This window comes from Glycine max, chromosome 16, assembly GCF_000004515.6.
Source record: "Glycine max cultivar Williams 82 chromosome 16, Glycine_max_v4.0, whole genome shotgun sequence".
In the NCBI taxonomy this organism is placed as follows: domain Eukaryota; kingdom Viridiplantae; phylum Streptophyta; class Magnoliopsida; order Fabales; family Fabaceae; genus Glycine; species Glycine max.
In genome coordinates, this window is record NC_038252.2 from 8,123,667 (window position 1) to 8,195,755 (window position 72,089).

General features: G+C 32.8%; 3 protein-coding genes and 1 long non-coding RNA gene across 5 annotated transcripts; 3 read left to right on the forward strand and 1 right to left on the reverse strand.

Moving 5' to 3' along the window:
- Nucleotides 1–3,172: 3,172 nt before the first annotated feature.
- LOC100305365 (protein kinase) lies at nucleotides 3,173–6,742 on the forward strand. 2 transcript variants are annotated; one of them, XM_006598616.4, is made up of 4 exons: nucleotides 3,173–3,336; nucleotides 3,422–3,479; nucleotides 4,107–5,067; nucleotides 5,521–6,742. In XM_006598616.4, the coding sequence occupies exons 3-4, from the start codon at nucleotides 4,231–4,233 to the stop codon at nucleotides 6,526–6,528; spliced, it is 1,845 nt and encodes a 614-aa protein (XP_006598679.1). In that variant the 5' UTR covers nucleotides 3,173–3,336; nucleotides 3,422–3,479; nucleotides 4,107–4,230; the 3' UTR covers nucleotides 6,529–6,742. The 2 variants fall into 2 exon arrangements, with proteins under 2 accessions (XP_006598679.1, NP_001238083.1); NM_001251154.1 differs by lacking the exons at nucleotides 3,173–3,336; nucleotides 3,422–3,479 and having other exon boundaries at nucleotides 4,231–5,080; nucleotides 5,615–5,722; nucleotides 5,768–6,528.
- Nucleotides 6,743–16,370: 9,628 nt separating this feature from the next.
- On the reverse strand, nucleotides 16,371–20,193 carry LOC100777510 (putative disease resistance RPP13-like protein 1). The gene has a single exon (XM_006599068.4). The coding sequence runs from the start codon at nucleotides 20,110–20,112 to the stop codon at nucleotides 16,525–16,527; it is 3,588 nt and encodes a 1,195-aa protein (XP_006599131.1). The 5' UTR covers nucleotides 20,113–20,193; the 3' UTR covers nucleotides 16,371–16,524.
- Nucleotides 20,194–43,796: 23,603 nt separating this feature from the next.
- LOC106796364 (uncharacterized) lies at nucleotides 43,797–47,559 on the forward strand. Its single transcript, XR_001385342.3, has 3 exons — nucleotides 43,797–44,397; nucleotides 44,553–44,605; nucleotides 47,470–47,559. It is a non-coding gene; the product is annotated as an uncharacterized lncRNA (long non-coding RNA).
- Nucleotides 47,560–47,911: 352 nt separating this feature from the next.
- LOC121173779 (uncharacterized) lies at nucleotides 47,912–48,760 on the forward strand. Its single transcript, XM_041010838.1, has one exon. The coding sequence runs from the start codon at nucleotides 47,912–47,914 to the stop codon at nucleotides 48,758–48,760; it is 849 nt and encodes a 282-aa protein (XP_040866772.1).
- The last annotated feature ends 23,329 nt before the right edge of the window (nucleotides 48,761–72,089 follow it).

The window sequence follows — 72,089 nt, forward strand, 5'->3', positions numbered from 1 at the left end:
TCAGAGACGAACTTTAAAAATACTTAAACACTCAACCCTCAGAAATTTTAAAGCCAAAGCGTTCTCAGAAATTTTTAAAGCGAAACCGAGAATGTTGCTATATATGCACACCTATATCGCCAATGGTGTTGGCGGTATATGCTCCTTGTCTCGCCAACACTACTTGCGAAAGACCATAGCCTGGCTGCTACTCTACAAGCATAGTCTGCCTAACCTGTCCCGTCCCTGCCCTGCCCTGCACGCTGCTCAGGCCAAGTCGCTAGTGAGAGTGGTGAGAACTTGCAACCCCAAACTCGCCAGCTCCATTGGCGGTATCCAGCCACGTGTCAAGGGTTTGTGTATCTCACCATTCATGATGGCGATACACTTGCATGACTACGTAAAAAACAGACCCAGCTTGAAAATAGGTTTGAAACAGACCTATCTTGGAAATTAGTTTGTAAAACTAACCTCATTAGGTCAAAATGTCGAAAGTTCAGTATCGGAGACCAATGTAGTCTTTTCTAGTCCTTTTAGCGACCGGTTTAAATTATTGTTAGTTGTAAACACTAACAACAAAATTGTGCAAAAAAAATACATTGAGACTTTTTTAAAAATAATGAGATCTGATTCAACCTTTAATTAACAGTAAAATGAAATTCAACAAAATGAATAAATGATGAAATAAAAAATATAATTAAGTCTAATTGTTATTCATCGATCTTTCCACAAATATAAAATCCTACAAATTAATACATTTTTTATACATTTATAAATAACGAATTGTCAATTTATTTATTTAAATAATTTTATAAAGATAATTTATTATAATTTCTGTGTCAAAATACAAGGAAAATGAAATTTTAATAATTAATTAATTTTTTTGACATTTTGTCAACCGTTTAGTTTTTCTTTTTGACAAAGTTAATAGTTTACTTGAAACCCACAAACAAAAGTATTAAAATATAGTTTTAATTAATTTCATACTTTGGTAGGAAATTGGTTATATAACTACTAATAAAGGGTCATCCCTACATCAACCGTTATTTCTTTAACCACTAATATTAAAATTCTCACCTGCCAAATACATTATCGTTTTACATTAAAACCTCTAAAAAAATATGTGCTAAATGCAAGTATAAGTTCAGTAAAACAAATGCAAGTAAATTTTTTTATTAGTACATAAAAAACTATTTTTATTCCAATTTACAATAAAGATACATCGATATTTCATATACATTTTTAAAACTTTTTTAATTTTTATTTTGTAACCAATCAATACTTTTAAGCCACTTATGGTCTCTTTCTTAAATTTATTAAATAATTAAAAATATTTTTTACAAATAAATTATTTATTTATGGAATATTTATGAGTTCAATATATATTTATTATCGTAAAATATTCTTGTATAGATGTTTAATAACAATTACTTTGTTGTCCCATCATATTAATAAATAAACATTGGAAAATGATTACATCTTATAAGATATTTTGTAAAAATTGATCATGTATATAAATTAAATGATTTTTTTATAAGCAGTTGCCATCAATGTTCCTCTAATTTATGTATTAAAAAAAATGCTCCTCTAATTTTTATGTGTTTTTGGTGGCCGCAATGTTCGTCTGATTTATTACATAAAACTTTTGTCATTTTGATTGCCGCTTAAATACCTTACCATATTTTTTTTTTTGATATCATTTTCTTTTGGATATTTTTATCTTTTTATTTGATATAATTTTTCTTTTGATATTTTTATCTTCAACTATTGTAAATCATTACAGTAGTTTATTTTAGTTTTTTAAAAATAATTATATCTTTTAAAATAAATTACATCCAATTATATACAAAAAAAAATTCTAAGTCAAGTTACGAATAATTATTTTTTTCATCGGTGTATTAAGAAAAAAAATGATGAGTATCCAAGAGGGCGATGAAAGTCACGAAACGAAACCGTTAGATTTTATAATTTTTTGAATTGAAATATATTAAAATAAAGGCTAAATATCTATTTTCATCCTTGAATATATAGAGTGCTGAGAAATTTGTTCTCCAAGATGGAAATTAAGATTTTAGTTCCCCAAAGTAAAAAAAAATGTGACAAATTTATTCATGTGTTACCTTTTGTCCGTTATCATTAATGAAAGAGCTTATATGACACAGATGAACGAAAATATCACAAAAAATTATTGTCAACATAATTGTTGAATAAATTTGATAAAAATGTAAGTAAGTTACCCTTGATCAAAATGTCAGTAATTTTTCATTAAATTAAAACATCAATGGTTTTATTTGGACCAAAATATTAATATGTTTCCAATTGACCAAAATGTTATTTAAGTTAGCATTGGATCGAGATGTCAGTAATTTATTTTTAAGCAAAATGTCAATGTGTTTCCATTGGAATAATTTGTCATATCCCAAATTAATGAACACCTAAAAAAATAGGGAATCAAATATAAATTAGAACAAACATAATAGTTAAAGGTTCTTCAACTTATGGAGTAGATTGAGAGCAGATAATTTCATCCTACAAATATGTAACATCTAACATAAATAACTTGTAAGCAAACAATAAAATTAATTAATCAAAATTTAAAAAATTTATTAGTAGTGTTGTTGTGGTTGCATTTGAGTTAGAATGTTTGTTAAAGTAATGGTGCTTATTATTTGTTTGTTTTAACTTAGGTTTGTTTTCCTATTTTTTTAAGTGTTTATTATAGTGTTATATTTGTAATAATAAAAAAAGGAAAAAAATAAATATTAAATTATATTTTATCCTTAAATGAAATAAAATTTGGGATCTGAGAATTTAGTTTAGTGGAAACGTATTGATATTTTCATAAAAAAAAACTATTGACATTTTAATCAAATGAAAAAATACTCATATTTTGATATGAAAATGTAATAACATTTTGGTCTAAAAAATTATTGATATTTTGATCAAATAAAAAATTATTAATATTTTGATCCAATAAAAAATTATTCACATTTTAATTTATTGAACAAACATGTGAGAGATGATATTTTTGTAACATTTTTGTCTCTATCAATTTCTCATCTCCTAAAATAAAAAAACTATTTATCTATTAAATAATGAATAAGAAACTGCTCTTTTTGTGTCTGCATTTTTTTTTTTTGTCTTTCTTTTGTCCAATAATAATAAGACCCTTAATTTTCCACAATGGCAAGTCACAGCAACTCAGGGAAGCACTTTTCACAAGTCTTCGCGTTTCTATGGTCCAAGTCTTTCCTCTATTGCTTGGAAATTTTTGGCTTTAACTTCTTTGACCCGTTCCACTTTCTTTTATATTTCTTCACATTCACATCCACACTATCATCTAAAACGCTCTCAAAGGTAAGTTCTTTGCTCACTTCTAACTACAAATTTTGCTGCTTTTCATTTTCTGCTGTTTACTTAGTGAGTGTGTTTTCTTGGGCAGAGCCGAATTACCTGAAAGCTTCATGGGGTTTCCTGAATTTGGCTGTCAAAAAACCCAGGTGGGTATTTCAGCACTTTTGCAAAATTTCATTTTTTTTTTCTTCCATTTCATGTTTTGGAATAAACTTTACTACTGGGTTTCTCTGGGTTTTGATGTTTTCTTCTTCTTTTGTCAATTGTTCTTGCTTTGTTGCAGTATGAGTTTTGGTCTGAAGTATAGATTCTTTTTGTCTTTTTATGCTGTTGACTTGGTTTTGTATGAGGTGATGAACTGTGTTTTATGCTGTTTTGTTTTGTTTTCAATTGTTTCTCATGATGTGTTATTGGGAGGGTTGTAGTGCTATGAAGTTTATATGTGGTGCTGTGACTTGGATTGGATAGGAATCTAACTGGCTTGTAGTGTTAGTTTTGGTATGAAGTATGGATTTTTTGCCCTTGTCTTATTAGGACAGAACTTAGATACAAAACTTTTGATACTGTTCTCCAATCATAATTGGAGTTTTACGTTAATAATCTATGTCGACCTTTAATGCAAAACTTTATTACGCGGACTACTGAGGTGAAACTCCAATTTTGATTGGAGAAAAATGCCAAAATCATGCAAAGAATTGTATGGTTGACTCGGTTTGTGTGAGGTGCTGAACTGTGTTTTCTGCTCTTCCGTTTTCTTTTCCATGTTTTTTCAGGGTGTGCTCTTGGAATGGTTGTAGTGCTATGGAGTTTGTTTGTGTTGTTGCTTGGATTGGATAGCCATTTGAGTGAGGTGTCTGGATTACTTCCTCTTGGCTTGTTTTTATAATCTTGGTAAAGATGGTTCTGCATAGCTGGATTTCCAGCTCTCATATTCTTGTTAATTTCTTGCTGCTGCTTGGTTGTGGCATAACCTACGGGACTGACACTGATATCTTCTGCTTGAAAAGTATCAAAGAATCCCTTGAAGACCCCTATAATTATTTGAAGTTCTCTTGGGATTTCAACAACAAAACTGAAGGGTATATCTGCAGGTTTAATGGGGTTGAGTGTTGGCACCCTGACGAGAACAGGGTCTTGAATCTCAAACTGTCGAATATGGGACTCAAGGGCCAGTTTCCTCGTGGCATTCAAAATTGCTCGAGCTTAACTGGATTAGACCTTTCAATTAACAAACTCTCTGGAACCATTCCGGGAGACATATCCACTCTTATACCATTTGCGACGTCTATTGATCTATCTACAAATGAGTTTTCTGGGGCAATTCCCGTGAGTCTTGCGAATTGTACCTTTCTTAATACCCTTAAACTTGATCAGAATCGACTCACTGGCCAAATTCCTCCACAATTTGGTGTTCTCTCACGAATTAAGGTATTTTCTGTATCCAACAATCTTTTGACGGGGCAAGTTCCAATCTTTAGGGATGGGGTTGAGTTACATTATGCAAATAATCAAGGCCTATGTGGAGGAAATACATTGGCGCCTTGCCAAGCCACGCCTTCCAAGAGTAACATGGCTGTTATTGCTGGAGCTGCTGCTGGCGGGGTGACTCTTGCGGCATTAGGATTGGGTATTGGAATGTTCTTCTTTGTGCGACGTGTTTCTTTCAAGAAGAAGGAAGAGGATCCTGAAGGAAACAAATGGGCAAGAAGTCTAAAAGGAACTAAACGAATTAAGGCAAGCTATATCGGTGCATTGCACAGAAAATATATGATTACACAGTTATTCATTTTTATTGTAGATACATTTGAGTTTTGTAGCATTAGATAATTGTTTTCAATAGGAACTAGTTTGTTAGAAAATGTCCTTTTTTTTTAAAAAAAAAAGAATCTCTCAAGTTTCAAGTGAAATATTTTCTTATTAAATATTTCCTTGACTTTGTTGTGTATATTAATATTAATTGGCAAAACATGTTTTTCATATTGCTGCGCTAAACATAGGAAAATAAAATATTTCTAAATTGAGCTGGTAAAATATACATTTTCTGTCAAAATTAAAAAAACGTAGAATACACTTTCTGAAAATTAATTTCTGTAATATTTAAAGAGCCTTAGTTCATATGATTTACATACTATTGAACTCTTATGAGAATATTATACCTAAGTCTAACTATACTGAATTGGACATCAGGTTTCTATGTTTGAGAAATCAATTTCAAAAATGAAATTGAGTGATCTCATGAAGGCTACTAACAACTTCAGTAATACCAATATCATTGGGACAGGAAGAACAGGAACTGTTTACAAAGCTGTCCTTGACGATGGCACAACTCTTATGGTTAAGAGATTACAGGAATCTCAGTACACTGAAAAAGAATTTATGTCTGAGATGGGTACGCTAGGTACTGTCAAACATCGCAATCTGGTTCCTCTTTTAGGTTTTTGTATGACCAAAAGGGAGAGGCTTTTGGTCTATAAAAACATGCCAAATGGCAACCTCCATGACCAACTCCATCCCGCTGATGGTGTGAGCACCCTTGACTGGACTACAAGGCTCAAAATTGCAATTGGAGCAGCCAAAGGGTTAGCATGGCTTCATCATAGCTGCAATCCCCGTATCATCCACCGAAACATAAGCTCGAAGTGCATCTTGTTGGATGCAGATTTTGAGCCAAAAATTTCTGATTTCGGCCTTGCTAGACTGATGAATCCAATTGATACTCATTTGAGTACTTTTGTAAATGGGGAGTTTGGAGATTTAGGTTATGTTGCTCCTGAGTACACAAGAACTTTGGTTGCTACACCTAAAGGGGATATTTACAGCTTTGGAACTGTTCTTCTTGAGTTGGTGACAGGTGAAAGACCTACCAATGTGTCTAAAGCTCCGGAAACTTTTAAAGGAAATCTGGTAGAATGGATTACGGAGCTCACAAGCAATGCAAAACTCCATGATGCCATTGATGAATCACTAGTCAGAAAGGATGTTGATAGTGAGCTTTTCCAATTTCTAAAGGTTGCATGCAACTGTGTCTCACCAACTCCAAAGGAGAGGCCCACCATGTTTGAAGTGTATCAGCTTTTAAGAGCTATTGGGGGTAGATACAATTTCACAACTGAGGATGATATATTGGTACCTACTGATATTGGTAATACTGATAACATGCAGGAACTTATTGTAGCCCAAGAAGGAAGTTATTGAAAGGTATGTTAGATATATAGGGTATAAATATAATTTATGTAATTGGTATTAAATTTTAATGTGTAATTATATATCTTACTTTGGTGTCCTAAAATAAATGTTAGTGGTAAATGTAGTTTTGAGGATCTAGATCCAGTTGTGTGCTATTGATATTGAAACATCAATATAAGATCATCAATCAAGGAGTAGATATAGTTGAGTTACTTCTTTCTAATCCTTATTTTGATCTGATTTCTTTGTTCTCTTCTCCCTCTTGCATGCTAATGTTTATAAACAATAGAAACTGTGTCAGTAGTTTTCATTGACCAATTATTCCAAAAGCTTAAGCTGTGAGGTGAAGACTTATGAATAGTTTTTTTTTATATCTTGTAATCTAGCACACCCCCTCACATATCAGCCATCTGTGCTTCAAGTGTGGACGGTGCTCTGTTAGGAACTCATCCACTAAATGAAATATAAAGAAAATTCAGAGCACAGAACTCGGATTACAGTAGAGAACATGCAGGAAAATGTAGAAAACATGCAGCCTCTAAAATTACAACAATGTTTCCCACACTTGTTGCTATGTATGCAGGCATGTTTGTTATACCTATAAATCCCTCTTATACCCTATAGGAGTGTGAGTTTGTAACAATTTCCTTTCCATTTAGTGAGTAGATTTATATTGTGTGGTAAAAGATTAAGAAATGAAATTAATCATTCATAGAGGTCCTCACTTGAAGTATGTTCCATAATAATGGGGACACAATGGTTACTAAGAAACAAAATATTCATGTTAAATCCCGGGACTCATGTAAATTTAACACACAGTACATTGAAAATGTTTTGTTCTCTAATCTCTACATGATAACCAACATGACATTGAAATTTTTTCTTATAGGCTAAAATCAACTTATGCACCTTCACTTTTACTTATGGGAGAAGTATGTTTCATTTTACTTACTTTCTTTTCTTGTAAGTATTTTTTGAGAAGTTCATCCAACCTGGATTATAATTTATAAGAAATGTATTATAGTTGTTACAAGATGCATAATGTCTCATGAATATTTTTGGTGAAATAGTTGTGCCAGATGCACGAATTTGAAGTCACCTATATAATTTCCTTGTTGTTTCTTTGTCATAATGGTGAGTCCGGGAATATTAAATTCCATATCCTATGTAATCATTTCTTAATATGATTTGGTAGTGCAATAATATCTAGATTTTAGGTTCTAGAGAAGATTGACTTCTTGAGTTTCTCTTGTGAAAGTGCTTGAGTTTGTTCCGTGGAAGTACTTTATAATGAATAATTATTTTTGTCACTTTATGGTTCCAATTAAACTTTTATTTTACCCTTTCTTTCCAAATTTCTAAATCATACAAGAGAAAATTATAAAAAATTTCTCCTCCCTTTCACTCTCTTCTCCCCTCTTTTCCAATCAAACACTACTGAAAAAACTAGTTTTATTTTTCTTTCCGTATTGAATTTTCGCAATGTGTTACTAATTTTCTGAGTTATTGGAACTCTTGTGTGAGTATTTTAGTGTATACCAATGTATCTCTCCTTTTGGCATTTGGCAAGTTGTGCTCAGTAGCAACAAAACGACAATTCCAAACACTCAGGCGCAGGCCACACTGATTCTTGTATTTGTGTGCCGCACAAAAACGTTGTCTAGATGATGTGTAAAGAGAAACTTTATTTGTGAAATTTCTAAGAATAAACTTGTCTTTTTCTGCCAAAAATTTGTTAAAAAAAATTATTTGGGTTCCGGCTAGGATGAATTAGCTTGTGGGTGGTTTATGATGAACAGCTTAAAATGACATGTAATAGTAGGTAATTTTGATCTGTTTGTAACAATTTTTTATTTATTTGTTTTGTCCCTATATTTTGTTGGTATTAATCCTCATACACCACACTAATTTCGTAATTTCCGTTGATCAACTCACTAAGCATCTGCAGATTTTGTTCTTGAAACAAATTATAACAACAAACATCTGATACAAAGAACTTCAACATTGCTAAAACGTTTTATAAACTTGAGACATTATAAAGAATGAGAACGCAATCTATAGTCTTCAATATCCCATCCCATGAATCCGTAGACAAGATAAATAACCAAAAGAGTGCAGATTTGCAAAAAATGAATCAGGTGCTTAAACAAGAAGTCCAATCCATTATCAATCTCTTCAATGGCAACCACCAATTCATGTTTCTTTGTAACATTTTGTCAAAAAGTTTAATGGTGTAACAAAGTCTTTTACTTTCTCTTCAACTAAACAAAGGAAAAGACATCCTTATGTGTATTCTTTTCCTCTTAATTTTCTTTCTTCCTACTTTCAAACGTATTCTTAGAATCGAATCATGGGATTTCTCTCATTCTCCCTCTCATAAAAATTGAAAAGCCATTTATAAAGACCGTAATAGTTTGCACCCATTTCCGCGACCCAAAAATTGAGGAGCTAAAAGAATGATTGAATATTAAAATGGCTCACTCCGTGGTAGCAGAGTTCTGGATCTGGTTTGACTCCGAGAGTTGGCGGCATCTTTCGGGTAATTATTATCACAAATTAACCGAACCTCTGATGAACTTGTTTCTGGGTTAAAGAATCAACCTTTTCTGGCTTCAACAATTATATTTTATATTTTTGCTAATATTTAGGACTACATTGCAATTATCATAAAAAAAACAAAAGCAACAGGTAACCCCGATATACCAATCTGACCATCCAAGTATAAGAAGGTTGTTTACATGTAAACTACCCACTAGATAGTTCACCTTATGAGTAACCATTTATTATAACTTATATCATCTCTTATTGAACAATTTTTAAGAAATGGCCTTACTTATATTTTACATAATTAAAAAGTTTATTTTTTATGGAAATTTTTTATATAGTCAAATAATTAGAAATCATGTTATGTTATGTATAACTTTTGATGTAATTATTTATAAAATTTAATGAACTTAAGATATATGGTGATTTCTAACTTGTTAATAATGTCTTTTAAAATAAAAACTTGTTAATAATATAATTTTTTTATATCGTCAATATATAAATTATTTACTCATAAAAAAACCCTTTAAAATATTGCCTACCATTTGGAATATAGCTATGGATAGTATGTTTTTAAATTGATTTAAATATATTTTTATTTTTGTAATTTAATGTTTTTTTCTTTTTTGTTCTTACAAAATTATTTTTTTTTATTTTAAATTCTTAAAGTACCTTAAATATTAACACTTTAAATAGTAAAAAAATATATTATCTAAATTATTATAAGGTTATCCCATTATAGATTATTTTAAATTTTAACATAAAGTCACTCTTTTCAACTGAACACCTGACGCTTGATAACTGACGGGAGTAGACTATTTTGAATGAGGTAAAATTTATTAAAAACTCAACAAATTTAATGAATATGTACATAATTATTATTTTTCATATTTCTTATATATTCTTTATCGTTTTATGTGGATGTGGGTTATTTTCATAACGTTATCCAGTTCCACCAAACAAACAATGAGCGTCAAACATAAATTACAAGTACGTCTCGTTGTCTCGTTGTCCAATTCAGTTCCAACATTTATAATGAAACAATTTTGCAGCTTCCACCTTGGCATTTATTTATTGTGGGAAAATACTTTTCAACCTTATCAATCAACATACTTGATAATTGATAGTTTATTTGTTTTTTTTCCCTAAAAAATGATTTGTTACAACACCTGCTAAAGCAATTTTAGCTTTTTAGTTAGGGAAAAAGTCTCGTTATAAATAACATTGCTCATTTTCAATGGTTTTATTTTTGTCTTCGGGTTTGTTTAGACGTCTAACATATTTCATAAAAATAAATATAAGGTGTGTTTGGGAGAATAATATCAAATGCCTTATTTTCTCCTTCTATTTCATAGTAAAAAAACCCTAAGAGAAGAATGTATTTGGATCAAGATATTTTAAATTTTGAAAATTTTTAAATTCTAAGGATCATCGGTGTGAGGGAAGAGTTCTGAGTTCGAGAACAGATTTCGGAAACTTTAAGGAGGAAGAAAAGATGAAAGTTATAAAGGAAATATACAAACGTTTTGGAAGGTTCTTCTATCAAGAAGAGAATTTCAATTTCTCACTTTTTGGAAAGAAATTTAAATTCTGCATTTTTAGTTATTTAAAATTCTATTTTAAAATTTCAAAAATTTAAATTCATCATAAAAAAACATTCAAACAATGAATTTTAGATTAAAGAAATTTAAAGTATGTGATAAATTACTTTTTTTAGTTAAAATTCTCTATCCAAACGCATTCTAAGAGATAAAAAAAGGAAATATGTCAAGCATTTAGACATATTAAGAAGTGTGACAGCGTTTTTCAGGATCAATCATAATTGGCTTAAAAAAAAGATCTATACAAAAACTTCTTTTTTTTAATCCTTTACTAGCTAGATGGTGAGAATAGAAGGGAGTTAACAAGAAAATTTTTAATTTACATAATTTTTTTACAAAAAATTTAAATAACAAAGTAAGATGAAAGATAAGAGAAAAAAGAGAGAATGTGTGATAAACTAATTTATGCAAGGAAGAGATAAAATAAAATATTATAAAAAATTAAATTTAGTTAGAATGAAATCACAGTCTAAAATAATTTTATGTTTTTATTTAATAATAAATTGTTATACACAATAAAATTATTCATTTTATTATGATTATTCTAATTTTTTTAGAGTAATTTCTATTTAATTGTTAGTTTTTAAAAAATAATATTTATAATATATAAAAATTAAACTCATCAAAATTATTAGAGAATCTTTATATGGAGTTTTTTTTATGAAATAAGAACAATGACACTAAAAGGGGGATTAAATAATGATTTAATCAAAGATAGTAACTTTTTTAAATTTTTAACACAAATATGTGTGTGTGATAGTAACTTTAGGTACTCTAATACTATATGGAATCATTAAAATTCACTAAGATAATCATTAAGCAACTCAACGATAAAGTTGCTCTTATATAATTCATTGCATTAAAAATTGAAAAGATGATATCTTAACTAAACATCAAAGTGAGGATAGTGAAATGATGTGCTCCTTGCTCCAATATCTAGGTCCACATTTTCAATTTACTATTTAGGTCCTATTTAGATAACTTATGGACAAACATACTCTCTTTATATCTTTTACTCACTCACAAGACACCCCACCACAATCTTAAACCCCTAGTGCACCTCCCACCCTTCGCCCTTGACACTGTCATGGCGACACTCAGAAAAATCCATGAAATTGGGATTGGGAATAAGCCACGCGGTGGTGTTTGCCTTCGTCGAGGGCGAAGGTGATGATGACGATGCGCGCAGGGGATAGCGAAGTTGAAAGAGGCGGTGACTGAGGCTTTGATGATGGACTCAATCAACAATTGAGTCAGGCCAAACACACCTCTATCACCCTCAAGAAACTTTGCCCCACCTCTACTTGATTCCACACTCAACATTTCTTTCTATTATAATTTCAATGTTTATTGTCCAGCTTCGAAACAAATTTCAATAATAGTTAAAGTAAATGTTGTGGTGTAACTAGTCATAGTCTTTTGAATATTTACTTCAAAGCCAAAGGTGTGTTTTTATTACTTCAAAGCTAAGGATGCTAGGTTTAACGTTAGGTTGACCATGCACACATTCCTATGCACATTTTGTGAGAAGTAAGAATTTAGAGCCTTTGATTCAATAGTCATTTGGGGACCTCCCAATGAAAAACCAAACACACAACCGTTGTTTAATTTCGAGCGACTAGATATAATATGTCTAAGAATCGAACTTCCGAGTGTAAAGTCATGACCATTTGATTTTTTCGAGAGCTTCCGTTGTACAATTTCGAGCATCTTGATATAATATATTCCCGAATTGGACATCCGAAAGAAAATTTATTACCATTTGAATTTCTCGAGAGCTTTCGTTGTTTAATTTCGATCGTCTAGATATAATATGTCCCCGAATCGGACATCCGAGTGAAAAGTTATGACCATTTGAATTTCTCGACAGCTTCCGTTGTTTAATTTCAAGCGTCTAGATATAATATGTCCTCGAATCGGACATCCGAGTGAAAAGTTATTACCATTTGGATTTCTCGAGAGCTTTCGTTGTTTAATTTCGAGCGTCTTGATATAATATGTCCAAGAATCGGACATCCGAGTGAAAAGTCATGACCATTTGAATTTCATGAGAGCTTTCATTGTTTAATTTTGAACGTCTAGATATAATATGTCCCTGAATCGGACATCCGAGTGAAAAGTTATGATCATTTGAATTTCTCGAGAGCTTCCGTTGTACAATTTTGAGCGTCTTGATATAATATATCCCCGAATCGGACATCCGAGTGAAAAGTTATGACCATTTGAATTTCTCAAGAGCTTTCGTTGTTTAATTTCAAGCGTCTAGATATAATATGTCCCCGAATCGGACATCCGAGTGAAAAGTTATGACCATTTGAATTTCTCGACAGCTTCCGTTGTTTAATTTCGAGCATCTAGATATAATATGTCCTCGAATCGGACATTCAAGTGAAAAGTTATAACCATTTGATTTTCTCGAGACCTTCTGTTGTTCAATTCGGGCATCTTCATATAATATGTCCCCGAATCGGACATCCAAGTAAAAAGTTATGACCATTGGATTTTCTCGAGACCTTCCATTGTTCAATTCGGGCGTCTTCATATAATATGTCCCCGAATCGGACATCCGAGTGAAAACTTATGATTATTTGAATTTCGCGAGAGCTTCCGTTGTACAATTTTGAGCATCTTGATATAATATATCCCCGAATTGGACATCCGAAAGAAAATTTATTACCATTTGAATTTTTTGAGAGCTTTCGTTGTTTAATTTCGAGCGTCTAGATATAATATGTCCCCAAATCGGACATCCGAGTGAAAAGTTATGACCATTTGAATTTCTCGACAGCTTCCATTGTTTAATTTCAAGCGTCTAGATATAATATGTCCTCGAATCGGACATCCGAGTGAAAAGTTATTACCATTTGAATTTCTCGAGAGCTTTCGTTGTTTAATTTCAAGCGTCTTGATATAATATGTCCAAGAATCGGACATCCGAGTGAAAAGTCATGACCATTTGAATTTCATGAGAGCTTTCGTTGTTTACTTTTGAACGTCTAGATATAATATGTCCCCGAATCGGACATCCGAGTGAAAAGTTATGATCATTTGAATTTCTCGAGAGCTTCCGTTGTACAATTTTGAGCGTCTTGATATAATATATCCCCGAATCGGACATCCGAGTTAAAAGTTATGACCATTTGAATTTATCGAGAGCTTTCGTTGTTTAATTTCGAGCGTCTAGATATAATATGTCCCTGAATCGGACACCGAGTGAAAAACCATGACCATTTGAATTTCTCGAGAGCTTTCGACAATTACCTATATTTTTATATTTATTTTTTTTATCTATTTTGATAAATCAATCTAGAGCCCCTTTTTGTGATTTAATGAAAGCATTAACTCTTTTTTTTCTTTTTTTTTTTTAAATTTTTGAATAACCAGATTCAAATTTTCGAGTTGACATTTTGAAATAAAGCAACTAATGTATAAAAAATAAATAAAAATTATAAATCAAGATTATGAAAAAAAATGTTATAACAATAAAACCTGATTGTTAACTTGCAAATAGACGGTTTTATATACTTCTTTGAGTTAAGATACTTCACGGTAATTCTCTCTGAACTCTGAAACTAATAAATGTAAAACAAAAATATTTTAGAATTTCAATAGTTTATACAAAAATAATACTAGAACTGAATTATAAAAAAATTATAAAAATTACAATTGTATTTCAAAAAGCGAAAAAGAGCATAAAGGATTCAAATGATTTAGCCAAATGGATAAAATAATTATTAAAATAACATGTGTAATACCTTAAGTGTGAATCAGAACATGAGCATCAAAGCCAAGCCAAGCCACAAATCAAAAGCAAAACAATAAACATTGAGAAAAAAAAATCAATAAGCGTACTTAATCAAATGAGAATAAAGGAAGGAAAATTTTGCGCGAAGAGAAAGCCACATAGAATATAAATGAGAATGAGAGTGATATTTCAGCTAATTTGACAGAGAATACAAAGTGGTTTTTGGATTACTTTCGGTAATGAGAGGAAATCAGAAAAGAGATTTCAGATTAATTTTAATGAAAATTGATATATTCAGATTAAGAGACCTTTGATATAGTCAATCAAGAGATAAACTAATTAATGGAAAAGATAGATATTTGTATTGGGATAAAGGATGTCATAGTTATCATTTCGTCTGTGAATTGGTTAATTCAAACAGCAATGAAATTCATTCATGTCAAAAGCCAACATCAATAGGATGATCTCTTCACTAAAGCGTTGTTACTTCCCCTCTTTTCTACCTTTATTCGTAAGTCAGGAATCTTAAATATCTATTTTCCACCTTGAGGGGAGTATTAGAGATAATCATTAGATATAGATGTTAGACAATGGAAGACAGAACCATATGTTGTTGCTACCTTTAGTCGTCCCACGGTAGAGATTTTAAAAAATATTTCATTTAAATGTTTCTTTATTGGTTATCAAATCAGATTTTTGTAACATCCACTTTATTAGCATTTTTTGAACGAGTCAAAGTGCTATTAGTGGTGAGGCTAATACTGAGGAAGTAACGGAGTTGTTATAGGAAAATAAAGGGAACCGTTTTTACACTGATATTCTATTTAAAAAGGCTTCACACTGCTTCGAATGAGGTGTACAGAAAATCATTCTCTTTTGTTATGCTTTTCTATTCATTTTTTCTATTTTCACAACTCAATTATCCGGGCAATTGCACCAGAGCATGTGTTCATAGGCTAGTTGTGTTAACCTTGGGGAGCGATTACAATTTGAATTATATCCAGGTCTAACCAAATTTTACTTTCAAGACAGTGATTTTCACAACATAACCAACTTTCAATTAGTTCTCTTCTCTTCTATTTTTTATTGTGTTTTTCTCTATTTTTCTTGTAATAGATAGTTTTAATCTATATTCTGCCTATACATATATGAGCTCCTCTTTGAACTCTGATTCGGCAATAAAAGAATGTTCATTATGTTCCTTAATAAGTTATACAATAAATTAATTTATTTAAATTTATTTGTTAAAAAATGTTTGTTTTAAAATTACTTTTTTTTAGATGCTTGATAAAATAAGTAACTTTTTAGTTTTTTTTAGTGTGGTTTGTTTAAACTGTTTTTGTTTAAAAAAAAGTAATTTTATGTTTATTTTGAGGAAAAAAATTCTTCTGGTTATTAAATAAGCATTTTTAAAAAAAATACTTATTTTAAAATTATTTATTTTAGATTTAAACAAACTAGCCCAATATGAGAATGCTCCTTAATTAAAAGTAGTATGGTTTATCCTTAAATTTTCGTAGTTTAAGATCACATTACACTTCAAATTAAATTAATGAGAAAAAAATTCTCCAAGCATTCCAGAAAGACCAAGGTGTCATATTCTTTTTACCTAGTCAACTATCTCGACTTGGGCTAGCCAACTAAAAGACATAATACCTTGAACAGCATTCCTAGAACTTTAGCTTTGTGATGTAAATAGATAATGATATATAGCTTCAATAAAGGACTAAAAGTAAATTATGTAAACAATTTAGGAGAGAGATGCATCACTTAGGGTAGTGTTATTTCAAAACAAAAAAAAAATCACTTACGGTAGTGAGAAGACTATAAACCGAGAATTTAGAGTTCTACTAATAATGTAATTATATGTGAGTAATGCGTATTGAATGCTTAAAAAGAGAAATTTAAATTAGGAAGATAAAAAGATACTTAAAAGACTTAAAATGACATGTAAGCAGGTCTTTGCAGAGGTAGACTGAAAATGATATTATCATAGATAAATAGATAATAGATTCTCCCTATATACGTTTAATCAAATGAACCACGTTAGGCTTGATTCTTCTAGGTTGGGTTTGAAAGATTTCATTATGATTTATGGTGGGATAATATCTTTTTTCAATTCCACCAAAAGATAAAACACAAATATTTGACATAAAACACTGGATATGAACATACGGATGAATGTGCTGCATGTTTCATCTGCCAAGTAATCATCACTGAAGGGATGTGGTGAATTTTATGCCAATGTTCTCCATTCTTTTGGTACCGCTGCTTAAGTAAAGGGCAATCATGAATCCACAGAACAGAAAGAGAGTTAGGGAGACTCTCTTCTGGCAAGCACTGGAGACGAGGGCAACCAGAAATATGGAAGGACTTCAGAGATTTGAGGTGGAGAAAACCCATATAGTTTGTTGTTGTTAGCTTTGAACATCCAATTAACTCGAGCACACTGAGAGAGGATGGTAGCAACAGATACTCTGGGAAAGACACCACGTTGGCAAGCTCATCACTAACTCTGAACTCTTTGAGAGAATGGAGTTTGAAGAATCCCCAGTCCTCCCTAGAAGCAACCAGCTTGGGGCAACCCTCAATTTCGAGTTTCTGCAGGGTTGAAGGAAGACCCCCTTTGGGAAATGACTCAAGCCATGGACAATCATAGAAATGTAGAGAATGAAGATTGGCAAACAAGTCTAGTGCAAAAGGGAACGAGGAGGAATACCAGCTTGTTATAGATAGAGTGCCAAGAGAATCATGTGTTTGTAAATCCAAAGAGGACCATTTTAGATTTGGACCACGGAAGTCATGCATTTTCAGTTCTTCCAGAAAGGCATTGTTGAACAGAATTTGCTCGAGGCAGGACTCAATGAGGCGAGTTCCATGAATTCTGGCCTTTTTCAAGCTGGATGGCAAATCTTTCAGCAAAATTTTTTCACATCCACGCAACTCTAGTTCATGAATGCTAGCAGCCTTGGGAACTGAATCCTCTAAGTGTTGGCAATCAGAAATTACCAATTTATTCAGAGAAGGAAGGTGTTGAGGCAGGGTCCTTCTCAACCAAGGACAGCGTTTTATAGAAAGATCTTTAAGACAAGACAAACCTTCACCTTCAAAACTGCACCATTCTTTCCATGCACTCATTTCCTCAAATTTCAAAACTTCAAGAGATCTGAATGGAAGATTTGAGGAATCATTACCACAAAACTCAGGACCAATGACCTCTATCCCATAAAAGGATGATATGTAAAGCTCCTTCAGAGAGGGGAGCTGCCCAAACGGTGGCAAGATAAAACAGAATTTACTTTCAGTCAGGGTAATAGATACTAAATTGGGTAAATGAGTACCTCCAAACCAACTTGGAAAGCTAGTTCCATCATAACGCAAAACAGTAAGCCTTTTCATGTTACCATTTGGTTGAAGAGCCTCCAACACATTCCTTTCTATTATTGAGTCCTCATTTTCATTGCGCCTTCCAAATTTGTCACCCCAATCCAACACTAATCCTTCTAAATGCTTTTTCTGTTTCATATTAGCTTCCATGGCATCTGCAGGATCAGTAACATTTTCTAACCTGAAAATTGAAAGTGTTCCTTGGAGATTGTTGAGATTCCCCAACTCCTTAACATCAAACCCACTATGCTTCCTGATGAAAAAACTAGTCAGGGTCTGAAGATGTTTCAGGTTTCCTATGTGGTTTGGCATCATATTTATTCCGCTCATACGAACATCAAGGTTACGCAAGTTGACAAGTTTGTGGAAATCTAAGGGGAGCTCTGTCAAATGATAGCACCATGTTAATAATAGTGTCTGCAAATTATGCAGCACACAAATGGAGTCAGGCAATCTTTTAACCTTGGTGTAGGAAAGGTCTAGATAACGTAAAAGCTTTAAATTGCTTATATCATCAACTAACTCTGTGAGAAGACAATTATTGAATGATAATACGCGCAAATATTTTATTCTGGAAAACAAAGCACGTTGGTCATTGCTGTTCATCAAAACTCCTCTGCCAATTTCCCATGTTAGTGCCATAAGACAATGCAGTCTGTTACACTTAGAAATATGCTCCAAAAATTTATCATCAAGGTTAAATTTATGAGAGCATGAAATGTGACGAGTTCTCTTTGTTATCTCTTTGTCAAAACTGCTGTCTATTTGTAAACAAAAATCTCCTGAGACAGATTTTGCTAAGTCATTAAGAAGATCATGCATAGTGAAGCAAGAACCATGGCGTCTTGATTGTTGGAAGAAAGACCTTGCCACTAGATCATTGAAGAACTCAGTACCTAACTCTTCTTCACTCTTATTTATCTGGCAGAAATTCAACAAACCTTCTGCCATCCACAACTGGATTAACTGATCCTTGTAAAACTCATAACCTTTGGGAAATAAGGAGCAATAAGCAAAACAACGCTTCAGATAGGAAGGAAGATTATGGTAACTCAATCTCAGAGCGGGGTTAATGCTGCTATCATTGTCTGATAAGTTCCACATATCACTTTCCAATATCTTAACCCATTCATGCTGGGAGAATTTCGCTCGCAAGATATTTCCCACTGTTCTTATAGCTAAAGGCAATCCTCCACACTTGTTAACAATTTTACTGCCAACTGATACAAGATTTGGATATTTGGAGGCATCCTTGTCATGAAATGCAAGATTCACAAATAGCTTCCAACAATCTTCTTTCTCCAGTGGCTTTAAATGAAGTATTTGGGAGGAGTTCATGACCGATGCTACCTTCTCACTACGAGTGGTAATAAGAATCCTACTTCCTGAAGATCCATAAATGAAGGGAATTTGTAGTGCCTCCCAACTCCAATAGTTTTCGTTCCAAACATCATCTAAAACAAGCAAAAATTTCTTTCCCATCAGTCTTTGCTTCAATTCAAGTTGGAGCAGATTCAAGTCTTTTTCTTCTGCTGCTAAGGACCGAAGTGCCTTAAGAATCGCTTTTGTAAGAGCAACAACATCAAAATCTTGTGAAACATAGACCCAAGCTTTAAGGTCAAATTGATCCAGAACCCTCGGGTCATTATATACAAGCTGAGAAAGGGTGGTCTTACCCATCCCTCCCATACCCACTATACTAACTACTGGCACCTGATTGCATGTGACACTATCTGAAAGTAAAATTTTCATTATTTCCTCTTTATCACCCTCTCTACCACATATGCTAGATTCATCCACCAAGGATGTAGTTGGCAATCTGTTGGGGAGTTTCCAACTGATTCCAACTTCATTGCCAGCACAAATTCCCTTTCTCAACCCTAAAAAATCCATTTGCTTAGCCAGAAATTCTATGTTCTCTAGTAATTCTTTGACCCTAGATTCAATTTGTTTGTCAAAGGGATTAATAAAAGCCATGAAGAAGCCTCGCACCTTGCTAGTAGCAGGCTGAAATTCAGCTTCCAGCTTCTGTCGTGACGCCTCCGTAGCAACCTCGTCTAACAGCAACTCTGCTTCATATATAGCCTCTTTAAGCTCATCAAGCCACTTCATCACATTAGGGCTTCTGTACTGCCTTTCCTCTGCATCCTCCAACACTTGGTTGATAGAATTCAGCACAATATCTAGCTTTTTGAGCATCTCATCCTTGAGTTTCCTTCCATGGAAGTAATCTTTGATGTCACTTGAAGCCAGCCTGTCAAAAGTCACTTGAAGGGAGGCTGAGAGAAATGCCCCAGCAACCATCGCTTCTGCCATGAGTCCTTTGATTGAATCACTTCACCTCTGAAAGCTCTTGTATATGAATCTAAAAGCAACGCAAAAGAGAACAAACTCACTTTTTTTTTTTATACAATTCAAACAAAAGCAAACTAACACCAAAATATCAAACAAGGAAGCTGGTAATAATGTTATTTTTAATTAATTATATTTTGCAATTTATTTCATTTTAATATATTAAGTTTTAAAAAATTTATTATAATTTTTTTATATTTTTAAAATGTAACATTTTTATCATTTTTTTAATATTCCCTTACAAACTTAGTATTATGTTAATTTTTAAATTTTTAAAAATAATTAAAATGATAATTTCAAAAACATAAAAGACCATAATAAAGCTTTTAAACCTTAATGTATCAAAAGCCAACTAATTACGAAATATAATGGATCAAAAGTGACATTAAATATTTTAAAATAATTAACTTTACATAACAACGACTTGTAGTCGTCACTATCTTTATTTTATTTTAAAAAAATTATCATCTTTTCCAACTTCTTTCACATCTAAAAAGATAAAAAAAAAAATATAACATCACACAGAACAAACGAAGTCGACACATAATCTTATTGGAACCATCTAGAATTCTTATACTCCTCATTGAAAAATCAAAACCTTTTTCTACAACTATACTATTAAAAACATAAGCGGGGAATCACAGCAAGAGTTGTCTTTGAATAAAGATAAAAGCATGATCCTAACTCACTCACCAAGTAATTTAGATCTGATCAAGGAAGTCACAGTGTGTGATGTAAGCTCCATTGGAGCTTGTAGGCCTAGGATCTTCTTCATCAATGGATTCCTTTGCTTCTTGGAAGATAAATGGCAGCGGAATGGAGAAGGGAGAGAGAGGAGACGCCACTTCAAGGAGAAGATGAGTCTAGAAGAAGCTCACCACCATAGGAGGCCATGGATAAGAGTTTGGAGGAAGAAGGAGATGAATGAAGGGAGAGGGAGAGAAGAGCACGAAATTTTATGCTCTAAAAGGGCTCTGAAATCTGAAGTTAATATTCAAATGATCAAAGTTGAAAAAAATGCACATGCATGACCTCTATTTATAGCCTAAGTGTCACACAAAATTGGAGGGAAATTTGAATTTCAATTCAAATTTCACTTGAAGTTGAAATTGAATTTGTGGAGCCAAAATTTCACTAATTATGATTAGTGAATTTTAGTTATGGTTCAGCCCACTAATCCAAGATCAATTCCAAGATTCTCCACTAAGTGTGCTTAGGTGTCATGAGGCATGTAAAGCATGAAGGACATGCACAAAGTGTGACTATATGATATGACAATGGAGTGTAGTAAGCAAATGCTCACCTCCCCCTCTAAAATTTAATTAGATTGGGCTTCAACCAATTCAATTAAATTTATTTCCAACTACACACATAAAATATTCACTTAGTGCATGTGAAATTACAAAACTACCCCTAATACAAAAACTAGTCTAGGTGTCCTAAAATACAAGGGCAGAAAAATCCTATATTTCTAAGGTACCCTATCTACATTATGGAGCCCTAAATACAAGGCCCAAAAATAATGAAACATTAATCAAATATGTACAAAGATAAGTAGGCTCATACTTAGCCCATGGGCCCGAAATCTACCCTAAGGCTCATAAGAACCCTAGGGCCTTCTCTTGCATCTTTGGCCCAATCTTCTTGGAGTCTTCTATCCAATGCCCTTGGGGGGTAGGATTGCATCATTCCCTCCCCCTTGAAAAGGATTTGACCTCAAATCCAGAGGTTCTTGAAACTCATGAATTCTTTCCTCAACACCTGTAAAAAGAATAAAAACATATGTATTAGTGATGTTGGGTATGTTAGAGTACGGTAAGGACGGAAAACCCCTTTCCTGGCCATCTTCCCATGAGAGAATATAGTTCCTCACCAACTCAATGAGTGGTGCTACAAGTATAGAAAAATATGGGACAAACCTTTTGTAAAAGTTTGTTAAGATATTAAAGCCTCCAATTTCCCTTATACTTGGTGGAGTAGGCCACTCAGGAATGACCTTTATTCTCTTAGGGTCCATGGGAAGCCCTTGATCACTACTTAAAAAGTTAGGGACAATAATGGAATAAAACATACCTTTTTTCTCTATTTTCATGTTGATTATTCCTACAAAAAATTACGACAAACCTAAGGTGTCCCACATGAGCACCTAGGTTTGCATTGAAACAAAAAATAAGAACAAACCTATCTAATGAGTCCCTATGTACACAAATCATGAAGATGTTGGGTGCATGAGTGATTTTACAAAAGAGTGTTGCACTACTCAACACAGTCATCATACCACTTATCATAGGGATTTGGTGCCTAGTAATACCTATTTTAGGCACCAATAAAGCACAAGGATTTAAGCTCTTGCAAACCAAACCCTCATCCAACAACTTCTTTACTTGAGTAATAACCTCAAGCTCAAGAGGTATGGCGGTGCTAAGGGATGTTTCCCTTGATAGGAGAAGGTAGAAAGATTGTTTAAGAAGGAGTGCTGTTTTAATATCACATTTTGTTGCAAAATGATTTTCCTTGTTAACAATCTTCTTGGAGGAATCATTTTCCTCCTTTTCCTTCCCCTTGGCCTTTGAAGACAAGGCCTTATTATCCTTCTTTTTCTTTTGTTTTTCTAGTTTTTCTTCCTCATCCCTCTTATATTTCATAGTTAGTTGATCTTTGGCCACCTGTGAAGGTGTTTGAGGATGCACCACAAATTTATTGCTAAGATGGGTGAGGGTAATTTCATTAGTTAGGCCATTGTAAATGATCTTCCTATCAAATTGCCATGGCCTTCCTAAAAGAATATGTCCTGCCTCCATGGGAACTATATCACAATTAACTTCATCCTTATATGTCCCAATGGAGAAAGGTACCTTCACTTGTTGGTTAACTATCATTTCCCCTTGCTCATTGAGCCATTGAAGTTTATAAGGTTTTGGGTGGGGAATGATAGTGAGGTTCAAATTGGAAACTAATCTTGTGCTACAACAATTGCAACAAGATCCACTGTCCACAGTGAGAGAACAAGTTTTATCTAAAATTTTGCATCTTGTATGAAAGATATTCTCTCTTTGGGATTGAGATAGATTGCAAGATTGACCTCCAAGGAGCCTTCTAACCATTAAAAGGTCACCTTCTTCATGGGGGTAGACTTCCTCACTAGACTCTTCACCCCTTACTTCATCTTCACTTCCACTAGAGGAAGGGCAAGAAGTAGTCTCCTCTTGACTACTATAAATGTCTTGACCCCTCATGATCATGGTTTTCTTTGTGGGGCATTGAGAAGCAATGTAACCTCTCCCAAGACATTTGAAGCATTTAATGTTACTAGTCCTTTCTTGGGAACTAGTCTTAGGGGTGTATTTCTCTATGGTCTTACCCTTATCTTCCTTGGGTTTTGAAGGTGCAGCCCCTAAAATTCCATGGGCTTGGTCCTTCCTTGGATAAGAGTGAGAGCCATAAGATTTTGAAGAAGGCTTTCTTTTAAGTTGTTGTTCCACTCTTATACAAAGTTGGACTAGCTCATCTAGGTCCCTATATGGAAAGAGTTCAACCTTGTCCCTCACTTCCATATTAAGCCCACTAAGGAACCTAGCTATGTTTGTTCTTTCCTCCTCCCTAAGTCCATCTTTTAAAATGAGTAGTTCCATTTGTTGTCTATATTCTTCAACACTCATACTCCCTTGTCTAAGCCTTTGGAGCTTGTCCATAAGCTCCCTTTCATAGTAGAAGGGAATGTGCCTCTTCCTAAGGGCACTCTTAAGATCATTTCAATACTCTACTGGAGGATCCCCATGAATCCTTCGTTCCCTAACAAGGGAAGTCAACCAATAGAGGGCATACCCTTGAAAGCTAAGGGTAGCCAATAGAACTTTTCTCTCTTCGCTAATATGATGGCAATCAAAGAGTTGTTCAACCTTCATTTCCCAATCTAAGTAGGCCTCAACATTATCTTTTCCATGGAAATATGGGAGGCTAATATTAACCTCTTGAGGCCTTCTATCCTTTTCTCTTCTTTGGGAGTGATGTTTAGTATGTGAACTATGACGCCCTCTATAATAGTCGCTAAGTTCTTCACTTAAACTCTTGCAAGAGTCATGACTACTATAGGAGGCATGTTTTTCTCTTTTCATTTCTTTCATTATTTTTCTTCTTTCTTCCTCTCTTATTTTCTCTCTTTCATCTTGACTTATTTCTTCCACTCTTTTTTTACCTTTTTCTTTTCTCTCTTGTTTTTCTTTCCACAACTTAAGGGATCTCAACTCATCTAATATCTTATACAAGGGGTCCTTAAGAGTAGAACCCTCACCATTAACACTAGATGAAGAATGAAGACTCATGTTGGCTCCTAAGTTATGGTTCTTTCTTGTTGGGGGTTAGAAAAAAAGATAAAAGAAACTATGGTTGAAACTAGCCAAAATAAACACTAAAAGAGGTGTGAAAGATAAGGTAAAAACTAATTGGTAAAAGGCAAGCTATCTAGGCGGTTTGACAATGGAGGGTAAAGGAAATAAGCTATGAAAGTAAGCAAGAAATTAAAATGCAAGAAATGCAAACTAGGCGGATCCTAAGAGTGTTTGGATGACCTCATTTAAGGTTCCCAACAAAACACTCACTATCCTAAGGGAAAATTGCCTAAAATTATTACACGCAACTGGAAGTAGGGTGACCTATTGGAGGCTCCCAACTTACTTCCAATGAAAGACCTTTTTGTTACAAAATTTGAAAGCAAAACAAATTGCCAATTACAAAGTTACAAAAAAAAAGTCCTCAATTGTGGTGGCTATTCTCTCTTTAGTGTTTCACTCAATTTGGAGTGCTTCTTATTCCAATAGCTCTTAAGGTGGTTGGCCCCTTGCTTCTTTACTCAAATTCTTCAAGATATGGCACCAATACTCCTTTCCAATTCCCTATATGGCAACTCACAAGCAAGAAAACAAAGAGACAAACAATAACCAAAGAAAAAAAAATGAAATGAAAGCTAAACCAATAGAGTTTTAACAAGACAAATTTCCAAGGATTATTCAACAATTAAAGCAATGAAAAGCACAAAAAAAAAGCAAGCTAGGACTCAAAGAGAAACCTAGAATGGCTCTAGAGTATAGTAGAAAAACTAAACAAAAAAAAGACTTAAGAAACCTCTAGTTTTGGCACTTGTTTTCACAATAATTTTCAATTGAAATTTCAGAACTAGGATTGGTATAAAATAGGCACCAATTATAGAGCAAATTTTGAGCCAAAACAACAAGCACACTTTCCTTTCACTTTTTTTTTTCCTGGACACTGATTTTTCTGCCAACTTGTGCGATTTTTCTTATTTTTTCCTTTAATCCAAATCGCTTGGTTCTTTTTTTATAATTTTGGTCCAGATGTCTAGAAAATTCAGTAAAACTTTCAGCTCAAAAAACGTAGTGACAAATTCCAAGTAATTTATACAAGTTCGTATGTTCAAGCTGCCAGCACCAACGATTTCAACCTAGAAATGAAAAGTAGTGTTTATGTTGCTTAAGGCTTGGATAGTTACAATTTGTGTTTGCTTATGCTCAATTATCTTGAATAACACAATTCAAGAGAGCTTAAGACTTATTTTGATTCACAAATCCAGCCACAACTCAGCACCACAACTCAACTTCATCATAGGCATCATGTAGGAAACTTAGAAAACAAAAAAAAGTTCAAGAACAAGACTACTTCTAGGAATTGATTTAGAACATGTTATGAACTAAATAACATGCATGAATTAGACTCAAAATTAAAAAGATAGGCTACGAATTACAAGAATACATGAACAAATGTATCTAGAATTCAATCAACAAAATAAAAAGGATAAGAGAGGAAGAGAAATGGCAACAGAATGGAGAAGGAAGAGAGAGAGGAGACGCCACTTCAAGGAGAAGATGAGTCTAGAAGAAGCTCACCACCATAGGAGGCCATGGATAAGAGCTTGGAGGAAAAAGGAGATGAATGAAAGGAGAGGAAGAGAGGAGCACAAAATTTTGTGCTCTAAAAGAGTTCTGAAATCTAAAGTTTAATATTCAAATGATCAAAGTTGAAAAAAATGCACACACATGACCTCTATTTATAGCCTAAGTGTCACACAAAATTGAAGGGAAATTTGATTTTCAATTCAAATTTCACTTGAATTTGAAATTGAATTTGTGGAGCCAAAATTTCACTAATTATGATTAGTGAATTTTAGTTATGGTTCAGCCCACTAATCCAAGATCAATTCCAAGATTCTCCACTAAGTGTGCTTAGGTGTCATGAGGCATGTAAAGCATGAAGGACATGCACAAAGTGTGACTATATGATGTGACAATGGAGTGTAGTAAGCAAATGCTCACCTCCCCTTCTAAAATTTAATTGGATTGGGCTTCAACCAATTCAATTAAATTTATTTCCAACTACACACATAAAATATTCACTTAGTGCATGTGAAATTACAAAACTACCACTAATACAAAAACTAGTCTAGGTGCCCTAAAATACAAGGACTGAAAAATCCTATATTTCTAGGGTACCCTACCTACATTATGGAGCCCTAAATACAAGGCCCAAAAATAATGAAACCTTAATCTAATATGTACAAAGATAAGTAGGCTCATACTTAGCCCATGGGCCCGAAATCTACCCTAAGGCTCATGAGAACCCTAGGGTCTTCTCTTGCATCTTTGGCCCAATCTTCTTGGAGTCTTCTATCCAATGCCCTTGGGGGGTAGGATTGCATCAATGTGGCTCTTTGTGAGGTTGACAAGCAAGACCTCCATTGTTGCTCAGGATTAGACTAAGCAAGTACATAATTTTCCATCACACATCTACAATTGATCCGGGCAAAGATGAGCAACACAACGAGGAGTTGAACAGTGCTTTTCATTGGATAATGATTCTGATCGACCCAACCAGTCAGAACTTTTTATGCCGATGGCGAGAGGCAAAGCGGTCAAAGGAGAAAAGACCATTATCCACTGTAATTGAGAATAATAGGTGAATAAAACTATTATCATTATTAAATGATTAAATTGAATGAAAAAAATAATACTAATAATAATATGAGAATGAAAGTTATTGTTCGTGATTTTAGATTCATCTTTTCTTCATTTAATTAGTAATTCTTAAAAAAACCGCCACTATCTTAATTATTCTAAATTTTTAAAGTGTGACACACACTAAGTTTGTAACAAAAAATTAAAAAATTATCAAAACTATATATTTTGAAAACATGAAAAATTAGAATGAAAATTTTAAAATATAATGTAATAAAGTGAAATAAATGTAAAACATAATACATCAAAAATAATATTAAACCATTTTAAAATTTAAAAGTTAATAGAACACTAATATTTCTAACGGAAAATTAAAAAATGATCAAAATGATATATTTTAAAAACATAAAAAAAACTACAATAAAACTTTTAAATTTTAATGTATTAAAATAAAATAATTATAAAATAAAATGGACCAAAAATGACATTAATAAAAAATAATTAAACAACGAAGCTTTACCTTAACTACATAGAAATGAAGTATCCATTAATTTTCAAGTTTTCAACTTCAAAGTTCTTGAAACTTTGAACAAAGTCTATTAAAAGAACTTTCGAAGTCCAGCCCTAACTTCAGCCAAAGCGTGTTTTTTCTAATACAATCTATAGTTTAATTACTAAATTTGCGTAATTATTATACTGTATAAAAAATAAATTTTTCTTTGATCCATATTTAACATTATTCCTCAATCATGAACGGTACTTATCTCCGTTTCATGTGTTTCACAATATCCTTATACTTAGAGCTATCAAAATGGGTCAGCCCGGTCTACATGGGCTGACCCGCAACGGGTTGAGCTAAAAGTGGGCTAGTCCAGCTCGGCTCACTTTTGTGTGGGCTAATAAAATGCCAGCCTGACCCAGTCCACCACGGGTTGGTGGGTTATGCGGGCTGACCCACTTTTTTGCTTTTTTTTGTAAAAAAATAAAATTATTCCAAACAACTTAAAATAAAATCCAATATAAAAACCAAATTAAATCAAATCCAAACATTCAATATTAAAGTGATTGAAGTCTTCAAAATAAACATTCAACATTAAGATAATTGAAATTTAAATGTCATCAAAAATAAACTTCTAAACTATTGAAATTAAACATTAGAGTCATGGACTGTGAAATTCAGAACAACTTCCTCTTCTTTCTCAAGATCACCATTAATTTCATCTATAAAGACAAAAAAAAAAATAAACAATATCATTAATAAGTCAAATAAATGAAACAACACACCAATAACAAACTAAAAATTATGGAAAAAGAAATGTAAATTACCAATATCTTCAAAATCATTTATCCAATTTTGGGTTAAAATTAGTGCTTGAACATTGGAAGGAAGAAGACTAGCGCGATACTTGTTTAGCACACGAGCACCAATGCTAAATGTCGATTCACTAGCAATAGTTGTTATAAGAATGCTTGACACCTCACATGCCAATATACAAAGATTTGGATAACGTTCTTGGCGGTCCTTCCAATAACTCAAAATATCCAACTTAGGAAAAAACTTTGGCTCAAGCGGTGTCTTAGCCAAATAGAGATCTAATTCAGACTTGTTATTGACATTAACATTTTGGCTCACATAATTGATATATTCCTATGACAATATAAGAGAAAAATTAAATTAAATAAATTGAATCATAAAACATGATTAAACAAAAGAAAAGACTAAGATTATATGAATCATTAGCAAATTAACAATTGCTAATTCAATTGGGTTTTGTTATTGTTTGGGCTTGCTCTATTACTAAATGTGAATTGTCAATTGGGTTGCTAGTTACAAAATAAAAATTTAATTTTTTAACAATTATAAATTTATAATAATAAAATAAAATAAAATAAAATAATATATTATTTAAATTTGGTGGGTTAACAGGCTGGCCCACCAACCCACGGGTTGAGTCCACCTAACCCACAGGCTAAGTGGACCGGGCTGAAAAGTTGTCGGTACCAATTTTTTTTTAAATTGAGTCCGGCCCACCTCTAGCCCACAATGGGCCGAGCTGACCCACGAGCCGAAACCCATTTTGACAGCTCTATTTATACTCTTTTCGCAATACATAAAATAAATCATGCATGTCATTTACACAGAAAAGAACATTATAAATCAATTTACACGGCATAATAGTTGCTTTCAAATTTGGGATACAATTTTAAACTTTGTTTGAATGACTCAAAACATGAAATATGTCTCATTAAATTTATCAATATGAAAATTATTGAATCTAATTAATGTTCGGACCTTATTAGTTATGTATACATAATATAATAATTTAAAAGTTACATAACTATTAATAAGCCTATACGGGATAATAAATTTTTAAAGTTTCAAAATTAATTTTTTTCTTTTAAAATTTTAAATATTTAAAAAATAAAGGATGAAAACTCTTTTAAAATTGCATAACTCTCTATAAACCTTAAAAAGGTTGAGATGATTGTAGCAACTTCCATGGACACCCACAATTTTTGTCCCTCCCCAAAATGGTGCAATCAAATACGTGCCTTCGCAAATTGTTAGTCAAGTAAAGATAAGTCCTGTTCCCTCCGAAATGGTGCAGTCAAATACGTGTCTATGCAAATTGTGAGTCAACTCAAGATAAGTCTTGTTCCCTCCGACATGGTGCAATCAAATATGTGACTTTGCAAATAGCCAGTCAAGCTAGGATAAGTCCTTTTCTCTCCAATACTACTGCACATTATCCTTTAACATTATTTTTTTAATACTTCGCAAAAATATTACTAATTTTTTTATAACATTAAAATATCATAAAATATGAATAAATATTATTAGTATCTTTTGTAATATTTTATCATATAATTTATATCATTAAATATTTTAACATAAATTATATATAATATTCGATAGAATATCAAAAAATATATTAATAACATTTCTTTATATTTAGTGACATTTTTAAAATATCATCAAAATAATTTAAATTTTTTAAGCAAGCATCAGGCTAAAAATACATGTGTAATGATGCAATCAAATATGTGACTATACACAAATTGGGAGTCAAGATGAGTTTCATAACCACCCTGATAAATAGATGTAGTTTGAATAATTTTTGAATAAACATTCACTGAAAAAAGCAATTAGAAATAAAACAAATTAATTTTTCTATAAATTAAAAAGTTAGTTTTGAATTATTTGAAATATTATTTTATTTTATTTTATTTTATATTCTATTTTCATATAAAAAATTATTGAAAAAATATATCCAAAATAATCTATAGTTTGTTGCTTCAATGTTTTGCAATATTGCGCTATGATATTGCTGCAACTAAATTCTCTTTATAATGTGTTATATATTATAGGCAGGAAATGGTTTCCCTCTTTTTCAATTTTTGCTTTAATTTCTTAAAATATTTTTTTAACAAAGAAAAATATTTTTAAAAATAATAAATAGGTTTTATCTTAAGAAAAAATAATGAATTAAAAAAAATTCAATTTTTAATTAATACAGTATAAAAATATTTTTATAGAATTTATATATTTCTTTTCACTCTCTATTTCACTTATCCAAACAAGCAAAGAGAAATTTCTTCATATATTTCGTGCAAGTAGACTTATGCTTCCATGCATCCACAAAACTCTTAATGTATCCTATATATTTCATTTATGGAGGGATGGCTATTTTCTTATAATCCATTCTAGAGACCTCCTCAAATGAAGGTTATATTCATAATATTTGGCCTCCCAACTGTATTGCTTGTTTTCACAACAAGCCTTAGAATAAGCAAAATTTGTCCTAGATCTGGCTATGTGTGCAAACCATTTGTTCTGCCTTAGTTTATTTTTGCTGTTGTGTGCAAGGATTTCAATTATATTAAGTTCCATCAATATTTAAGGTTTTTTCAACTAAAACATAATTGTTTCTTTGAATCTCCATTATGCATGGAGAATGTAACTAGCAATCCGCTTAATGCTTTCGTTTTTCATTTTTCTTACAACGCTGCCTGTGTAACAAAATGACCTGAATCATCCATATACTTATGTGGATAGATGTGTTTGTTAATGACTTTTTTTTTTACCTATATAATAACAAAATAAATAAATATTTACCTAAATAATACATCCAGTGAGTTGTTTACATGGATGATAAAAATATTGTGCAAGATAAGAAATCGGTTCCCCTACATCAATTTCTCGCTTGCACAATTTTTATTTTTTTAAATATGTAGTTTATGCTAATCATGCTGATTTCAAGTTTTGATGATGCCGAAAAGAATTCACTTGACACTGATTGTTATCATAAAAAAAGGGGAGAATGTGAGTCATGCAGGTTTTGAATATACTCAAAAGAGTTTGCTTGATAGTGATTGTCGTCATCAAAAAAGAGAAAAATGTGAATGTATAAATACATGATTTTGATGATGTCAAAGTAGAATCAAACAATAAGGTTGTTTCAACAAGCATTCAAAGGTTAAGCATTGCTTTAAGATTAATACAAAGTTGCTTCAACAAACATTCAAAGGTTAAGCATTGCTTCAAGAATAATTCAAGGTCAAATCAAACAAAATCAAGAAAAAGATAAGGCCTCAAACAATCTCATTGGTTGATCAAGCTTTTGCCTTAAAACACATTGTTTCCAACATCCAAGGCTCTGGTAATCGATTACTAGGCAATGTAATCGATTATCAGAAGACAATTTTGAAACAAAGGGTTTAAAAAGGATTTTGAATTTGAGTTTTGAATCATATAATCGATTACCAGACTGTAATCGATTACCAGTGAAGAATTTCAGAAAAAGTTTTTTTAAAAGACTCATCTCTTCAAATCATTTTGAAAAGGCACGAATGACCTATATATATATATGTGTGTGTCTAACTTCGAAAAGTGAGAAAGATATATTCTAAGATAAATTAATTTCCAAATGCCCTCTCAACAACTCTTGGGCAAACACTTGCAAATCTATTGAGAATTCATCCAGGAACTTCAAATTGTATTATCTCTAAAAGAGAGAAATTCCTCTAGGAACTTTAATTTGTATCATCCACTCTAAAGGAGAGAAATCTTTCTGGTTTTGATTATTTTATTATTATTTTGCCTTTTTTGGTTTAACCGAGGTTGCGTGAACGATCGGTTAGATTTTGTTTTAACAGTGATTAAACGAGATTACAATGCAAATGATCGGTTGAAATTCATTTTATCATTTATTAGGCGAGAAAACGACTTAAATGATCGGTCAAAGCTCATTAAAAACGGAAGAAAAGAAACCAAAAGTGAACGAAATAAAGATGAAAGCCAAAAAAACAAGAAATGAATTGAAAGTCTCAGATTTGGAAACTTACCCGTTGAAGAACGAAGAACGGATGAAGAACAGTGAAGAACAGAGGAAAAACTTCACAGATTTGCTTACGGAAACATCTCCGAAGCGTTACGGAAGCACCTCGGCTTGGACTTTATTCATGCAAACAATTTTTTCACCCAAAACAGCTTAAATGCATAGCCAGGGGGATCCGGCACCCTTAGAACAACCCCCTTCTGCCTATTTTTAGGAAAAATGGGGAGGAGGTTGCCGCCCAGCTCGCCCAGGCAAGCTGGGTTGTTCCTCCAGAAGCAATCCTACTTCGAAAATACTCTGGAAAACCCAAATTCAAAATTTCAAAATTGCTATTTGCACCCCCTATTTTGATAAGTTTACCCCTTCTTTCGTAATTTACGGAAAAGTTACGGAAGCCTTATGGAAGCCTATAGGAATTGATTTTCTTCTTTTTTTCTCTTCCTTCTCACCCATATTAAGTGAAATATGCTTATTTAGGGTTATGGTAATTTTACGGAAGCATTATGGGTGTCCCGGAAGCTCCGGAAGCCATTTTTTAACAAAACGGGGGAGGTGGTTGCCGTCCAGCTTGCCCAGGCGAGCTAGGTTGCTTCCACCTTAAGCAAGAAAATGCCCATAAACCTCTAGAAGGGCCATATTTGAAAAATGCTATTTGCACCCCATTTTACTAAATACACCCCCCTTTGCCCCATTTTTTGCTGATTCTTTTTCTGTAACGTTACAGAACCTAACGAATTACGTAACGATACTTGTTTTCTTTCCGTAATGTCATGAAACTTTACGAATTATGCAACCATCCCCTCTTCGGCTTCTGGAATGTTACGAAACTTTATGGATTGCGCAATAATGTTTCCTTTTGACTCCCGACATGTCGCGGAACTTCACGGATTGCTTAACGATGGGTGTCAAGTTCCTCGAAGTGGTCAAGCGAAGGTTGCATGCCATCAAACAATGGTCCTCGGATGAAATTAGGGCATGACACAAACCTCTTAAGCAATTCTTTGCAATATTTTGCTTGACTAATAAAGATTCCATTTTTGGTTTGTTTTATTTGTAGTCCAAGAAAGAAATTCAACTAGCCCATCATGTACATTTCAAATTCATTTTGCATATCATTAGAGAATTTTTTGCATGAGGAATCATTAGTAGCTCCAAAGATTATATCATCTACATATATTTGAAATATCATGCATTTTTCTTTTAATGAAAAGTGTGGTATCACCCTTTCCTCTTGTAAATCCCTTTTCTAAAAGAAATTTGCTCAATTGTTCATACCAATCCCTAGGGGCTTGTTTTAAACCATATAGAGTCTTCTTCAATTTAAAAACATGATTAAGCAAATCTGAATTTTTCAAATCCAATAGGTTGATCAACATACACTTATTCTTGAATAAATTCATTTAAAAATACATTTTTAACATCCATTTTGATAAAATTTGAAATCCATTATTGATGCAAAGGAAAGTAACATTCTAATAGCTTCTAGTCTAATTACAAGAGCATAAGTTTCTTCATAATCTATTCCTTCCTCTTGGTTATATCCTTTAGCCACTAATCTAGCCTTATTTCTAATAACTATTCCATGTTCATCCAATTTATTTCTAAATACCCATTTAGTTCCAATAATTGGATGATCATTAGGTCTATCAACTAATTCACATACTTGATTTCTTTCAAATTGATTTAATTCTTCTTGTACAACAATAATCCAATGTTCAGCGATTATGGCTTCATTTATGTTTTTAGGTTCCATTAAAGTGACAAAAGCCATGTTATTGCATGCATCTTTAAGAGAGTGTTGAGTTGTTACCCTTTTTGAGATGTCACCTATGATATTATCAAGAAGGTGATACCTTGAAGTTCTCCACTCCCTTGGAAGATCGACATTTATTTGATTTTCTTTGGATTGAGAATCTCTACTATTTCCATCTTCTATGTCTTTGTGGACTTCTTCATGAATATGTGTATCTTCTAAAGTATTTGTAATATGATCAAGTATATCCTTTCTTGGGCTACTAGAGTTAGTCTCATCAAAAGCAACATGAATTGCTTCTTCTGTAGTCATAGTTCTTTTATTATATATTCTAAAAGTTTTACTATTCAAAGAAGAACCAAGAAATATACCTTCATCCGACTTTGCATCAAACTTGCCCAAGTTGTCTTTTCCATTATTTAACACAAAGCATTTACATCCAAAAATATGAAGATGAGAAATATTTGGTTTTCTCCCTTTATATAGTTCATATGGTGTTTTCTTTAAAATAAGTCTAATTAATGTTTTATTCATTATGTAGCATGCAATATTAACAGTCTCGACCCAAAAGTATTTAGGAATATTTGTATCATTAAGCATGGTTCTTGCTAATTCTTCTAATGATCTATTTTTCCTTTCAACTACTCCGTTTTGTTGAGGGGTTCTAGGTGCAGAAAAATTATGTTCTATTCCATTTTCATCACAAAATAATTCAAAGTCTTTATTCTCAAATTCCCTTTCATGATCACTTCTAATGGATGCAATGTTGAGATTTTTCTTATTTTGAATGATTTTGGCAAGTTTCTTAAAGGCATGAAATGACTCTCTTTTGTGAGCAAGAAATAGAGTCCATGTAAATCTAGAATAATCATCTACAATGACAAGAGCATAATAATTTCCACCAAGGCTCATAGTTCTAGAAGAACCAAAGAGATCCATTTGCAAAAGCTGTAAGGGTCGAGTGGTTGAAACAACATTCTTTAATTTGAAAGAAACTCTTACTTGTTTTCCCTTTTGACATGAGTAACGACCCGCCTCGTCTCTATGATATTACCACTCTAAACCGTGAAAATTTCAATTTTTAAATGAAAACTCCGTTAATTTGCTTATGAAAAATGAAACTAATTTTTTTCTCGATATACATTCACCAAACAACGCACCATTACTTAAGTGAATACATACATACACACACACACACACACATATATATAGTAACTCAGTACATATCATTCGCATAATAAAAAGTAAATTTGTTCATACATATAATTAAATTTGTGATTTACATCCTCAATTCAACAAAAAGAGTTATGGAACCAACTATGGAGGAGTTGATTAACAAAACACGACTCTCCCAAAATAATCTCAACGTCATCAAGTCAGCTCGACGGCTCCACAAAAGAATCTCACTTCTCGTACTCTACTGCTGTCATTCTGCTCCCACGAACAAAGATTCGTGATCATCACAGGTACCAACCACACGGTACAAAAATTGCGAGGGATGATTTTATTATAAAAGAAATTAATACAAAAATAAAATAACCACAATTAGTAAGAAAACATTAACAAATATCATAAGCTTGCACAAGCATTCATTAGTCCAACACACACTCAACAAATAGTCATCATCTGCCCATAGTTCCAATCAATCATGTTCAGTATGATGCATGCACCTGAACTCAACTCTCAAATGCAATGTGGTATCATCCCCAAGGAAATAGCCTAAGCATGTCCACATGACACTCTCACTTAGGAAAACTAGGTAGTAAGTGTCGAGGTTACCATGTCGTGCACAGGAAACTCCCCCCGCCCCCATGGTGATCAGCCTAAGTCTCAAAGGAGTTCCAAATCGAGTGACATACCCCCAAGTACAAGTATTCCTCCTCATGAGAAACTACAAGTACTTACTGACAAAGTTTATACTATTTCCATATCATATGAAGTATGAAACACGGACACCATCAATGCACTGACCGTGGATAATTAAAGATTTTAAGTCATCCCCCTCCAAAGATTCTTAAAACTCTTTAACCACTCTATTTCCCCCACCAGAGATATCCAACAAGGTCATTGCACCCCCCATGTACATACACAACATACAACGTATGAAACATGGGCGCCATCAATGTATTGACCGTGGATAATTAAAGATTCTAAGCCATACCCCTCCGGAGATGCTTAAAACTCTTTAACCACTCTATTTCCCCCACCAAGGATATCCAACAAGGTCACTGCACCTCCCATGTACATACACAACATACAACATATAAAACATGGGCACCATCAATTCATTGACTGTGGATAATTAAAGATTCTAAGCCATCCCCCTCCGGAGATGTTTAAAACTCTTTAACCACTCTATTTCCCCCACCAGGGATATCCAACAAGGTAACTACACCCCTCCATGTACGTACACAACATACATCATTATAATGACATTTTCAACATCTCATCTCAATATCATTATCTGCATCAACATTGCCTCATATCATTTCAATGACATTATCAACAACAACAACATCATCATATCATATTAACATAATTTTCAATAACAACATCAACTCATATCAACATAATCATCAATCACAACATCATCTCGCATCAATTAATATCCTCAATAATAGTATCATTAGTAAGTCGCATTCCGCATATAAATACAAGTATAGTTCATGCCTGAGATTCACACTCCCCAGGTCTTCAGACCATACAAGTATAATAGAAACAATAATCTTATTCATCAATGATAGATATATCGCATCCCATTAGTCAAAATATTGTTTTCTTGAAAACCAGCATGCAACAGGGACAGACATACATCCTCATAGTTAGGTTCCCTAACCCCAACTATGATATTAAAAACTATAAATGATAATAAACTCCTCTCACCTATCGTGACTCTCCGTCAGTTCCTCTTTGCGTCACTCAGAGGTCTCTTTCATTCACACTCGTCAGTCCAAATGCAAGGTTCTATATACCAAATTTAAGGAAATTTAGTATAGATTTCAAAAATAAGGTTAATAACAATATTCGGAGTCAAATACCCCTATCAAAATATAAAGGGCTGCAAGGTGTTTCGGATTCTACTAAAAGGAGACATCATTTTAAAATTCCAATCACGCCAATGTGATCGGGGTTCAGTGAAGGTCACAAAAATAACATCAATGTTATAAAAAGATAACTTTTACAATGTGTCATTCTCAAGGGTTTTTCAAAAAAAGTGTAAAAACACCCTATTACAGTACCCAAAACACAAGAGACACTAAGAGAAACTCAAACTAACTAGGAGAAAGGCTTAGAAGTCTAGATTTCCTCGAAGAAGCTACAAAAAGAAGGATTGAGGAAGTTTTCTCCACCGAATCCTTGAGGTAGGTTCTGAGGATTCCGCTCCGATTAAAATGTTCCTCTTGGTGTGGGGGTTTGGCGGCAAGCAACGATGGCTCGTGGTCGCCACCGATGGTCGTGGGTGGTGGAGAAGGAGATGTTAGGGTATGGGTGCCGTTTGGAGAGGAGGAGAGGGTGAAAATCGTGTTTTTCACACTGAAGAACGTATTTATAATCTGCAGATCTCACTTAGCGAGCTCGTCTCGCTAAGAAGGAGTCCACTTATCGCGCTTAGCGCGATAATTCGCGCTTAGCGCAACTCCTTCTGCACTAAGTCTTGCTCAGTGCGCTAATTCTCACTCAATGCAATTCCCTCTCAGGTTGGAATTGCGCTTAGCGCGCCCTTCATGCTTAACAAGACATCTAAAATTTTATTTTCAAAATCCCAACAGTCAGACTCTGGGAAGTGTCTTAGGAACCTCCAGTCAAAATTTAAAGACGATCCAACGGTTAACAAATATGGGATCGCAATTTTATTGAAATAGGTTTAGGTAAAATTTAAAATCTCATAATTTCAACTTAGCTCAACAAAACTTCACATAACTCAACATCCACATCAAGAAATTCACACATGACTAATTCAAGTCATATCTCAACTCATTCAAGTCAACCATATAGTCAAATAACACGATAAATACAATTAAACATTGATTTATAATTAGTAATATTTCAGGGTGTTACAACTCTCCCACCCTTTTATAAATTTTGCCCCCGAAATTTACCTGACTCAAACAAGGATGGATAGGCTACTTGCATCTAACTCTCTAATTCCCATGTGGCATTTTCTCCTGATGCACCTCCCCATATCACCTTGACCAACAGAATCTCCTTCCCTCTTAGGTGTTTTGTTCATCTATCCTCAATCCTCAAAGGCAATGTTTCATATGTCAAGTTCTCCTTTACTTGTATGTTATCCAATTCAATCACATGAGATGGATCATGGAGATACTTACGGAGTTGAGACACATGAAAGACATTGTGAAGATTAGAAAAAGATAAGGGTAATGCAATTTGGTATGCCATGGGATTGACTCTTTTAAGAATTTGGAAAGGACCAATAAAGCGAGGTGTGAGTTTCCAGGATTTCAATGCTCAACCAACCCCAATCCATGGAGTGACTCTCAAGAATACATGATAGCCAACCTCAAATTCTAGGTCTTTCTTCCTTTTGTCCTGATAACTTTTCTGCCTACTCTGAGCAGTTCTCATCCTCTCTAGGATCAACTTGACATTCTCAGTGGTTTATCGTACCACTTCTGGTCCTAAGGTGGGGTCTTCTCCAAGCTCCAGCCAACATAGGGGTGTCCTACACCTTTAGCCATACAAAGTTTCATAGGGAGTCATGTCAACGGTAGAGTGAAAACTATTTTTATAAGTGAACTCTATCAACGGCAGAAAACTCTCCCAACTCCCTTTTTGCTCTAAGACACACGCCCTCAAAAGGTCCTCCAATGACTGAATGGTCCATTCAGTTTGGCCATTAGTCTGAGAGTGGTAGGCTAAACTTAGTCTAACTTGGTTCCCAATGCTTTGTTTAGGCTCTCCCAAAATCTAGAGGTAAACCTAGGATCTCTATCAAACACTATGCTAGATTGCATACCATGTAATCTAACAATCTCACTAATATATAGGGAGGTCAACTTTTCCAAGGAAAATATGATATTAATGGGAATAAAGTGAGCAGACTTGGTCAATCTGTCAACAATAACCCAGATAGAATGAACAAAATTATTTCTCTCTTTTAGAGCAAATGATACAACTTAAAGTTCCTAGAAGAATTCTCAATAATTTGCAAGAGTTTGACCAAAGATGTTTAGAGAGGTTTTGAAAGTTAATTTCTCTAAGAATTCTCTTATTTTTTAAGTAAGGACATGCATATATATGTAGGCCCATTATGCCTGTTCAAAACGGTTTAAAGAGATGTGTCTTTTCAAAAGATTTTCTGAAACTTTTTCACTGGTAATCAATTATATGACACTTGTAATTGATTACACAGTCATATCTTTGAAGGGTTGTGACTTTTCAATATTTTTTCCGAGATCCCTTCATTGATAATCAATTACATGACTCTTGTAATCGATTACATAGATCAAAATTCAAAATAATTTTGTGTCGTTGGTTCCTCAGTTCAAAATTTTCAATATGTCTTTTCATAAACTCTCTGCTAATCAATTACATGAACCTGGTAATCGATTACCAAATCAAAAAGAGATTTCTAAACTGATTTAACTTTAATAAAGGAATTTTGACAATAAAGATTTTGAGGTCAAACTATAGCAATCAAATTGAAATTCTTTTAACAAATTTACTAAGTCCTCATCTTAGATTTTCTTGATCTTGTTCTTTGACTTGATTCAATTCGTGCTCATCAAGTAAACTTTTGGCATCCTCAAAGCCTACATGATATACATTCACAAGATCTTGCTCTACGACACCCTCATCATGCACAGTGGCACCAAGGTCTCACGCGAGGTCTTTGAGTCCTCTACTTCGGAATCGATAATGTGGATCTGGTCGCGCGAGGTTGAAAGTTGTTGGAAGAGCTAGTGTTGGAATCAATAATGTGGATCTGGCCGATGCCACTAAGCATGGTTGCTTGGTCGTCAATGCACCCACCGCTAACACTGTCATCACTGTCGAGCACAAAATCATGCTCCTTGCAGCCATGGCCAGGAACATCGCTCATGTTGATGCATCCATCAAATTTGGTCAGCTATCTTTCAATCTAGTTCTTGTTTTTGAACTATGCTTGATTTGAAATGTTTTAATGTTTTATGAAGAGTTTGAATATTATGTTATTTTTTATGCTATAATGTTTCTGCCTCATTTTGTTTAGTTTCACATGTTTTGGTATGCTTGAAGGGAAACATCTCTTGAATATATGGAGCCAAATTTTTTTTATTGAATACTTCATCTTAAAAATGAGGAAATTGATTTTCCAGATATATAAGTTTGTGTGTGTGTGTGAGAGAGAGAGAGAGAGGGAAATGAAGTTATGGTTTATTGTTTGAACATTGTGTTTCTTGTTATGTTTTATTAGTAGTCGTGTTGTGGTCTTATGGATTCTATTTATTTTATGTAGGCTAACATTGATTTCATGCTTCAAGAAATTGTTCTAATTCATAGTCACTTGACCTTTGTGCAACACGCTTATTTGAATACATTGCACATAATTTTCTCAAATTCCTATATATTTCAAGGGATCTTCATTGAATATTATGTTATGCTTTGGTTCTTGGAATTTTGACGACAAAATTAATATTGTTTTACATTTGTTTTTTTGTAGATAATCCTTTTATTATATCAGTCTTGGATGGAAGTACTCTCTGATTGTTATTAGAGGATGAGGATGACTTTGCCATGTTAGTTGAACATCTATTCATTGACTTAGATCCCAAAGACAAGGGGATTGATTGAGCCAAGTAATATAATTGTATAATCTGCAATCTACAATTGTATTCTTGTTTTTTGGTTTCTTTTTTTGGATTTGTAGTGTGAGAACGGTTTTGTTCCAATTTTAAGAGGGAAATGCTCTAACTAGTATCATGATTGCTCTAGTTCTTTATTAGCTTATAGATTAGTTCATACATCTAAGGCACTTAACAGGACTGAACAATGGACATATGTTGTGTAGCTTTGAGAAAAAAAATTTAGCTATTTACTTGTTTAGTGCTATCTAACACTCACTTTATACTTCTCCAGGACTCCCTTGCAAAGTTCAATTTAAAGGAATTCCTCTTTTGCATTATATTTTTTTTATTAACTAATAAAGCATTGATAATTTGCAGATTGCATTAGAAGAACTCATTTTAGTTTTGAAATTTAGTCTATCCTTTTAGTCTTTTTAATGTAAAACTGAAGTTGATGATTTGTTGAATTCTCCTTCTAATTTTCTATGCATTATTTGTTTTACCATTTGAATCTTTGATTGACATTATATAAGAGACTGATACATGTTAGGACATTAGAAAAATAAATTAAGATTCCAATATTTCATATGATAATAAATTAGTGGTTTTGGTAGTATGAGTAGGATACTAATAAATTAGTAATTCTTCTAATTAGCTTCCTTCTTTCTCTCTTTCTATTATTGAGCTACTTGCTGATATCATAATAGTTTAAAATTGGATGTTGTGGTAGCATATAGTAAGGTACTTTTAAATCTAAGAGAAGTGATTCCTTGATGGTTAGTTAGTTTTTTTTTTAATTCAAGTGTTGAGTTGTCATTACTGTTATAATTTGTTATTATGAGTTCTTGATGATCATATATATCATTGCAGGAGAAAAAGTTCTTAAAAATGTTTCAGATGCTGGTCATTAAAGTGCCCACAAATCTTCTTAATATTTGAAAAGATTTTTGCCTATTCAAGATTTTGTTGTACGACATTTAATATTCATTATTGTTGCTTCTTAAGTATCTTTAGTTTCAATATAATTATTTTATTTAAGGTCATGGGAAATAGGGGCAAGTTTGCTGAGAAATTGAATATATGTTTAGACAAGGTTGTCCTGGCTTAGTTGGGACAACTTGGTAATTTTAGTGTTTTATCATAATAATATGAATCCTAGCATATTTTCTATGAATTCATAAATGTCTAGAAAAAAGGAAATCAATTTGTAAGTAGATTTTTTTGGCTTAATTACATTTATGGTTCCTCTAATTTGGTTTGTGTTTAACTTTTGTCCTCCAAGTTTTTTTTTCCTCCGAGCCAATTAAGTCCCTTAAAAATTTTAGCGTCTTAGTCAATTTTTTTTCTATCTAGAACCCTTGATTCTCATTTTCTACTCAAAATATTTACAAATTAAAACAAAATAAATATTTAAAAAAATTAAAAACTATGAAAGTTCCTAGAAAATCATCATAGAAAGCTCAACATCAATGACAGTTTTTAGGAACTATCATAAAATTTTTATGACTATTTAAAAAAAAATCGTCATAGAAAATTCATCTTCTATGACAATTTTGTAAAAAATCATCATTGATGTTGATCTTTTTATGATGATTTTTCAAAAAATCCGTCATGAAACCACACGTAAAAAGATTTTTGTTGTAAAAACATAACATATTCTATGATAATTATAAAACCATCATGAAAAACAATCCATATTTAACAACGGTGAATTTCATGCCGGTTAAAAACCATCATAGAATTCAACCGTCATAGAAGGCCCTACAAAACCGTCATCATAAGTCTTATTTGTAGTAGTGAAAACTTCAAATCTCTTGGAAAAGACTTCAAATGGCTTCTAAATCAATCACAATTCAAATTGCATTCCATACATATCAAATAAATGTCATTCTATAAAAAAACAATTTCAAACATCAAATACTCAAACAACGCATTCAATCAAATTAAAACTTCCCTTATCCTATGAATTAACCCCAAAACCTTCTAGAAGAAACTAAAGGGAAGAAGTTTTAGCTTTTGAGTGATCCTTCCTCCAATTATGCTATAGAATTAGCTAGATGGAACATAAAGCAACAATAAAATAGGTTTCCATCAAGGTTTCATCTCTTCCATCAAAATTTAACCAAAACTCATTTTGAGAGCTTCTAGATTGGAGATGAGAAAAGAACCAAGAGATCTAGTATAGCAAAGAGATGAGCTTTACCAACTTGTAACCAACTAAAAAAGCTCTAGGAATTAAGAACACCAAGTCTTCCTTGAATGAATTTCAACAAGACTTAAACTCTTTAGAAGAGAAGAGGAAGAAGCTTAGAAAGGAAGGAAAATTGAAGAAAATAAGAGAAGTGGAAAAACTCCCTACAACTAATACTTTGGGGAAAAAATTGAATGGGAACTATTTGTCTCTTTCTTCTTCTAACTATCTACATCCCTTTCTCTCTCTCTCTCTCTCTCTCTCTCTCTTTCTCTCTCTCTCTCTCTCTCTCTCTCTCTTTCCCTACACCCATAAAATCACTCACTTAAATGACCTAAAATACATGAGACTCACTAAAAACAAACAACAACACATAAACAAAATAGTGGGATTTATTTATGAGTTCATTAAATAACATGATTTAAGTTTAATTTCTCTTTCATATTTAATCAAATATTTTATCATGCAATTAAGAAAACCATGATATCACAAGTGACATTCTCACTAATTATATGCAAAAAATGTTGATAAAACAAAGCAACGTGGGAAGCCTAAAACATATTTTACACAAACAATATATTGTTCAGTTTTAAACTCTTTACATTAGATAAATTGTGCAAAAACAATCAATGATATAACCCCATAGGACTGATGTAATGGTGTAAGATTTTGATATGTTCACATGTGTGAGAATGATTTATTCAACCAAAGAATCTATATTCACCCACGTGTATAATATTTCATTAGGTCAACGAGAAATTTATGCTGCAAACAAGATTAATTTCTAATTCAATGGGTTGAAAAACACTCACTACAAAAAAAAATGTTAGATAATGGAGGTTATTTTGCGGAGGTTTTAGAAACCTCCTTAATTTATTAAAAACTACAATTTTTTGTGCTTAATTTGCGGAGGTTTATAACCTCTGCTAATTAAATATTATTTTTCCACTCTTTTCTCTTTAAAATAAAATAAATCATGTTTTTTCCCGGCAAAAAAAAATTCCCTCTCAAAAAAATCACAAAACCCCTAAAAAAAAATCCTCTCTCAAAAAAATCACAAAACCCTTCTTTCAGTCACAACTTCCTATTTCTCTTCATTAAAGATTCCCAAAACCCCTCTCTTCAGATTACCCCTAAAATTTCTCTCGGTTTCTCGTTCCAAGCTTTGATTTTTCTTTTCTTCTCTCGCTTCCTAAAACCCCTCTCTTCAAAGGTGCTTCCTCTGTTTGTTCAAAGGTCCCTTGCTCTTTTCTTATTTTTGTTTTAATTAATCGAATCATCATCTTCGTTTTCTTTTTTCTGTTTTTTTATGTATATATTTGGACAAAATCAATACACACTTGATACAAGCATGTGTTTTGCTTGCAGGGTATACAACAAGACGAAGAGATTCGAAGGATTCAAAGAGAAAATAAGGCCAGGTATTGCTTTAACCTTTGTTTAATTAGTTATCAGGTTCAGTTTACTTACCTAGTTGTTGAGAGTGAAAACTGAGAATTAAGATTTTTTTTTAAAAACAAACTGCTTTTGAGAATCTTCTGTAATTCCTTTGCATTATGATTCACCATTGTTGAATGAAAACTCGCGAATATAGATAGATAGATTTTGGGATAATTCATCCTTGTTGGAACCTATGAACCTCTTCTGTAATTCCTATTCAACATCCCCGCCAGCTCTTTCTCCAAATTCATGTACCCCACTTTGATGAGAAAGAGAAAAGCTATGTGACTGGGAGTGTCTACCTGATGAACCTCTGCTTATTGAAACAGCTCTCTGGGTGGAAGATCTAGCCATGTGAATATCTAAATTAAAACTGTTACTTGACCTCTCTAATTTAGGGATACATATAAAATACCCACCCAACACGTAAACAAGCTATAACCTCCCTACACAAACCAATCCCTTGAGAAGAGCACCATATACCTTCTCTGTATTTTTTTATTGTTGTGGCAAGCAACATGCAGAGAAGCCCCTCCAAGCAATTTTCATCTATTATTAATAATAAAAATGATCAAGAGATTGTGTATTTTCTTAGCTCCACAGGGAATGTAGTAGCTTGCAATTTGACATGCAAGTGCTTCTCTGAGTATCCCAGGGTGTTGCTTGTTTACAATGAGTATTCCATTGATGTTGTGGAGTGCAATGGGGAGATGCTAGTTGTTTTGCTATCAGAATTCTTGGAAACCGCAACCCTTAGGGTGTGGAAATATGATGAGGCTAATAGAGGGTGGCATCAGATTGCAACAATGCCTGCAACAAATTCTCATGAGTGGTAAGGGAAGAAAGCAGATATTAACTGTGTTGGTGCTGGTAACCAAATCTTCATATGCTTGAACTCCACTGAGCTATGCACTTATGTTATGTGTGATTTGGAGACCAACAAGTGGGTTGAATTGCCAAATTGTTGCATAAATGGACAAGTCATAGACTTTATGTCTGCCTTTTCATTTGAGCCTCGGATAAAGGCTTCAGTGTGACAACAAAATGGCCTTGACTTTGATGATATTACCATCCCTTTTCTGTTCCCTTAGGACAAATTTTCCTATCGGTTGTATATTTATTGCTAACTGAGATATTTATTTTCATTGATTATTTAGGTGTATATTGTTTTCAGTGATGTCTTAACAGCATTGCCATGTTGATGATTCTTTTCATTTCTCTTGGCTTTACCTCTGATTTGAAGCATATGTGAGTGAATGAAGTTGGCGGTTACTTGTTAGTGCTTAATAGATAGTATAAAGAAGAGCATCATATACCTTCTCTGTATTTTTTATTAATCAATATGCAACCTCTTGAGATTTGTTGCTTTACTTGGCCCGTGCCTATGATATGTATCCCTCTGATACTCTGATCACTAACATTTGCCTCTGATCTTATTTAAAAAAAAAACAATTGAGGCTTACTCTGATCAAAGTGTGATCGTATATATTTCCATTGAGTTGGCATATATGTACTAAATAAATTCTATAATGGCAGCCAAATTTAGGTTAATTATATTAGCAGTGAGGGGTGGGGGAGGGAGAGGTATCTGCTTAATTATAACCAGTAAGGCCAAATGAGAGACACTGAAAAACTTATGGTGTAGTGCAGTGGAGACTTGACTAAAGCAAAAGCAATTTGTTGGAGGGCCAAAGCACAACATTCACCAAGGTAGCCATAGATTCCTTTTATAAAAGAGATGTGGAAATGTAGATACTATTTTTTTTCATTTACAAGGGTTAAATTTAAAATTTAATTTAAGTAAATTGATATGATTCAGATAAATGATTTATTAATAATTTTTTTTCTTTTTTTCATTTTGGATATTTTACACTTTGCCCCTTTCTCCCTATTGTACTCGGTGTATGATGAAATTCTTCAATGGGCTCCACTTTTACCTTCAAATAGATGCTACATAATTGGATTTCTCCTCTTTGGAAACAAGGGCGAGTTTGTTGCAGATTTTGGATGGCTCTGTTTTCCATAGTTGACACCGTGTCAGACTCCCCCATCTCTTTTCATGTGTTAAAAAATACAGTATATGCTTAATTTTTTAATGATTCAGTCATTGAACATAGGTTGAGAGAGAAAAGCGAGTTTTTCAAATAATATATATTGAGGCAAGTTCATTTTAACATAGAACTTCAAGAATTAGAAGTAGAGAAAAAGATTTTTTTAAATTAGAATATGTCAATAGTGTAAAAGAATTACAATATTCATCTAATTTTGAATTGTCATATAATTGAAATTATATTTATATTAATTTCTAATATGCCAATGGTGTAAAAACAAATATACAAGTAGTGTATCAAAATTAAACTAAAAAAAGGTTATGAACCTAAAATAAGCTAACTTATTTAGGGGGATAACAACAAATTTTTTTCTAATATGTTGTCCATCTATTGAAGTTAATTATCAACTTTCTCTAAAAAGGTGTTACCCCTGTGAAATAAAATTGCCACACAAGAGGCTTGTCGACAAAGTAAAATTAATAGTTATTTAACTTTTAAGCAGCTATGTTAAAAAATAGAGTTTGATTTTATACATGATTTCATTGGTTGGAAGGAGGGTATATTAATATATTCATATAAAGAAAACAAAGTTTCTTAGGAAGCATACCCACATAATGACTCAAGCATCTGCAGCTATAACAGGTCCCACTCCACCAGCTCATGTGTGTGGTTTGGTGGGCTGTTCCATTTTTTTGCCTCAATGAATTTATTTAGTACATATATGCCAACTCAATGGAAATATATACTAACTTGTCGCATATAATACTAACTTAATTTCCTTATTTTTTTTAAAGCTTGTAGCTGAAGTTCTTGAGAGGTGCTGAAATTGGTTAGGCAATAGCAAAAGACACATTCTCCTGCTTTCATTTACTGGAAGTTCAAAGGTACTTCATCTCTCTCTTATTTTGATTAAACATTGTAATCTTTATTTTTATGTGTTTACAACGTACATTACATTTTCATGATAGTATTTTTATGTTACGACCTCTACTAGTTAGCTAACAAGTGCAATTTTTTATAATTTTTTGTAATTCATTTTTTATGTTGGTTCCATTGGTTTTTATTCTAAATACCTATTCTTATTTTATAACATATATGGTAGTAGCTGTAACATAAAAATTGGTATTGAATCTTAGGTTATGCTTCTTCCCCCACCAATTATTCTTTTTAGTTAGAATAATTATTATAGTTTTTCTTCTTAATTTATATTATAATTTTGTTTAGGTATCTTTTGTAATGGATAAGTCATGGATTTCAAAGGCCCGAAACTCAATTGATTGCTCCATTGGTTTGAGTAAATTCTTAGATTTTGCTATTAAGAATGGAGCTGTAGGAGAAACGATTCGATGTCCATGTCCAAAATGTGGGTTTATGAAATGGCAAACTAGAGACATAGTTGAAGATCACTTGCTATATAAACCATTTCCTCAAAACTATGTTATATGGGATCTTCATGGTGAAAAGCAAGCATTAGAATCTTCTCAAGTGGAAGATGTTTTCCAAGATAGTGGTGTTCAACCTCAAAACCCAATGGAAATGATGATCAATGACGCATTTGAACAATATAGGCAACATGACCCTAATGTAGGTGCATCACCACCATTAAATGAAGATGGAATAGTAAATGATGAATCAAGAGAAGATCATAATGGCTTTTATGAGCTTCTAAACGATGGGAGCCAAACATTGTATGAAGGAAGCAAGTACACAAAACTAGAATTTATAATCAAATTATATCATATAAAAGTTTTGTGTGGATTAAGCGACAAGGCAATGACTATGATATTGGATTTGTTAAATGACGCATTTGAAAAAGCAAAGTTTCCTCCTTCTATTTATAAGGCAAAGAAAATTATTAACAAGCTTGGTCTTAATTATAAAAAGATAGATGCTTGTCCAAAACACTGCATGTTGTATTTGGGAGATGATGAAAAAAGTTTGGATGCTTGTAAGCATTGTGGTACATCTAGATGGAAACCCAACAAGAAGAAGAAAATAGCTGCAAAGGTTTTACGTTACTTTCCATTGAAACCAAGATTGCAAAGATTGTTCACATGTCGTAAGACTGCAAAAGATATGAGATGACATGTTTTGGAAGACAATAAAGATGGGTTGTTAAGGCATCCAAGAGATGGAGAGGCATGGAAGACATTTGATTTAATCCATCCTGAGTTTTCTTCAGATCCTCGAAATGTTCACTTAGGCCTTGCTACTGATGGTTTTAATCCTGCTAGGACTTTGAGTTCTACCTATAGCATCTGGCCAGTTTTCTTAGAGGAAGAGGAGAGTGAGTACGTAGAGGAAGAGGAGACTCCAGAGGAAGATTTGTTGATGATTAGGCGGTTACTTGGTGGTCAATTGAAGCATGAGGAGGAGAGCCAAAGAGAAAACATCTTTCACACTAGATGTTTAATCAATGGCAAGGTGTGCATGGTGATCATTGATGGAGGTAGTTGCACCAATGTGGCTAGTGCTAGATTAGTGTCAAAGCTAAATTTAGCTACTAAACCACATCCTAGGCCATACAAACTTCAATGGCTTAGTAAGGATGGGGAGGTGCAAGTGAGGCAACAAGTTGAAGTGGACGTTTCCATTGGAAAATACAATGATAAGGTACTTTGTGATGTTGTTCCTAAGGAGGCCAGTCACTTACTTTTGGGGAGACCATGGCAATTTGATAAAAGAGCCAATCATGAAGGTTACACCAACAAGATCTCTTTCATGCACCAAGACAAAAAGATTGTGCTCAAGCCATTGAGTCCACAAGAAGTGTGTCAGGATCAAAAGAAAATGAGAGAAAAACTTCTTCAAGAGAAAAGAGAAAAAGAAAAAGTGAGCAAAACACTTGAGAGTGAGAAAAAGAGGGAAACACTTGAGAGGAAAAAGAGTGAACAAAAGAATAGTGAAACACTAGAAGTGAGGGAGAGCTATTTAGCGACAAAAAGTGAGGTTAAGAGGTTGTTTCATGCTAAACCGTCACTATACATCTTGTTTTGCAAAAATCAGATTTTGACCACTAACACTTTTGATGATTTTGAAGTGCCTTCTAGTGTTAAAACTCTTTTGAAGGATTTTCAAGACATGTTTGCATCAAATGTGCCAAGTGGACTACCACCTTTGAGGGGAATTGAGCATCAAATTGATCTCATTCCGGGAGCTTCTTTGCCCAATAGGCCAGCCTATAGAAGTAATCCACAAGAAACCAAAGAGATTCAAAGACAAGTGGATGAACTCATTAGCAAAGGTTGGGTAAGAGATAGTATGAGTCCTTGTGCTGTCCCAGTGATTTTAGTCCCTAAAAAGGATGGGACATGGCCCATGTGTTCCGATTGTAGAGCCCTTAATAACATCACCATTAAATATAGGCATCCTATACCTAGGCTTGATGATTTGCTTGATGAATTGCATGGTGCATGTTACTTCTCTAAAATTGATTTAAAAAGTGGATACAATCAAATTAGGATTAGAGAAGGGGATGAATGGAAAACTGCTTTTAAAACAAAATATGGTTTGTATGAATGGTTGGTTATGCCTTTTGGCCTAACCAACGCTCCTAGCACTTTCATGAGATTAATGAACCATATCTTGAGAGAGTTCATAGGAAAGTTTGTTGTGGTGTACTTTGATGATATTCTTATCTATAGCACTTCACTTGATTTGCATATTGATCATTTAAAATCTGTCTTGACTGTGCATAGAGAAGAACAATTGTATGCCAATCTTGAAAACTGCATCTTTTGTACTAACCATGTTGTGTTTCTTTGTTTTTTTGTGAGTTCAAAAGGAGTGCAAGTTGATGAGGAGAAGGTTAGGGCTATTCAAGAATGGCCTACACCTAAGTCCGTGACCGAGGTGAGGAGTTTTCATGGCTTAACAAGTTTTTATAGACGATTTGTGAAGGATTTTAGCACATTGGCAGCACCTCTCATTGAAGTGCTCAAGAAAAATGTTGGTTTCAAATGGGGAGAGAAACAAGAAGAAGCTTTCAATGTTCTAAAGCAAAAGCTAACTAATGCACTCATACTTGCGTTGCCAAACTTTCAAAAATCTTTTGAAATTGAGTGTGATGCTTCAAATGTTGGGATTGGGGCTGTGTTGATGCAAGAAGGCCATCCAATTGCTTATTTTAGTGAAAAGTTAAGTGGTCCTACCCTTAACTATTCAACTTATGATAAGGAGTTGTATGTGCCTTAGTACGGGCTTTGAAAACATGGCAACACTACCTTTATCCCAAGGAATTTGTCATTCATAGTGACCATGAGTCCCTCAAATATATCAAGGGGCAAGGCAAGCTTAACAAAAGGCATGCGAAGTGGGTGGAATTCCTAGAGCAATTCCCTTATGTTATCAAACATAAAAAGGGAAAAGGTAATATTGTAGTCGATGCTCTTTCTCGGCGTCATGCCTTACTTTCTATGCTTGAAACAAAATTGATTGGTCTTGAATGTTTGAAAAGCATGTATGAAAATGATGAACCTTTTGGAGAAATTTTTAAAAATTGTGAAATTTTTTCAGAAAATGGTTTCTTTAGACATGAAGGCTTTCTTTTCAAAGAAAACAAATTGTGTGTGCCTAAATGTTCTACTAGAAATTTGCTTTTTTGTGAAGCACATGAAGGAGGTTTAATGGGGCATTTTGGGGTCCAAAAGACTCTAGAAACATTACAAGAACATTTTTATTGGCCTCATATGAAAAAGGATGTGCAGAAATTTTGTGAACATTGCATTGTATGTAAAAAGGCAAAGTCTAAGGTAAAGCCTCATGGATTGTATACTCCATTGCCAATTCCGGAGTATCCTTGGATTGATTTATCCATGGATTTTGTTTTGGGGCTGCCAAAAACAAGCAATGGTAGAGATTCCATTTTTGTGGTTGTTGATAGGTTTTCTAAAATGGCTCATTTTATTCCATGTAAAAAAGTTGATGATGCTTCCCATGTGGCTGATTTGTTTTTTAAGGAGATTGTGAGACTCCATGGTTTGCCAAGGAGCATTGTTAGTGATAGGGACTCTAAGTTCCTAAGCCATTTTTGGAGGACTTTGTGGAGCAAGTTGGGCACTAAATTGTTATTTTCAACCACTTGTCACCCACAAACCGATGGGTAAACGGAAGTTGTTAATAGGACTTTGGGAACTTTGCTTAGGACAGTTTTGAGGAAGAACTTAAAAACTTGGGAAGCTTGTTTACCCCATGTTGAATTTGCTTACAATAGAGTTGTTCATAGCACCACTAATTGTTCTCCTTTTGAAGTTGTTTATGGTTTTAACCCACTAACTCCTCTTGATCTTTTGCCTATGCCTAATGTTTCTGTTTTTAAGCATAAAGAAGGTCAAGTAAAGGCGGACTATGTGAAGAAGCTTCATGAGAGAGTCAAAGATCAAATTGAGAGGAAAAATAAAAGCTATGCTAAACAAGCCAACAAAGGGAGAAAGAAGGTTGTCTTCGAACCTGGAAATTGGGTTTGCGTGCACATGAGAAAAGAAAGGTTTCCGGAACAAAGGAAATCAAAGCTTCAACCAAGGGGAGATGGACCATTTCAAGTGCTTGAAAGAATCAATGACAATGCTTACAAAGTTGAGCTGCCCGGTGAGTATAATGTTAGTTCCACCTTTAATGTCTCTGACTTATCTCTTTTTGATGCAGATGGAGAATCCGATTTGAGGACAAATCCTTCTCAAGAGGGAGAGAATGATGAAGACATGACCAAGAGCAAGGGCAAGGATCCACTTGAAGGACTTGGAGGACCTATGACAAGGGCTAGAGCAAGGAAAGCCAAGGAAGCTCTTCAACAAGTGTTGTCCATACTATTTGAATACAAGCCCAAGTTTCAAGGAGAAAAGTCCAAGGTTGTGAGTTGTATCATGGCCCAAATGGAGGAGGACTAAATGACACCACTTTGTCTCAAATTTAGAGTGTTTAGTTTGTCTAAATAATGGTCTAATCCTTGTAAAGTTGGCTGACCAAAAATATGTTTTGGGTTAATCAACTAAAGGGGCTTTAGTTAGGTGTAGTTCAAGTTGTAATAAGGGCCCAATTGGCAACCTAGGCATCAGCCTTTTGAGAGACCAAATGGTGGCTGACTTGTTGGCTGTTGGGGGTGACTTTTGGTTTCCACAATTTCAGTTACACTCAGCCATTAAGTTCTTTTAATTCCCTAGGTTAATGACATTAAGTTATTTTAATTCTAGGTTAGTGGGTCATTACTAAAATCTGATGTAAAGCTTCTATATAAGCTAAACCATTTTATCAATAAACACAAGTTGAGTTTTATTCAGAAAATTAGAGTTTATCTCTTTTATCTTAGTGAGAGTGATTCTCCTAAATTCTTGAGTGATTCAAGAACACCCTGGCTGTATCAAAGGACTTTCACAACCTTTGTGTGTTACCCTCGCTAGAAAGATTGATTTTTTCCTTCCTTTCATCTTCAACCTTGTTCTTTCAAACCACAATTCCAGAAAATCCACTTCTGCCCAGAATTATCTCGTGGCCATAAATTCCATTTTACGCACTCAAATTAAATGATTCTTGAGCCTAAATTGAATTTCAAAACGAGACCTTTCACCTTGTTTTGGAATCACCTCATTTGGAGCCCTGTAGCTTGAGTTATTGTCATTACTATATTTCTGTCCAACCACCACTTAACTTACGTTTTACCATCCCAATAATCCATTTTATGCCAAGAACCACCTTATTAAGACCCACGAAATTAACCACCTTATTTTCCATCCTTTCCTTAATCAATTTCCGCATTTTCCATCAAGGTTTAATCCTAGACGATCCTAAGTCAGCCCTTGTGCCATGAGGGTTCATATCATTTGTGGAGTAAGTAAAGTGACATAAACTTTTATTGTTATACTACTTATAAATAATAGTCATGTGTATTGATTATAATAATTAATTTATGTAGTGAATTTAGAGAATTCATAAAAAGGAGTTCAAGAGGAAGAAGACCTTCGTCTACAGAGATAGAGAAAAAAGTCAATAAAGAGTTTGTTGATTGGTTTAGAAAGCGGGTGAGTAGTCATTTAGTGGATAAGGATTTTTTTACCGTCTTTGTTTCAAACTCTAACTTCCATTTTTTTTAGATTATGAATCCAGATACAATGAATGAAATGTCTACTGATCTAAAGTTTTTAGCACGAGGACCCTTGGACAATGCAACAAGATTTACTGCATATAATATTAATGGGTTCAAATTTTGAACCTTGGCTCGAGAAGAAGGATTAAAAACACAAAAAAATGGTGTTTTCTAAACATCTAACACATCATGTGTTTCAAGTAGCGTTGATGGCAACTTAAGGCAAGCAGATTTACCTTATTATGGGAAGTTGGAAGATATCATTGAGATTAACTACTATGGTCGATTCTCTGTTATTCTTTTTAAATGTAAATGGGCTGATACTACACGAGATAGAGGGTATAAAAAGGATTGTTGGGATTTTAATTGTGTTAACTTTGATAGATTGATTCATATTGGTGATCGTGAAGAACATGAACCATACATTGAATCATCTCAAGCACAAATGGTGTATTATGTAGATGATGTAGTCAATGAAGGATGAAGTGTTGTTGTACACATAAAGCCCAGAGATTTATATGACATGGGAGAAGAAGTAGAAGAAAATGCATATGAAAATGAGCCATACCAAGAGCAACAACTTGAACAATTTTCTAGGCTTGATGATCAATATGTACAATTGGCTACAAACCATCTAAATGATGATATAGTTGATTGAATTGTAACTCCTAAAATAGTAATAAATTCACACTTGTCTAAATATGATATAGTTGATTGACTTATAAATGTTGTTATTATTTCATTTATTAATTATTTTAATCTTGTTTTAATTTTGATAGTATGTCATCTTAAATTTTATTATTCTTTATTTATTTTTCTCTTAATATTGTTGTCATGAATATGTAGTCATGCCAAAGGTGAAGCGTTTTAGAAATCCACAAAAATCAGCACCTCAACCACAATGTCCCTCACCAAGTGATTCCACACAAGCTCCTAAAGTTCCAACTGGTAATGTCCCTCTTTCTCATGTATCAACATCTGAAGTTCCAGCAATGAATCCTGAAATTTCTTCCCCACCAAGTGATTCCACACAAGCTCCCGAAGTCCCAACTGGTAATGTCCCTATTTCTCATGTATCAACTCTGAAGTTCCACAAGAAGATGAAACAACTAGATGTCATGTTGGGCGTGAGTCTACACACTGTTGGACTGTTGAGGCAATAGGTATACAAGTATTGTATTTTATTTTTATTTTTGTAATTATCATCATATGAAGTATATTACATTTTCTTATTGAGAAATTCTTTTATTGTTAAAGACTCTGAAGAAACGATCAAGAAGATTAAGGTGAAAGTTAGGGGAGTCAATAGCTTACCTAGGGAGTTATGCATCATTGTGAATTTTGATGACCAAGGCCAAGCAATTGGTGAAGCACAAGCCTTGCTTATAGGATTTCTTGGAACACTAGCAGTTGATTGGAAATTATTTCCTATGGATTATGATAGATGGTCTGGACCTTCAGGCGTACCTAAAGCTTATTTTGATGATTGCTTTGAAACAATTTTAAAGGTATGTCAATTAGTTATATAACTTTTTATATCTACACCACTTAGAAACCCTATCTTTACTATTTTTAGCCTCGATTTTATTTTAAGATTAATGAAGCTAGTGCAAAACGGTATTGCAAATTGAGTATGGGAAGAAAATGGGCTGCAAATAGGCAAAGCTTATGGAATGAATTCAACGATCCAACCAAAACAAGAGATGAAATCATAAAAAATGTGCCGATAGGCATAGATAAAGATCAATGGGCTCGTTTTGTTCATTATCGTCATAAACCATCAACATTGGTACAATTACATTGTTTTAATTATTGAATTGTTTTTATAACTAATTATATGATTACTATTACAAGTTGTAAACTTGAAATTTCTTTGCATATAGGAACTTTGTAGGAGAAATAAAGAAATTCGAAGCAAGCAAGTTATTCCACACACTAGTGGATCCAAAGCTAATCCTAGAAGAAGAAATGAGTTGGTAATGACACTAAATGTTAACTTTTACTAATTAAAGAAGTTCAATGTTTACTTACTCTTTATTTATCTTAGTTGTTAGAAACTGGGAAGCTACCAAGTCGTGGACAATTATATATTGAAACTCATAAAAGGAAAGATCGGTCATTTGTAAATGAAGCAACAAAGACTGTAGCGGTATGTTTTTCTTTAGTAACATTGTTTTCAAGGATTGTGCTTAATCTTAAAACTTTTATATTTCATTTTATTACATGTTTGCAGGAAAAAATTGAAGTAGGATTGACTCAAAGCATAGTTGATGAATATGAAGTTTCTCCTCTTGATGCTGTTGGTAGAGTGTTAGGGTTAGAGCACTCTGAGAAAGTGCAATGCATGGGATTAGGAGTTGTTCCTTCTAATACATTCAGGAACACAAGACTTCAAGCTTCTAGTCTGAGCTCTTCTTCATTTGGTGTTGCCTTTCCATCTTCAAACCAACGGCAAGAGAAATACAACAATTTAGAATCAACTTTTAAGGCCTACATGATAATGAAGGAAGGAAGGATCCCTGAAGAATTCGCTAGTTATTTCACTCCTGATCAAACACATGTAAGTAATTAATATGCATACATCATTATGTATATGTGAGGTATCCTAAAACTTGTTAGTATGATACACAATGTACTCTTAAAACTGTTTTACATATGTCTATAGTTTATTAATTTATTCACACATATTAGTAAGGAAATATATTTTGTAATTGGTACGTGTGTTTATTAAGCTAATTAATTTACAGTTTTGTAGGTAGATTTTATAGTTAATCAACAATATTAAGGTATAATTTTATTCATTTTGGCTAGCTCTTAATATTATTTATCTTAAGTTAGGTCTGTGGAGCGCCTTCAAAGGTTATTTTGATGATGCCAAAGAATTCAAGAATCAAGAGAAAGATTCAAGAGAAGTTTCAAGTTTCAAGTTTTCAAGAATCAAGAATAATCAAGAACAAGATTCAAGACTCAAGATTCAAGAATCAAGAGAAAACTTAATCAAGATAAGTATGAAAAGGTTTTTTCAAAAACTGAGTAGCACATGGATTTTTCTCAAAACATGTTTACCAAAGAGTTTTTACTCTCTGGTAATCGATTACCAGATTGTTGTAATCGATTACCAGTAGCAAAATGGATTTGAAAAAGTTTTCAAATGAATTTACAACGTTCCAATTGATTTCAAAAAAGTTGTAATCGATTACAATGTTTTGGTAATCGATTACCAGTGCCTTTGAACGTTGAAATTCAAATTCAAATGTGAAGAGTCACATCCTTTCACTAAAAGCTTTGAGTAATCGATTACACTGATTTGGTAATCGATTACCAGTGGTTGTTTCTGAATAAATCAAAAGATGTAACTCTTCAAATGGTTTTTGACTTTTTCAAATTGGTTTTAAGTTTTTCTAAAAGTTATAACTCTTCAAAATGGTTCTCTTGACCAGACATGAAGAGTCTATAAAAGAAAGGCTTTGTTTTGTATTTTCAATCAATCTTTCTAAGAAATATTTCTATCAATTCATCTCAATCATTTCTTTCAATCATCTTTCAATATTTTCTTTCATCTCTTTCAACAGTTGTTCTGTTTCATCTTCTCTTCATCTTTCTAAAAGTTTTTGTTCAAAACTTTCTCTTCCAAGAAAAGTTCTTTGTTCAAAAACTTGTGTTATTCATCTTTTTCATTCCCTTCTTGATAAGAATCTTACGGGGCGGATCGTTTGATACAGGCTACGAAGGTTTGGATGACACCACTTCCGGTGAAGGAAGATAAGTCAGGGTAGACGCCACTTCCAATGAAGGAAGATAAGTCAGGGTAGACGCCACTTCCGGTGAAGGAAGATAAGTCAGGGTAGACGCCACAAGGATTACCTTGATAAGTCTGATAATTGGTTCAACAAGGAACCCAGAGAGAAACTCTCATCAAATTTTATCAAAATGCCAAAAGTTTTTTTTTATTGAAAATAAAAACCAATACTTATAGTGTATCTGAACAAAAAGATAAAAATAGACATGGGCCTTCTAAATAGGTTGGGCCAAAACTACAATAAATAAAAATTATAACTAAAAACATATTTAACTTGGGCCTTCAAATTAGTTTGGGCCTTCAGCAAAAATTAATAGTCTTGATAGTGTCTCTGCCTCTGGGCCTTCATCCTTCTCCACTTGGGCCTTCATCCTTCTCCACTCGGGGGCTTTGTCCTTCTCCACTTGGGCCTTCGTCCTTCTCCACTTGGGTTTTTAGCCTGTATTTGGCCAGTTTCATGATTCTCATCATTCCCTCCTTCTTGGAAAACATTTGTCCTCAAATGTCCAGGATCATCACCGGGTTCAAGTACCACTTCCTTCCTTTTCTTGTTGGCTTGCTTGGCATAGTTTTCATTCTTCTTTGCAATTTGCACCTTCACTTGGTCATACAATCTTTTTACATACTCAACTTTGGCATGTGCATCCTTACGTTGAGTCTCTAGGGGATTGCTTTTGTAAGTTGGCCTGTTAGGCAATGAAGCTCCGGGGAGGAGATCAACTTGATGTTCTATGCCTCTTGAAGGTGGTAGTCCATGAGGAATCTCCTTAGGAAAGACATTTTTAAATTCCTGCAATAATGGTTGAACACTAGGAGAAATAGAAATAGTAAACTCATTAGAATTATCAGTAGAAATTTTACTGTCTTTCCAATACTGTAGATTGAGTGGTTCATGAGCAGGTAACACTTTCCTCACTTCACTCGCCTCTGCAAAATAATTAAATTTTCTCTCATGTGTATCACTCTCTCTCTTATGTGTATCACTCTTTTCCTCGGGTGTATCACTCTTCTTTTTTATATTCCTTTGTGGTGCCTCACTATTTTCTTTCTCTTGTTCTCTCTTTTCTCCCATTCTGATTTGGTCATCACACACTTCTCTAGGGGATAGAGGTTTAAGAGTAAATGAAGAAGATTTGGCTATTCGTCTGTAGGGTTTTTCTTTGTTACGGTTCAACAAACGTTGCATTTGTGTAGTCCACGCGTCCAGAAATAAGCGTTGAGATTCGTCCAGTTGATGATATACACCACCATTGTCACCAGCTCTTGCCATGATTAAGGAACAAAGAATTTTGCAGTAAATTAAAAAAAATTCAGGACCTCACCACACTCTTCTCACGTGTTTCTCTCTTTAATGGTAGTTCACTCGTGTTTGATGCTCTCAATATAGGCTTTTGTGTGATGTTTTCACTCTTGCCTTTTACCACTCACTCCCTCTTAAGTTCCTGGATGGATCGAATTAGACACACAAGGTAATATAAAATAAAAGGAAAGACAATATAATTATCAGAGTAACAGATTTGATTTGGGATAACAACTTGGACTTGATTTGGATAGCAGATTGGATTTGATTTGGATAACAGATTAGATTTGGATAACAAATCTGATTTGGATAAAAAAATTGATTTGATTTGATTTGGATATTAGATCAGATTTGGATAACAAATTAGATTTAATTTGGATAACAGATATGATAACAAATAAGATAACAGATAGGATAACAGATAAGATAACAGATATGACAAGTAAACTTCAAATGCTCATAACTTTTGCTACGATTGTCCGTTTGAGGCCCACTATATATCAAAACGCTCAGAATTCAGAGGAGAATCTAGATAAGGGGATTTGGTACACGATTTTCTGCCAAAAAAAAAGCCTCTAACTGCCTCAATTTCGTGTTGAAAGATCAAACACCCACTTTCTCTTTTTTCTCTTTCTTCTTTTCTTCTCTTTTTTTTTTCTTCAAAATTTCTGCAACTTTTTTTTTACTTGAAACAGAACCAAAACAATTTTTTTTTATGACACAAAGTCTGAAAGACACTAGAAACAAGAACAACAACAAGAACACAAACGTGACAAGAACAAGAACGAAACAAAGACACAAACAAGAACGCAACAAGACGCAAACAAGAAAAACAAATAACAGAACAAGGACAAAACACGAACCAGGACAAATTACAAAGAAAAATAATAGGATAAGATAGAACCTGTATCATGAGCCGAAGCTCTGATACCAGATGATAAGAATCTTACGGGGCAGATCGTTTGATACAGGCTACGAAGGTTTGGATGACACCACTTCCGGTGAAGGAAGATAAGTCAGGGTAGACGCCACTTCCAATGAAGGAAGATAAGTCAGGGTAGACGCCACTTCCGGTGAAGGAAGATAAGTCAGGGTAGACGCCACAAGGATTACCTTGATAAGTCTGATAATTGGTTCAACAAGGAACCCAGAGAGAAACTCTCACCAAATTTTATCAAAATGCCAAAAGTTTTTTTTTATTGAAAATAAAAACCAATACTTATAGTGTATCTGAACAAAAAGATAAAAATAGACATGGGCCTTCTAAATAGGTTGGGCCAAAACTACAATAAATAAAAATTATAACTAAAAACATATTTAACTTGGGCCTTCAAATTAGTTTGGGCCTTCAGCAAAAATTAATAGTCTTGATAGTGTCTCTGCCTCTGGGCCTTCATCCTTCTCCACTTGGGCCTTCATCCTTCTCCACTCGGGGGCTTTGTCCTTCTCCACTTGGGCCTTCGTCCTTCTCCACTTGGGTCTTTAGCCTGTATTTGGCCAGTTTCATGATTCTCATCACTTCTCCCTTTGCCAAAAAGAATTCGCCAAGAACTAACCGCTTGAATTCTTTTTGTGTCTCTCTTCTCCCTTTTCCAAAAGAACAAAGGACTAACCGCCTGAATTCTTTTGTGTCTCCTTTCTCCCTTGTCAAAGAATTCAAAATGACACAGTCTGAGAATTCTTTTGATTATTCCCTTTCCCTAATACAAAAGTGTTCAAAGGACTAACCGCCTGAGAATTCTTTTGTATCCCCATTCACAAAGTATCAAAGGTTTAGCAGCCTGAGATCTTTGTCTTAACACATTGGAGGGTACATCCTTTGTGGTACAAGTAGAGGGTACATCTACTTGGGTTTGACTGAGAACAAGAGAGGGTACATCTCTTGTGGATCAATTCTAGTGGAGGGTACATCCACTAGGTTCAAAGAGAACAAGGGAGGGTACATCCCTTGTGGATCTTTGCTTGTAAAAGGATTTTTACAAGGTTGAAAGAAATCTCAAGGACCGCAGGTCGCTTGGGGACTGGATGTAGGCACGGGTTGTTGCCGAACCAGTATGAAAACTCTTGTGTGTTTGTTTTCTTCTTCCCTACTCTTTTACTTTCCGCTGTGCATTTAATTTCCGCTTTTACTTTCTGTTAAGTGTCTCTTATACTCCTCATTCTCTTAACAATTTAGTAAAAGCCTTAGAAGAGTAATTTTTTAATTGGTAAAGATTTAGAAATAATTAATTCAACCCCCTCTTCTTAATTATTCTGAGGCCACTCGATCCAACAAGGTCTTTAAGTAAACATACATGACCAAGGTAATAATCATGCATAAGTTTAGAATATTAAAACAATTGTTTAGAATTGATTATTTTTATTGATGGTCATTATGATTTAGTATATGTGATACACCCTTGTATATAGTATATGTGACTAAGTGTTTTTTCTTTTCTTATTTCAGCCAAATGATGCTTCAAGTGTTCCTAATACACCTTTGGATGCAAGAGGATCTTCTGGTGCTAGCAACCCTTAGTTTGCTTATAATGTATTTTGGATTTAAAGTTTAGTACAAAACTAATATTACTTTGTTATGGATTTTATGTCATACTTTGATTTACAATAGAAATTTGAATTATAAATCTTTAAACTATATGCTATTATTTTGGTTATTGAAATATAATTTCTACGTTCTCATTATGAGTTTTTTATTATATTTTTTTTATCGATATCATAAGAAAATGAAAAATTATAATACATGTAGATTATGAAACTAAAATGAGTATACAAAATCATTATATACAAGAATATAAGGAGAATTAGAAAATCAATTGTAAAACATCTATTGCTAGCATGATTTAAAAAAAAAACTCCTCCATAGTATAGTTTTAAAACCTCTTTTAATAAACCTCTGCATTTAGCATAGGTTTAAAACCTCCTACAAAAAACCTCCATATTTAGTGTAGGTATAAAAACCTCTTTCAATAAACCTCCATAGTTAGCGTAGGTTTAAAACCTCCTTTAAAAAACCTCCACAGTTAGCGTAGGTTTCAAACCTCTACAAAAAAACTTCTGCAAAATATTTTCGATACCAGAGGTTTTCAAAAACCGCCGCTAATTGTTTGTGGTGAATATAACTGCGGAGGTTTTTGAAAACCTCCGTAATTTATTTTGTGGAGGGTAAAAACCTCCACTAAACGAAAAAATAACTTTCATTATTTAACAGATTTGTTACAGTGACTCATAATATAACAAGGCAGCTATACAGGAGAGGGGTGAGCCATGGCTCCCAAAATTTTTTGGAACATATATTAGATATTGGCAGTCCCATCAATAAGATATACTGTATTTGTTTTTAACATTAACGAATGGTTGAAAGAAACAAAAATAAACAAAACTTTTTATAGGATGCATGCGGCAGATTCAAAAGTGAGAGTAACAGTGTAAGGATGTAGGAATAATCCTCCTGTAGGGATTTTAGGCTTGTTACAGATTGATATGTCAATAGTGTAAAAATTATTTAATTTCCTTTACACAAAAAAATAACATGTCATATTTATGCAAAGGTAACAGAATTTTTTATATTATATTATAATAAGTTTTTTTTTTATCTTGATATTATATTAATGTTTAATTAGTCGTTTAAATTTTAGAGTTACATAAATTGTATCTTTTAATTTGTATACTTAAGAATAATCTATTTTAGTCCATCCACACATACTATTTTTAATCTTTGATTTTTTTAGTTCCTATACATATCATTTTTATTCTTAATTTCTAGTCTCTGTCGTTTAAATTCAGGGACCAAAAGAGATAAAAAAAATATTATGTATAAAAACTAATTAAAGAAATGATTTTTAAACATAAGAACTAAAAAGTAAAATTCATACCACTATAAAGACTAAATAAATAATTAAATTCTATACTAATTAGTTGAATTAGTTGAAATATCTTTTATTTGTTAGATCAATTTAAAATGTGTTGATCTTTTTCATTACTTTATTATTGTTTTGTATTTTGAGTTATATAATTATGAGGGAAAATGTGTTTATAGTCCTTCTATTTTGGGTCACCAAATTTAGTTTTGGTCTTTATATTTTTAAATTGATAAATTTAGTTTTCAAATTAAAAAAAATGTAAATTTAGTCTCTCATCCAATCTTGTTGGGGTAAAAAAATCGTCATTTAAGTTTAAACATGAAAATGGATTAAATTCATATATTTTTAAAAGTTGAAGGACTAAATTAGTTCATTTAAAATTACAAAGACTAAAATCAAGTTTAACAAAAAATATATATAGGAAATAAAATCATATTTTTTTCCTATAACTATGATTTCACCCAAAACAAAATAATTATTATTTTCGTTTCAAAACAAGTGTCATATTTTTTTTAAAAAAATTATTTGTATTAAAATAAGTTTCATGTTACTTTTTTAATGTAAAATGAATTGCTTTTTATTTTCACTAATAACCCTAATAAATACCACTTTACCTTTTTAATGTAATATTGATAATAAAATTAGTTTTATAAAATTATTATGCTCTTTCATTAATTTATTAGCTTTACGTGATTTGTGTAAAATAACTTAAAAATACGTTAATTTTAAGATAGAAGGAATATATAATTATGTTATTTTGAAATTTGAGTATATACATATTTCTTACTATATTGGCCCCAAAAAAAGTATGGCCAAATTCTGCCACTGCTCTAATCCAGGAAAAAAAAATCAATAATATTAATAATAGTATACATTTTATATTAAGTTAATTGAGTCGGTCTAAGATACATGTATATATTTTTTCATAAGTATTCTCTTCTTTGAAAGTAATCTTGTTTAAGACACTCAAACACTAAATAACCACCCCTTTTAGCGTGCACTCAAATTCTTAGTTCACCATATTATATGAAATTAGTCCTTTCTGCTTTGACTTAATTTTCATTGGTAGATACACACATTTTGACACCCTTAACTTCAGCTAAGTCAGTGAACCTCTCTTTCTAGAGGGGCCTCCACCCATTGGTCCAATGGGCACACGATGTCAAGCCATCATATGTGGTCTAGATTACTTTGTAGGTGGTTGCTGTACTAGCTACACAATTCTTCATCACTAGTTAATTTGAATTGTGTTTTTACAGTGGATGCGGGCCAGCATGAACAGTTTGATGCACATAATTGATGCTCTCTTATTTGAAAGATAAATTGCTTTCAAGCATCCATGTTCTTTCCAAGGAGTAAAAGAGTGGTGAGGAACTAAATTTGTGTGTTCACAAATGTAGCTGCATTAAATAGACAAAATCTAGTGGACTTGAGATAAAACCGTCAACCTGACCTTTGTCTGAATAATTGAACTAGAGGGTCGGAATTATTTCTTTCTCAGTTTAATGTATTGGCATCTTGGTCTGCTGGTTACCCAACACGACGTTGGTGAATAGTAAGAGACATGAACTTAAAATATACATTCTATTTTTCAGATTTGGATGCTTCAAGGTAAGGATTCGCTATAGACAGTAAAAAGGTTTTGTTAGATACGGTCATAAAGATTTTTTAATTTAAAATCATAATGGCACACATGTGACATTTAATAATATTTTTTCTAACACTTAATAAAAATATAATTAAAAACTTTGGGTAACATTTAAAAAATATCATCAAATAACAATAAATATTATTAATATATTTTCATGATAATTTATCAAATATTATGTATAATTCATGTCGTTAAAGGTTTTAGCGACATGAATTATACACAATATTTGATAAAATATTGTAAAAATATATTAGCAACTTATTTGTATTTAGAGATAGTTTCTAAATATTGTCAAAAGTTTTTAGATACATTTTTACTAAATGTTAGACAAAAAATATTATTAAAGATTACTATTAGATATGTAAATATAGAAACATTATTATTAGTATTAACTACAATGATTATTAGAATCATAACCAATGATTTATTAGATATGTAAATATAGAAACATTATTAGTATTAACTACAATGATTATTAGAATCATAACCAATGATTATTAGAATCATAACCACATAATTGTATTGTGCATATAAAAGACTATCAGATCAATGGAAAAGGCACGGCCTAAATTATCTTACATGGTATCAGACTTGGTTTGATCCCAAACCACCCTTCTCTCTTCCTATCTTTCATTCTCTTTTCTCTCTTCAACCACTGCAAAACAGCCATGACTACCTCTGCTGATTCTTCCGACCCACCTCCTCCTTCCACTCCTACGCCGACTCACCCTGCTCTCACTGTCCCAAATATTTCTAATTTCATTAAGATTACTCTGAGCATTGAAAAAGGCACGTATAACACGTGGTCCGAACTTTTCAAAATTCATGCTCGAGTTTTTCAAGTGATTGACCATATCATTCCCTCTGAACCAGCCGCAGATCCCTCTCTTAAAACTACCAATCCACAGTTATGGCTTCGTCTCGACGCCGTCGTTTTGCAGTGGATATATGGAACAATCTCCGATGATCTTCTCAACACTATCATCGAACATAATTCCACCGCTGCAACCGCGTGGAATCGCTTATTCGACATCTTTTATGATAACAAGAATTCTAGGGCTCTCTACCTAGAGCAAGAATTTTCGCGAACTCATATGGAGCAATTCTCTGATGCTTCCTCCTACTGTCAGCATCTCAAGTCTCTCTCTGATCAACTAGCTAATGTTGGTGCCCCTATATCAAATGAACGTTTAGTTCTTCAACTCATTTCGGGACTAACCGATGCATATGCTGCTGTGGGATCCCAAATTCGTCATGCTGATTCACTTCCTCAGTTCTATAAAGCTCGTTCCATGATCATTTTGGAAGAAACAGCACTGCAGAAAAAGGTGTCAAACTCAGTCGAAAATTCATCTTTCATGGCATCCCACAATGACGCACCAGTTGATTCATCGACATCCCGTCCTAACCGCGGCAACAACGGTAACCACAATCGTGGTGGCCGAAGCCATGGCAGAGGACAGCGTGGACGAGGCCGAGGGAGAAACAATGGACGTGGCGGCGGTCGTGCTCCGCAACAGCAGTGGCCTTCACCATACTACCCGCATCAGCAGTGGGCTTATCCGCCGTACCCAAATCAATATCAGCAGTGGAGCTCCCCGCCATGGCAACCATGGGCTACACCACCTTGTCCGTATCCCACAGCAAGAAATCCAAAGGAACAACCCGGCATCCTTGGGCCCAACCCGTCTCACCAAGCTCATGTCGCCAATGCAGCGCCAACCTCCTCATATGCTCCAACGGATATTCAAGCTGCCATGCATACTCTCTCACTTTCTACTCCTGATGATCAGTGGTACATGGACACCGGAGCAACCTCGCATATGACGGCTAACGGAGGTAATCTCACGTCCTACTTCAATTTGAGTAATAATATTACTGTCGGTAGTGGTCAAAATATTCCTGTAATTGGTTGTGGACATGCATCATTACCAAATTCCCTTCATCCTCTAAAATTACCTAATGTTTTACATGCACCAAAACTCATAAAAAATCTTATCTCTGTTCGTAAATTTACCATAGATAATGATGTGTCAGTTGAATTTGATCCTTTTGGTTTTTCTGTGAAGGATTTTCAGACAGGAATACTGTTAATGAGATGTAACAGTTCTGGTGACCTCTATCCCATTGCCACAAGACCACCTAATACAACCTTGCCACCATCCACCTTTGCCGCGTTATCCACGGAATTATGGCACAACCGTTTAGGACATCCAGGAGCTACTATCTTAAGTTCTCTGCACCGAGACAACTTTCTCCAATGTAATAAGTCTCCGCACAATTATTTTTGTAATTCATGCCCTCTTGGAAAACACATAAAATTGCCCTTTTATAGCTCTGTGTCTCATAATTATCTTACAATTACATATGTAGTAGTGTAGAGATGTATTAGTATCCATATGTTACACTTTTCTATAAAACATTGAATTAAAAATTTTACAATGTCAACCAATAAAAAATTATAAAAGATATAACTTATAAAAAATATTATAAAAATAAATAAACTTATATATACCAATTAACATATCATTGACTGAGTAGTATTAGGCTCATATTTCCTTAAATAAGATTTTGAATTTCAGTTTCGTGAATAGATAAAACGTGATTAAAAGATAGTGAATAGGCAATTCAGTCCTTGAGATTGTACCCATTTTGCATATTGGTCCCTAACTTAATGTTAATTAAATTCAAAATAGTCTCTATCTTTGCATAAGTGTTGCAAATTAGTCATTCCGTTAAATTTTAAAGTAACGCTGTTAGTAAGGTCAATTTTAGTGTCACGTGGACTATCCAACGTGACACTAAAGGATGGCGTGGCATAGCACGTGGACGTGCCTCTTAAAAGATGTCACGTCATTTGATGATAACAAAACGAGTACATAGGCAATTTAGTCCCTGACTTTGTATCCTTATTGCATATTGGTCCTTAACTTAATGAAAAATTCAAAATAGTCCATATCTTTTGCATAAGTGTTGCAAAATAGTCCTTCCGTTAAATTTTAAAGTAACGCTGTTAATGAGGTCAATTTTAGTATCACGTCATTTGATGATGATAGAATGAGTGACTTCTTCAAATCTGATGGTTCTGAACCAATTGAGGCATATATACGAAAAAGAACCCACACACACTTGCACAAATAAAAAGAACCAAAAATCCACAGTAACAACTTTATTTCTGTAGTCGTCAACACCAATGGGCGAGGTCTGCATAACCATTCTCTTTTCCTCTTTTTTTTTCTTCAATTACCATCAATGTATCATTCCAGGTTCTGATTTTTTTTTTTTTTTTTGTTCTGAATAAGAAGAGAAAAAACCAGAGGAAAACAAAGTGGAGGAGAAAAAAACAAAGGAAGAAGAAAAGAAAGAAGAAGACAAAAAACCAAAGGAATCAAAACATGACAAGGAATCCAAGGAGGAATTTGCGCTGCCAAAAATCGTGCAAGGCACAACCTTCGCAATGCATGGACACTTTAAGCACGATTTCTGGCATATTTTAAGTTAGGGACTATTTTGCAACAATTATGCAAAAGATAGGGACTATTTTGAATTTTTCATTAAGTTAGGGACTAATATGCAACAGGGGTACAAAGCCAGGGACTAAATTGCCTATTTACTTATTTTGTTATCATCAAATGACGTGACATCTTCTAGGAGACACGTCTATGTGTCATGCCACGTCATCCTTTAGTGCCACGTTGGATAGTCTACGTGGCACTAAAATTGACTTCACTAACAGCATTACTTTAAAATTTAACGGAAGGACTATTTTGCAACACTTATGCAAAGATATGGACTATTTTGAATTTAATATTAAGTTAGGGACTAATATGCAAAATTGGTACAATCTCAGAGACTAAATTACCTATTCACTCGATTAAAAGAGGAAATTTTACTAAAAGGGGTTAGTTAGGTCTCCCAAGAGAGATTAGTTATCAACAAAGTCTATAGATAGTTCACACCAGGTGATAAAAAAAAATCATATATAGTACTCTCTTCGTCTCATAATAATCATCATGTAAGAAGAAATAATTTGTTCCAAAATAATTGTCATTTTAGTTTGTAACATTAATTACTTTTTTCACTTATATTCCTTATAATATTAATGATATGGGCTACAAAAATTATAAATGAATTAATGATGATAAGGTTAATTCTGTAAATTTGTTATTCTCTTCTATTCATTTATTAATTTTTTCTTAGTTAATGTAAAATAACTTAAGGTAATAATTACAATCAGACGGAGAAAAATACTAATTTCACAACCAAAACCTGAAAATTATTATTTGTTTTCTTTTAAAATTTAATATTTAATATGGATCTATTATCAGTTGGTGTATGAGTTTTAGATTGCCTTATTTTTTTATATTTGATCCGTTCGTTTTTTAAGAAAATTTGGTTTGCAATAATACTTAAGTCATAAGACCTCCCATCTAATGAACTAATATTTTATCTTCTCGTGTTTTAGTCCTAAAAATTGGTGTTTTCATTAAGAGTTATTGACATCGGTTCTTAAAGGAAGTAACAACGTTAGAAGTTTTACATTGAACAAACTATTTGAATGGTACTTAAATTATAAATTCACTTACCTAATGAATTAGTCATTTATATTGAGCTCTTCTCATGTGTTTAAGTCGTAACAATTTAATTATCTATTTATTTTAAAATTTAAGACAACATTAGGTATTATCTTTTTAATTATGTTTTCATTTCTATTTAATTTCAAATATGTTTATTATTATTATTATTATTATTATAATTTCATATAAATAATTATATTATTATTATTATTATTATTATTATTATTATTATTATTATTATTATTATTATTATTATTATTATTATTATTATTATTATTATTATTATTATTATTATTATTATTATTATTATTATTATTATTATTATTATTATTATTATTATTATTATTATTATTATTATTATTATTATTATTATTATTATTATTATTATTATTATTATTCGTCGTCGCCGGAAAGAACTATCATCAGCTAAAATCGACATATGAAAAAAAATAGATAGAATATCTTTCAATCGAGAATTATTATGCCAACTAAATATTTGGCATAATGATAGTAACGTGGGTCACATATCATTTTACACACATAATAAAACAAAATTAATCTGTTTTTTTTTTTTCTCTAGACTATTAGAAATTATCTACTGCCATTGCAAGTAGACGTTTTCTAAAGACAGTTAGTCGGAACCGGGTCACTGTTCTCTCTTAAAAAGAAAAAAAGACAACGTTATACTATTTTTCTGTTTTTTTTTAATATCTATTTGCTTTTATAAGAAAAAAATTGTTTTTGTTTATCTATCATTTAAAAGTTAATTTAACAGAATATTAATCATCATAATTTTAAGTATGCATTTATGTCTACTTAAATCTTAAATATTTTACATAATTAATAAGAAAGTTAATGATGATAATTAATAAAGATTACATTAGAAAGTTTGTGTCATCTTCGATGTTAAAGAATGAAGTGCATAAATCAATTAGAAGTCTGAATCTTTAACATACATATGTTAAATACTCATAGAGTGAGTAATAATCCTATATATCTAGATCAAGTATGATTTTCTGTAGTAAAAAATATCTCTAGTCTATACAACCCATCCTCGTTGAAGAACGTCTCATTTGAGAAGAAACCTTTACAGAGAATGTGGCTCCATTTTCACCATGAACCCTATATTACCATTTTAAGATGGGTAAACATAACCCATAACCCTCAAGGGCAAAAATAGGGAGTTAACGAACACGTACACACGTTAATAACAAACATTGGATACGAAGTGAGATTTTGGCCAACGTTGTTAATGTATAAATATAAAGAACTAATTTGTTTGAATTATTTGATAATATTTAATTAGGTCCTTAAATTTGTATTTATTTTTTAATTGGATCTTTTTGTGTAACTGTTGTTATGAAAAATTAACTACTTAAATAACTTGTTTGAGTCTATTGTAGGGTGAAACTTGAAGAGGTTTATAACAGAATGAGTGGATCTATAAAGAAGAAATATATTAGTTGAAGAATTTGATCGAGAATACTACATTTTGAATCAGAATGATTTATGATAATCCTCAATGTAAATTGACAAAAGTGACAATGTTGAATTTAGGACTTATTAAGTTCCTTTGGTTAATTTTTTTCATCTGACAGTTAGATCAAAGCACTTATTTAAAAAAATACAGAAATTCAATGACCAATTAAAAAAATTAAAGTTTAATTTCAAATAGTTTAGGGTACAATAGTTTAAAAAAAAAAAGAAAACCATAAAAAAACAAATTGAATGAATAAAAATAACAACACAAAATTTTTGTAGAGTGCAAATTCCTAGATAATATTACAGTTATGAGAAATTTCGACAATCTACTACTTTAATTTTAGGATTAAATATATTTTAGATTCCTCATAAATTAATGAATTTTATTTTAAATTCTTAATAAATTTTCCTTTAGCATTAAGTTTATAATATAAAACAAAAAAATGATTTTTGTTTTTTTAGTCCTTTAATATATTTATTTTTTCCTTTTTGTCCCTATGTAGATAATTTGATATTATTTTCTTTAAAATATTTTTCAAGAGGACAAATAATAGAAACCTAAAATAAAATTTATTAATTTATCATAAATTAAAACAAAATATCAAAGACTATAAATAAATATTTTAATTTATTAGGAATTCAACACAAAGAAAATCTTTATTAGAGACTAGAGATAAAATTTCTTAATTTATCATAAACTCAAAACATATTTTATCCTTAATTTTTAAATCATTTGTGCCTCTGATCTCTCATATGCTTACTCTACACTCTTTTTGAAAATCCAAATTTAAGTAGTAGATTTATAAAATTGCAAAAACTCTCATGGTCCAACATTTTTTTATAAAAAATATTGTATTTGTAAAATTAAAATAGTATTAGAGATAATCTATAGAAGAAAATGTTGAAGCTATGTTCATGAGTTGTGACAATTTGTGACAATTTTTTTTAAAAGCTTAAATATATAACATTATTTGGCTCCACTGAGTTCTAGAATAACTATATTATTAAACATTTATCAGGTGAAATTCAAACATAACCTTATTCAAACAAAATATTATATTTGATATTTTTATGCGGTTTATTTAAAATTTAATTTAATTTACTGTTTGTGTAAATATTTTTACACTATCGTCATCAAATTACAAATTAATTATTTTATATATAATTTAAAAAATATTTGTTACAAAGTAAAAAATGTTATCATGTCAAGTAATTATAATTAGAGTTTAATATACTATAAATATATAAGTTTTTATCATATCAAATAATTGTAATTAGATATTATTATTATATAGAATTTAAGATAATTATTATAAAATTAACAAACTTGTTATATACATAACAATTTATGATTAAAAAATAATATGAATATATTTTATATTGTTAATACATGTATTATTCATTCTTCATATTTTTTTAGACTAAAATATGTTATTTATACTCATAAAATTAGAAATATTTGAGTTTAATTCTAGTGAAATTTTTAGTACATCTTTCATCCTCACAATAATTCATGTAATAAATTTCGCCCAGGGCAAGGTTCATACATCTAAATCTACATTTAGTAATTTGTGATTTTTTGTGTGCAATATGCGGTTAAATTTTTTGGGATTTAAAATTATCACAAATTAAAAAAATTGTTACAAATTGAAGAAAAATCGACACAA

Coding starts and splice junctions, on each gene's coding strand:
- LOC100777510 (XM_006599068.4), bottom strand. CDS start 20,112: ATGGCAGAAGCGATGGTTGCTGGGGCATTTCTCTCAGCCTCCCTTCAA.
- LOC121173779 (XM_041010838.1), top strand. CDS start 47,912: ATGGATAAGTCATGGATTTCAAAGGCCCGAAACTCAATTGATTGCTCC.
- LOC100305365 (XM_006598616.4), top strand. CDS start 4,231: ATGGTTCTGCATAGCTGGATTTCCAGCTCTCATATTCTTGTTAATTTC. Junction 5,068..5,520: donor AAGGAACTAAACGAATTAAG/GCAAGCTATATC, acceptor ATTGGACATCAG/GTTTCTATGTTTGAGAAATC.